Source organism: Coffea eugenioides, chromosome 1 (assembly GCF_003713205.1).
Source record: "Coffea eugenioides isolate CCC68of chromosome 1, Ceug_1.0, whole genome shotgun sequence".
Lineage (NCBI taxonomy): Eukaryota > Viridiplantae > Streptophyta > Magnoliopsida > Gentianales > Rubiaceae > Coffea > Coffea eugenioides.
This window is the reverse complement of record NC_040035.1, coordinates 4,965,518-5,037,606: the sequence shown is the minus strand read 5'-3', so window position 1 is coordinate 5,037,606 and position 72,089 is coordinate 4,965,518. Positions and strand designations below refer to the sequence as shown.

General features: G+C 35.7%; 2 protein-coding genes and 1 pseudogene across 2 annotated transcripts; all 3 read left to right on the top strand.

The window, feature by feature from the left end:
- Positions 1 to 11,390: 11,390 nt before the first annotated feature.
- On the top strand, positions 11,391 to 11,837 carry LOC113758072 (feruloyl CoA ortho-hydroxylase 2-like). The gene has a single exon (XM_027301130.1). It carries the CDS (start codon positions 11,529 to 11,531, stop codon positions 11,835 to 11,837), a length of 309 nt encoding a protein of 102 aa, XP_027156931.1. The 5' UTR covers positions 11,391 to 11,528.
- A 440-nt stretch (positions 11,838 to 12,277) lies between these two features.
- LOC113766164 lies at positions 12,278 to 14,557 on the top strand (annotated as a pseudogene).
- A 33,150-nt stretch (positions 14,558 to 47,707) lies between these two features.
- Positions 47,708 to 52,406, top strand: LOC113766148 (serine carboxypeptidase-like 2). Its single transcript, XM_027310368.1, has 14 exons — positions 47,708 to 47,900; positions 48,000 to 48,145; positions 48,346 to 48,422; positions 48,592 to 48,714; positions 49,666 to 49,768; positions 50,290 to 50,327; positions 50,498 to 50,599; positions 50,726 to 50,812; positions 50,997 to 51,158; positions 51,356 to 51,430; positions 51,729 to 51,847; positions 51,949 to 52,062; positions 52,141 to 52,186; positions 52,289 to 52,406. The coding sequence occupies exons 1-14, from the start codon at positions 47,746 to 47,748 to the stop codon at positions 52,370 to 52,372; spliced, it is 1,431 nt and encodes a 476-aa protein (XP_027166169.1). The 5' UTR covers positions 47,708 to 47,745; the 3' UTR covers positions 52,373 to 52,406.
- Positions 52,407 to 72,089: the final 19,683 nt, after the last annotated feature.

Below are 72,089 nucleotides of genomic sequence, written 5' to 3'. Positions count from 1 at the left end.
TTTGTCATTATCATTTTTTTTATCCTCAAACCTGTCCTGCCAGCCTTCCCAACTCTAACTGTCAAGACCAAGATTTGAATCATGAACCTAGTAGTGGTTTATAAATTGGTGAAGAATAATTTAAATACATGTACTTATGCATATTTTTTTTAGTTGAAAATTTTTTTCATGCCTCATACAGGTTCCTAACTAGCTATTTGGGAATTTAGACCAGTCGCCACTTTGCTTCAACTTGTACATGTGAAGGACGAAAATAGATGATTTTCATTTACCAAAGAAGTAAAAAAAAAAAGCAACTATTGCCACTTTCCTCTTTTGATTCCACATCTTTTTCTAGATTGTCCGCTACATGCATTTGACAAAATCACGTTCTAGTAATAATCAATAAAAAGAATAGGTCTTGGAGAGAATAAAGTCTTTTTATATCTAAATGGCCCATTTTCTATTACAAGTTGTGCAGCAGAAACTGACATTTTTCATGTCATCTTCTTCCCACTGCGATGGAACAATAACGTAAAACAGTACATGTTGAATGGAAAGGAAGAAAGGGTAGCCCTATTCAATGGACTACCCAACCCCATTACTTTTTTATACTATATTTTTAAAAATAATTCCAGTATAAGGTGCAATCCCACATATATTGTGACAATCATTAATGCATAACTAACACCAACATCGTTGTGGAATTTGTAGTATATTCGGGTAGACAAAAATCCTTTTCTTCATGCGGTTGGAATCGAACTCACTCTCCATCATTTCTAACACAAAGATCAAAGCATGATTGGCTAGCCGCATTATGCAGATTAAAAAAAAAAAAAAGAAGACTTGACTGATATTTTGTCACCGATTGATCCAAGTACCAGAAATTTCAACAAGATATTTTGAATTGAAAATGGAGAGAAAGAAATATTGGACTGGACTTGATCAGCCAAAACGGTGATTTCATGAATTAATTTCTTTATGTATGGACAAAGATAAGAAACATCAAAAGAGAAGGCCCCTTGGAAGCAGTGAAAAAAGTTGACAAACGAAATGCATCATTGTGGCCGGCGCATGCAATTTGTCATTCAGTTTTCTCCTCCCACTAAACCAATCACCGGAAAAAAGAAAAGAAAAGTCTCCATCCATTTTATGTTGCTACTTTGGCCTTTCAATAATTCAATTAATCTTCCTGACTTTAGATGCCCCAAATTATCTGCTACTATGGTCAAATGGGCATATGGCACATTTAACTTTTTGATCATGGATCAATGCCAAAGTCTTACTTTGCGACACAAATACGAACAAAATAGTAAAGTAATCTATTTTTGCAAGTAAACAATATGTTAAGCAAGAAGGAAAAATTATTCAAACCGTCATTCACATTTGGCCACATGAATTTTTTCATCCTTTATTTTTTAAATTTTAACTTTAAATTCCTTAAAAATTCAAGTTAGCAAAACTTAATCCCAACCTAGGTTTTTGACTACATTTTACTCTGAATCAATTACGTGACTTGTGAGAATTATTTGAAATGGAGTTGATGTGGTTTGGAACATCCTGGTGGTTAATGGTTGGATAGTTGCCTTTGCTATGTAGTATGTTGAACTCAACTGAAGCTGGACATTTAAAAGTAAAATATCATCATTGTATATCGTAACTTGGACTTTATTATCCTGAAATCCATAATATAGCTTATCATGGTGTTTGAAAATATTCAAAAAATTTTTGGAAAATTATTAAAAAAGAAAAAGCAGAAGAGTTCCTGCATTATCATCGGTAAAGATATAGCATTGATAGGCAATATTGGGCGTACTACCGTCCTCCGGAATTGAACGGAATGATAGGCAATATTGGGCCACTGCAGTAGCCGCCTTGAAACCAGCATTTGCCGCCGCTTCCAGTAGGTGCTGCAGCCTCCCTAGATTCCCTGTTTCCCCACTACCCATGCATTGGCTGGTTTGGGGACATGATTCATCATCATATATACTAGTCTGTCAAATTCACACTACCAGTGGTCTAGTGGTAGAGTAATATCTAGAGTGTTAAACAAACTGAACTGTTCGGTAGCTCAGTTCGTTTCAACACGTTCGTGTTCGTGAAAAACTCGTTCGAAATTTTAAACGAATCGAGTTCGAATGAATTTTTTTGTTCGATTAATAATCGAGCGAACACGAGCATGTTCATAAATTTTAACAAACATTCGCGAACATGGACATAATTATCATTTGACAAAATTTAGAGTTAATTTTATGGCTAGACTTTTGTATTTGGAGGGTTTTATTTGTTATTTTTATGTTAATGTTAGTTATATAGTTAATGAATAATAGAATTTAGTCACATAGTGCTTTAATTGTTTTTTAGAATGATTAATGATTTGTATGGCATATTTAAGGCTTAAAATAATTTGGATTCGAATATTTCAAACATGATCGCGAATGGCTCGTTTATGTTAAACGAGCCGAACACGAACTCGAACATGAACTTTGCTTAACGAGCTGAACACCAACACAGGTTTAGAATTCGAAATTTAATGAACGAACACGAACGTTGTTCGAATCGCTTAATGAACAGAGTTCAAACATGAGATACTCGGTTCGATTCGCCTAATTTACAGTTCTTGTAATATCCTACCACAAGACAGACCCGGGTTCGATTCCGGGCTGGCGCATTTACATTTGCATTCGGGCCTTTTCTAATTAAAAAATAAAAGAAAAAACTCATTTTCGTTAATTGTTTATTGTTGGTTCTAGGCCAAAATAATCATATAAGTAACAATTATTTCTCTACTAAAATTTAACAAAAAAATTAACAAAATTTTGATATCTCAATATTGCATTAAAAATGCAAATAATTTGTACCATAAAAAGTTAATTTGGCGTGGGTTGAGACGCAGTCTAGATTGCTGTTTTTAAAATGATTTGTGTCCCTACGGAGTATCCTCCGGTGTAGTAGGTTTTAACACATCGCCTTCAAGATACAACAAGCCAACCTTTTCCTCACTATAGTCTACTCTAATCTATACTATTGGAGTTAGACAGAAACCTCACTAATAGTAATGAGAGGAAGAAAAAGTAGAAAATAATCTAAAAATAGCAAAGTATATGTGTCACTTGGTTTATATAGACCTCTATTTATAGACTGAAAAATTAAGAGTATTAAAATTCCAACATTAAGAGGAATTAACATCTCGTATTTCAGCTACAAATTGAAAAGTCTAGATTCATTGTATAACGGTAAAAAATTCTCTAAATGCATTCATAAACCCAATCATTGCATAGGTTACACAATTCAAAACATAAGTTACACTTTTAAATGGTTTTATTTGTAGCTGAAAATTCATTGAACAATTTGTAATTTATTGTGTTTGAATTCAAAATTGAGATGTGATATTTTTTTATTAAAATATCCAACAATCCCCTACTTATTTTAATAAAAAATATAATACTCAAAACTTAACACTTAATAGGGCAAAGACTAAAAATTCAGGCATAATGAATGCGTCAATGCTTTTAAACCTTCACTTAGTGTTCAACAATTCCTATGCTAGAGTCAAAGTGGACAAAGCCTCTAAACGATGACTACTTGAGGGCACATAAAATCATATCACACACATAAATCTTTCAGTGTTCTAAAGCAGGTTTCATAAGTCAGCACATTTTTATCTCGATTTTCATGAGTACTCTAGAGAACTAGCTCAAATTCTCATGCGAAGCGGTGCCACTTCCAAATTCATATAGGTGAGTCTACAAGAATGCTCCTATGACTTAGACATCCCACCTATAAGCGAATTAAAAATCCCAACCTCACTTATCGTCATAGGATCACCAATGGACTTACATCATAGGGATAGACAATATAATTAAAGTAGTGCATAGTAATTAATTAAACCACTCTATGATTCATTTGTCTCTAACCTAACTTTTGGGATCTCTAGTCCCTAAGTGGTTGTATCCTCATAGGTGATTTTTAACATACACAGGATTTTTGTCTTATTGACAGGTGCCGAACCTGTGCAATAATAATAAATAAAACCTAATTACCACCAAAAGTAGTCAATAATCAATTTTAGGTACTGGAGTAGGGATTCTAGGCGTACAATGGGTTACTTGATTCACCATGTTCCCGAAGAGTTTGCTTAATCTGATATACCCGAATTAATTATCTGACTAAATTCGCTAATAGTAGACAGTGGCAAGCAGGGTCGTCTCCTCAGGGACTGGGGAGAAATCTATTTCCTTTCGAGTTAAGATAAATGGGGGGGGGGGGGTTTGGGATTAAATGCTAATGAAGTAAATAAATCAAATATAGTAAATAATTAATTAAAAGAAATAATTAGGAGAACTCTAGCCAAGGGTATACTTCATAAATGGTTCATGCACTGATCATCGATTCAAGTATAATTCCAACATTTATTAATAGATTGGTTATAATTGTCATGCACGCGATAAACAACCAACCTTTCCTTAATTTCTCGATAGTTAAGTTACAACCGTTAATTATTTCTCTAACCCGAAAACAACCCTAGGTACGACCGTAGGATTTAATTTGTAGATTGCATTAATAATTAGAAAGCCCAATCCTAACTAACAAACACGCTACGAGGGTTTGTTTAAATTAGATCGTATGTTTTCCTGACATAAAACCAATTACGCTAGTTGCTATTGAGATGAAGATAATCGAACAATTACGGATTCAATTACCCCTAATTAGCAAAATAACCTATATGAATAATTAATTATTGAACACTAATCAATCATACACAAGAGCTATAACAATAATCAAAAGCAGAAAACATACAAATACAAATAAATGAAGGAAATAGATAAAATAATTTAGATCTCACAGTAATTGTCGAACCAAATTCTCAGTTGTCCTTTGACTAGAAAACAAGATTAGTTACTCTCCATTGAGAGTAACTCACACAATTCCATTAATGGAAATTACGTTAATGTTTGACAATAGAAAAAAAACTACTCGGAGGAAAAGAGAGCCAAGCGGCTGTCGTCCTCTTCTTTTCTTATTCCCTAGCCGAGTAGTAATCACGCAGGATCCGGCTTTTTCTCCCTCAAATCCGTGCAAAGGAAATCAAAGACAAGAAAAATTGTTGCTTCCTCTTTCGTCTCTAGCCTCTCAAAAGAGAGCTAATGTCTCCCGAATCATAATCCCTATTTTTTCTCCTAATTGGTTGGTATTTTGATACCAATCAACTTCCTAAAAAGATTTCTATCACAATTTAATTTCCTAAAAACTCTCCAAATCATTTGAGGATGATCCCGCGAAATCAGGAAGGTCCTGCTAGCTATCAAATTAGGAAATTGATTCAGATTTGGAGATTGCCCAATATCAATCCCGACTTTTCGGCTTTGAGCAGTGAACTTAGGCACGCCCTCGTGCAACCATCAGATATTTTTCACTTGAAAATCTTCATTTAAGCACTTTTCATTCCTGCTCCTGAAATAAGCACAAAATACCAAATATAAGTAGAATCCGACAATTAAAATAATATTTGGCTAAAATCAAGGGAAAAATAATTATAAATTTAGCAACAAATTATGACCTATCAATTTTCCCCACAACTAAACCATGCTTGTCCTCAAGCATGAGAACACAAATCAAGTAATCAAATTCAAACAATGGTATTACTCAAATCTTCTATTGCCACGATATAATTAAAACATATGTCAAGTATTAGTGGTAATTTTCAAGAAATATCTCTCCAGTTAGCTTTCAAGATTAAGGACTCTTTCAATTTATGACTAACTAATATAAGAATATAAAATATTCAACCAACATCCATAAGCAAATGGTTCGACTATTAAGCAAAATCTCAACATTAAAATTCATGGATCAGCGGGCTAACAATTCATTCAAACATTTCCACATTTTTCACTATTAGCACTTTTTTTTTAAAATATCCCCGCATTTGATTGATTTTTTTTTTAGGGGGAATGCTTAGTCTTTAGCGATTTAAGCGTTTTGACGCGAACTCCGACATTGGCTAAATGAAAGAGCCCGATTACTCAACTTTTATCGCTAAAGGACCACATACTCATAATTATCGTTACTTTTTGACGCGAAAGTCGACATTGTGGTGAAGAGTTCCGATTACTAGGCAACGATACTAGCAGAGTATTGTTGAATACTATTCATAAATAAGCACCAAATTAAAATTAAAAATCACACAAACCCGCTTCATTTCTTAAACACGGAGAACTAAGATTAATAGCTGAACCAATTTGCACAAAAAATGTTAAACAAATATTTACAATACTTAGAGAAGTTAACCAAAGAGTGTAAAAATCACAAAATCTCAAATATTCACCAAAGAGATACCCTTAAACTAAACCATGTCATACTTAACACTTTAGAGTGTAAAATCTCAGCAATAGAAAAATTTGAAACATCTAACCATCATTTATCAGAAACAAGCACAAATATGCACAAGATAGGTAAAAATTGGATAAAATTTGACAAAGTCAAACAAAAAAATTCCAATAAAAATGTCTACACTTGCACTTTTTCAATAAAATACCAATATACTACTCCTCCCACACCTAAATCTTACATTGTCCTCAATGTAAGAGATAAATAATAGAATACGAAACAAAAGAATAACGAAACTTCCCTGAGCACCCAATGGAGGGTCTCAAGCAGCTATGGCATAGGTGGGAATGGTCGGTTCTTCCTTTTATCCTTTGTTTGAGCAAAGATGAGAACAAGCAGTGAGGGATTGAGAAGAGGGAGAGCACCGGTGGTGAACGATGGCTAGCGGCGGCGACTGAACGAAGATGGTAGCTATAGCGAGCTGGGGAAGTGCTCTGTGAGGTGGCCATGGAGCAACGGCGGACAGCCAAGCGGGCAAAGGCAACAGCGGGAAAGGGGGGGAAAAAGGAAAGAAAGAAAGAAGAAGAACCATGGGTTTTTTTTTTGGAATAAAGAAACCCCTGTGTTAGGCGTGGGCACGCCTAACAGCCTTCGAATCTTCTGACCAACCGTCCGAAATTAAGATCCTTAAGCATGACCACCTGGCATGGGCACGCCTAACTATTAGAGAGTCTTTTGACCAATCTTCAAAATTTGAGTTCCTTAAATATGACCATCCAGCGTGGGTACTCTTAACTAATGGAGAGTTTTCTGCCCGCCGACGTGAATTATCTTCCTTAGGCGTGACCACCTAGCGTGGGTACGTCTAACTAGCAGCTTCCTGCCACAACAATAACAAATCACTAAACTCAACTAACACTGAACGAAAACTCCAAAAACATAAGAAAACTAAAATAAAGAGCATTGGGTTGCCTCCCAAGTAGCGCCTTTCTTTAATGTCTTTGGCTAGACATCGCCATGTTTATTCACGGAGGATAAAACCGTGTAGCTCGTTTCAGTGCTTCATCTTTTATGCATCCTTGATAACCCTCGTAAATAGAATAATTCTTAAACACACGAAATATGGTCTTCCATAGATTAGTAGATGGCGCCAAACAATTCAACAAGAATCTTAATTCTTCACTCACTTCTTCATCGCGAGCATTTACTGATTCGAGATATTTTGCCATTGCAACTCTTAACTTATTTCTGTCATGAAATTCAAAATCGTCTGGTATAATAAAATCAATCTCACCAACAGGAATTAAAGAAGAAGAGTCAAAAGAATATTGATTAAGGAATGGAGGAGATGTCACCATATTTGGAGATTGTTCACTGGATTCATCTACTTGAACAATTTGATATTGGAGTTCCATTTCTTGTACTTTAATTTCCTTTTCAACTGCATTTTTAGATTCTTCTTCTTGAGACTCTTGCAGTTCCATGTCACTTGTCAAGATAATTATATTCTCATCTTCTTTAAAATTGATGTTGGTCTGTGAGGGCAATTTTTCATAAAATGGAGAAATCAATTTACTCATTGTAGATGCCAATTCACGCCTTCCATCTTCCATCTCTTTAATCAACCTTTGTGTCTCCTGTTGGAATTGATGTGTCTCCTGTTGAATTTGATATGTGTTAGTAGCTAATAATTCAACTATTTTTTCAAGAGACATACCTGACATGGATAAGGGTTCTTGAGACTCTAGCTGCTGAAAATCTATTGGCCTTTGTTCATAATTGAAAATGGAATCATCCTACCATCCTTGCTCATACCCGTTTAAATAAGGGTCATACCACGTTTGATATTGTGGTAGAAAATCTTTAAAAGTATCGATTGGAACACTTAGACCATCTTGAAATGTATGGCATATGTCGATAGAATGATATGAGACAAAATAAGTTTCACAATTTGCAACAGCTTATTGATCATTAGAAAAAGCACGAGTTTCATAACCCCTTCTAGAAATAAAATCCAGTCTATCACCAAAATACGGAATGTTAGCAGCCATAAACTATATATTAAAAAAAAGAGAAAAATAAAAAAAATAAAAACAAGATGAACTCAAAATTAAACAAATTAATCAGGCACCAGTCCCCGGCAACGGCGCAAAAAATTGACAGGTGGCGAACCTATGCAATAATAATAAATAAAACCTAACTACCAACAAAAGTAGTCAATAATCAATTTTAGATATTGGAGCAGGGACTTTAGGTGTGCAATGGGTTACTTGATTCACCCTGTATCCGAAGACTTTGCTTAATCCGATGTACCCGAATTAATTATTTGACTAAATTCGCTAACTAGTAGACAGTAGCAAGCAGGGTCATCTCCTCAGGGATTGGGGAGAAATCTATTTCCTTTCAAGTCAAGATAAATGGGGGGTTTGGGATTAAATGCTAATGAAGTAAATAAATCAAATATAGTAAATAATTAATTAAAAGAAATATTTAGGAGAACTCTAGTCAAGGGTATACTTTAGAAATGGTTCAGGCACTGATCATCGATTCAAGTATAATTTCAACATTTATTAATAGACTGGTTATAGTTGTCATGCACGCGATAAACAACCAACCTTTCCTTAATTTCTCGATAGTTAAGGTACGACTGTTAACTATTTCTCTAACCCGGAAACAACCCTAGGTATGACCGTAGGATTTAATTTCTAGATTGCATTAATAATTAGAATGGCCCAATCCTAACTAGCAAATACGCTACGAGGATTTGTTTAAATTAGATCGTATGTTTTCCTGACATAAAATCAATTATGCCAGTTGCTACTGAGATAAAGATAATCGAACAATTACGGATTCAATTACCCCTAATTACCAAAATAGCTTATATGAATAATTAATTATTGCGCACTAATCAATCATACACAAGAGTTATAACAATAATCAAAAGCAAAAAACATACAAATACAAATAAATGAAGGAAATAGTTAAAATAATTTAGATCTCACAGTAATTGTCAAACCAAATCTTCAGTTATCTTTTGACTAGAAAACAAGATTAGTTACTCTCCATTGAGTAACTCACGCAATTCCATTGAAGGAAATTACGTTAATGTTTGACAATAGAAAAAAATGACTCAAAGGAGAAGAGAGCCAAGCGGCTGCTATCATCTTCTTTTCTTATTCCCTAGGCGAGTAGTAATCACGCGGGATTCGGCTTTTTCTCCCTCAAATCCGTACAAAGGAAATCAAAGACAAGAAAAATTGCTGCTTCTTCTTTCGTCTCTAGCCTCTCAAAGAGAGCTAGTGTCTCCCGAATCATAATCCCTAATTGGTTGGTATCTTGATACCAATCAACTTCCTAAAAAGATTTCTATCACAATTTAATTTCCTAAAAACTCTCCAAATCATTTGAGGATGATCCCGCGAAATCAGGAAGGTCCTGCTAGCTATCAAATTAGGAAATTGATTCAGATTTGGAGATTGCCCAATATCAATCCCGACTTTTCGGTTTTGAGCAGTGAACTTAGGCGCGCCCCCGTGCAACCATCAAATATTTTTCACTAGAAAATCTTTATTTAAGCACTTTTCATTCCTGCTCCTGAAATAAGCACAAAATACCAAATATAAGTAGAATCCGATAATTAAAATAATATTTGGCTAAAATCAAGGGGAGAATAATTATAAATTTAGCAACAAATTATGACCTATCACTTATCCCCCTTGATATGTATCATATCCTTGACTAAAATTTGAGATTTATCTTTTACACAATAAAATAGCAAAGATATGATGTTCTCGAACATTTTTTTTCAAATAACCTCTCTTAGTGGTTCAATTATATTGAACCAATCTTTAGTGAGAAAATATCTCATCCATTTATAATTGGCAAATAGAATAGACATATATTTGCTCACATCAAGTGAAGCCACATTATTTTCCATTATTTCTATTATTTTCTCAATGGCTAGTGATCTAGTAACCGGTTAGGAGCCACAGTCACAATCCTCAATAAACTTTCATTTGCAAGAATACTTTATAAGTAATTCAACTCTATCCAAATTTTGCCTCAAATTTTAATCTACACAAGTCAAAATAGAGATTAAGAAAATTCAAAAAAAAAAGTCAATGCAATATCATGCTTTATTCAAAGTTCAACTTGCAAGTAATGCAAGCCTTATAATGAAAAATCTCAAGTATTTTAAAATTCATAGCTACCAGCTTAGTTAACATCCACTGTTCGCATTTCCATCCAAACATTGTCACACTATAGTCATGCTGGGCAAAGAAATTAAGAAGTATTCCAGTTTGCATTGAATACAAAGGCAACTACATAGAAAACATCATAAAATAATTTAATTACTAATAATGCCCACCAATATCAAATAAACAGAACTTATTTTATGATGAATATAATGGTCAAAGTCAACTTGCATTAGAATATGCGACATGACTCCTTGAGAATGTATTAAGCAAATTCACGATAGGTTCTTCTTTTCTTTCTCATCTATTGATTAGGCACTTTAATAGTTGCAAAACATCTGTATACTTCATCTGAAACTATGAATAAATGCAGTCAATTGAACTTAATGCATCTTTACCTACAAATAACCACTAACCCCCACTATTTATCATATTTATATCTATTTTCGCCTACTACCAAATTTGGGTATTCAAATAAATTATACTAGCATATGTCTTATGTTATATCATACTAATAGCAGTGTTTCAGAATCGGACCGGACTGGCCGGTTCGACCGGTTGGACTGCGAACCAGCCTTAACTTCGGTCCGATTGAGTACTAAACCCAGAAAATAACATTAAACCATTAAGAATTGGTCAAACCTTTTGAACTGGTAAAAATCGGACGAACTATGAACCGACGGTTTTTGAATTTACTATAAAATTAAGTTAAACACAACCTAATCTACACTAAAAGATAAAAAACCCTAGCGCTTACTAAGAGCGCCGCTTTCCTCCAACCCTTATTCCTTTTTATTCCTTTGGCTTCAAGACCTTTATGGATTTTGTTCCTTCTTTCATGCTTCATCTACAACTTCATAGATCTACAAATTCTCTCCATCTGCAATTTCGGCAAGTGAACAAGTTGGTGAAGCCTCCATTTTCTTTTGCCAAATCAAGGATCTTAGGTGCGTTCAACATTTAAATCCATGTTTGTATTATTTTCTCAGGGAAGAGGCTCTTGACTACCTGAAATCATCAATTGAAATGGTAAGAAAGCTGTTGACAGTGTTAATTGGAAATCTTGGAGTAACACTTGATGACTCAAGACTCGAATCCCTAATTGGCATGAAGATGGTCAACATGAATTTCTACCCCATTTGCCCAAATCCTGAACTGACAGTTGGTGTGGGGCGCCACTCTGATATGGGCACATTAACTGTGCTTTTGCAAGATGGTATTGGAGGTTTATACGTAAAGCTGGAAGAAGGTAAACTTAATGGCAGAAAAGAAGAGTGGATAGAGATTCCTCCAATTCTTGGTGCTCTAGTTATTAATGTTGGGGACTCCTTATAGGTTAGTAAATGCTTAATAACCATATTCATAGCTATTTTGAGCTAAGTTAAATTCCATAATTCGTCAGTCTGTTTACGGTAATTATAGATAGCAACTTCTTGCCTAGTTTAACTAAATACTAATCCATTGCTATGTATGTATGAATTCTGAATTGGTTGTAATTTGCTTACCTGAAACTTGATCCAGTGTACAAACTTTCCCAATTGAATGTCTTTTCAAAGATTGATTATCTGAGTTTTGAGATTTTTTTTTGGTTTGTTAGTAAGCTTCGTAACAACGATTGCTTTCTAGAATTGAAACAAATATATTTGATCATTTGCTAGAATTATCAAGATTATACTAGTATTTGATCATGATTTTAGAACTATAACAATTTTTATTCTACATCCTAGATCCTGAGCAATGGAAGGTACAAAAGTGCTGAGCATAGGGTCTATACGATGAGCAAAAAATCTCGAGTTTCTGTACCATTTTTTGCTATTCCAAGGCCAACTGCAAAGATAGGTCCGCTGTGTCATCTGGCAGAGCTTGATAGAGGAGCAATCTACCGAGAAGTAGAATTTCAGGAGTACATGAGCAACTTTTTTGGACATGCTCATGATGGAAAGAAATCATTTGATTTTGTCAAAATAAGTGCAAATTAAAATGAAGCATGGAGCTTCTTTACAAGATGTCAGTTTAAAATTTAGCAAAACAGAGGGGAAAAAAAAGGAAATTTGGTCTATCTTGAAAGACGCCAAAAGAGCTCATCTGGGCTATAACGTTGTGATGTGGTATTGACAATTCTTCATGCTGTCTTAGATAGTGTGGAGTATGCCATAAGACAAATATTGAACCAACATATGTACCCCAATAAATTTTTGTGTAATTAGACAACCAACTATTGATTTAATTAATAAATAAGGAAGATGATTAAGAGTCTCAGGTAATTTATTTTTAGATTTGTGTATTAGACGTCGGGTTTGGTCCCCCTCTTACATTTTATTTTATGTTCTCAACTAATAAAATATACATATTTGTTTTAAAAAAGGAAGATTATTAAGAACATATTGAATACAATATATATATATATAGAGGCCATGAACAGCAAGGTGCTGATTATTGGGGGAACAGGACACTAGGGAAAGAGGCTGGCAAAGGCAAGTTTAGAGCAAGGTCATGAAACCTACATTCATCATCGTCCAGAGATAGGTGTTGATATTGAGAAAATCCAAATGCTGCTGTCCTTTAAGGCATAAGGTGCCCATCTTGTCCTTGGTTCTTTTAACGATTATGAATGCCTGGTTGATGTTGTGAAGTTGATGCGTGGATGTTGTTATATGTGTTAGGATCCAAACACGGAATAAACAGCTATTGAAATATCAAGTATACAACAATTTAATAAGAAACAAACCACGAGCATGAAAGATAAACGACACACAATATTTAACGTGGTTTGCCTCCACCATTGAACTTACGTCTACGGAGAGAAATTCGTTCTTTATTATGAGAGGAAAATCCCATATAAGAATACAATTTGAATCCAAACCTAACTATTGTATACCATTTCTCATCTCTCAAGAACCCTCTCTCACCACCTATGTATAAGGCTACATATAGCCTCTTGTATGCCCTAGTGTGTCTCTTGTAGTATGCTAATCCACTTATTTATAGCGAACATTATTTGTCCAAAAAACCAAATAATAACAGGAATCCAATTCTAATTCCTAAACTTGTATAGAATAGAAAATAACTTCTAATCCTAAACAAAATAGGAAATTCCTTGGCTACTATTTCAAGTAACTAAAACCAATTAGGAAACTAGTAACTAAAACCAATTACGAAACTAGTTACTTCCACACAAACAAGAAATCTATCTAAAAGAAATTAACTCAATTTCTTAACAATATGTGCAATTTCTGGGGTTCATATTCGATTCCACCATATGTTACTTCAGCTCAAGCTTGTCAAGGCCATCAAAGAGGCTGGAGATGTCAAGATACGTAATCTATTGCCTGGCATAAGTCTAATTCTAGTTTATTTATTTCTTAATATATGCGAAATTAAATGCAGAGATTCTTGTCCTCTGAGTTTGGAACTGATATTGCAAGAATGGGCGATACTATGGAACCAAGAAGTGTCACGTATGATGATAAAATGGTAGTAATAAAAGCTGTTGAAGAAGCTGGGATTCCTTTCACGTATGTGCCCACCAATTGCTTTGCAGGATATTTTGTTGGAGGTCTTCATCAACCTGGCATAATTCTTCCATCAAGGAATTCTGTATTCCTCCTTGGAGATGGCAACCAAAATGGTATTTCACTTAACCAAAATTTAAACTGGATCTTAGACGACAATCACAAAAGGGGAAAGAATGAGAGTTTGAGAATCAAAATAGGGATTTCGCAATCACCTGATTAATGTCTGCCAAAAAACCTTAGGTATTGAATTCCCATAAGTTTGCTTTTTAAGAATTATTAGAAATTTTGTTTAGTTCATTATTTTCTCATATCACTTTGGTTCTTAATGTGGGAATTATCATTAATTTATCACCCACGAATGAACAAAAATTTGTAATAAATGGCCATTTCATATGTCCCGTCAATCTAATCTCTTTTTTTTTTTTTAACTAAGATACCAATTCTTCTGTTTAGTCTAACTCCCTTTATTTATTTGTTCATTTGGTTGCAGCAATTTATGTTGATGAAGATGAATTAGTTCATCCGCTCTTTTATATTTAGTTCAACAAGAATGAAGATGGAGGATGAAGAAGGAGAGGATGGAAACTCAAGTGGCAAGAACTTTTTCTATTCAATTCTTGATTCTTGTATTTGATTTCTATGTTTAATTAATATACAAGTTTAGATCTTGTTTTCATTTGCTTGATGATTTGCTAAGTTTCATGCCTTGGATTTTGGATGAATTATCTATGATTATTATATAATATTTTCTTGGTTATTTGATATTTATTATCTTGAATAAGTTATTTAGCACTTCAGTTATTGGTCGGCACTTTAAATAGTGGAGCAAAACCCACTCAAAATGGAATCTATTATACTAGATGAGACAAGGTTAGAGTTTTTCAAAAACAAAGGGTGATAAAGGGTAAATTATACGAACTTTTGGTGGCGTTTTTGTATCATAAAATGGCCAAAGGATGATTATTAGATGCTCATATTTTAATGTGCAAAAACTGCTCTATCAATTTCAATACCGTCATCATGAAAGGGATCGGATTTTACCTTACCTTGTGCACTACTCCTTTGGATGATACAAAAAATATAAACGTGCAAGTCTCATTGGATTGCATATCTGAAACACAGGATAGTTTATCCCCAATATGGGATCCCTTATGCAGCATTCCCTCTATAGTTAATACATGACAGTTTATTAAAACAAATAAATATACAATGCGATAATTGGAATATGACCTAAACTACCCCATTTAAATGTCGGGATAAGCCTAAAATGGTGTGCAATATATATACGTATTATTAATGTAATAACTAAAATTTAAACGTACTTTTTACAAAAGGCGGTCTGTCCTAAACGAGTACCATTCCAGAACTCTTATCTCTAAAATTTGTGAATACAAGAGGAGAGAAAACAATGAGAGATTAGTTCAATTGATAAATAACACATAACATGTTAGAACAATAAAATGATACAGGAATATAAGATAAAGAAGAGAAAAATTCGTAGAATCTCTCCCTTCGTGTCCAGTGTTGTAAGGTTGACTCTCTCTCCTCGTGTCCAGTGTTCAACTTCATCAATTGAAGGATTTGTTTTTATGATTGAAAATTATTTTGAAAGAATTTAATGGAATGCCTCATTTTTATGATCATGAATGACACTAGATGAATTGTCTTACATCACACAATTCACATTGTCAACGTATGTTTAGTTTCAAAAGAGAAATAGAATATATTTAATTGAGGTAAAACATCTATTATAGAAAATGATGCCTTTACGAATATACAAGTGGAGTATTTTTACCCATAATAGAAAGTTATTTTCAAAATATATTTTGTTGCAATTTGGAATTCACTTATTTTAAATTAATAACTATTAAATACAATTTTAATGTTGATTATTCAATAGTAGTTTTAAAATAATAAATTTATATTTCTAGATTTTCAAATGATGTATGAAATTGAACAAAACTCCATTTGTCTTAAGTAACAAAATTGGCATCATGAAAACTCATTAAGTTTGCATAGGAGATTGAAATATGTCTCCATAAGTGTATTTAGATAAAATAAAAGACCTAACGATTTTAAATTTTATCATGGCATATGTTTAGACTACATTACAGAAAGTAGACTGGTCAGATTGTTATGGATGGCAAAAGGAGCTTACTCTATTAGTAGTCATAATACAAAATTTTGTGAATTATATTCTGCCAAGTTGAAGTGGTTAAAGATATTTATTTATCTAATTTTGATAACCAATCAAACTTAATGTCTTTGTTCCTGTATTAAAAAATAATTGTACAAGAAATAAAGATATAAACATATAAAAGGTAGAAAATGAAGTTATAATGGGATAATTTGAATGTCTTGTGTGTATAATTCTTGATACATAGCATTGATAAAGAATACACAATGTTTAATTGACAAAATTTGAGTTATGTGTTTGTACCAAGAAATGAACACTTTTGGACATAATAAAAAGCAATTTGAATTTTTCCTTACTCTTGTACAGTGACATCTTGAAAATATCATTGTATATGTTTTTAGTGTGTCCATCCATTATTGTCAAGAATTTCATTTATATTATGGATTGGATAGGTATTCCAGCTTCCATGGGGAGATATTATCAACATTTAAGGAAGCTGAAATAAAAACATATAGATGATTTAGCTTATGTGGGAATATGTAATCAATTCCTAAAGAAACTAAATGTACAAAAAAATGATTATTTTCATAGATTATACTGTCATATGTTGCAAAGTGTTTTACATTGAAATACTTGATTTTGAGAAAATAGAATAAGTGATTTGATTCAAATAATGAAGTTGGAAGGTAAGGTGAATTGACAAGTTGACAGGTGTCGAGCCTGTGCAATAATAAATACCTACTCAAGAAAAATACAAATTTTTTGTGTATAGTAATGAGTAGGGTCGAATCCACAGAGACTGAAAAAAATTCAATTCTTTTCAAGTTCGGAACACGGGGAATTTTTATTGGAATAAAAATAGGGACAATTAAACAATTCAACCAAAACGAACAATTAACTAGTATGAAAGTAGATAGGAATTAAATCAATAATAGACAAATTCTAGCCAAGGATACAACTACGCAGACACAGTCCATTCATCCGATCATTAATGCAAAGGGTGTTCACTTAATTTTATTAACAGGTTAGTTATAGTCGGCTATAAGCTCTGACGACCAGTTTTTCCTTAATTTATTGATAACCAAGGTATGACCATAGATTACCCTTAATCAGGAAACACTCCTAGGTACGACCGTAGGAATTAATTTTCTACTTGCCTTAAAAATTAGAAAACCCTATCCCAAATCAATAACACGCTATGAGAGTTATTTAAATCAGATCGCACGTTCTCCTAGCATGTAAAAACGCTAGTTGCCACTAATATTAACCGATTAAACAATTATGGATTTAATTGGTTAATTTGGCAAGAGATTAATAAGTCACATTGAACATTGGACCCTTGACATCCAATTAACAAAATAATCCCATGGAAATTCAAATAGAAAACATGCAAATATTAATAAATTAAGGAACGCATGAAAACTAAGTCGATCTCACAGATATTTGGGACTGCGTCGTCGTGTTGATCCTCGACTAGATGGAAAGCTTAGCCACACCTCATAAGAAAATTTTCACACAATTTAATTGAATTCAAAGGCATAAATCTCTTGCTAGTAATTTAGAATGAGAGTTTGAGTCTCTGTAGTCTCCCTGGAAGAGAAACTAGTCTCATGGAAGAGACGAAAAAAACATAAAGCAAGCCAAATGAAGAAAACTACACACCACACAAACAAACAAATGAACAAGTTCCTATTTTGCACAAAAGACTACCTGTATTCCACTCCGTGCTTTGCTGGGAGCAAAACTAGTATAATAGGAAAATCTTATCTAATTGGAGCACTAGTCTTATAGGAGAAACTTGTCTTGTGGACGAAAGTGAAAAAGTCCTATAATCATTAAAGCCAACCCACGGCTCATGAATAACATTCCCAAAAGATGAACCAAATGTCTAAAGCAATCCACTACCTATCCTACGTGGTCCCCGCTGGATAATGAAAGAAAACAGCATCCCAATAAATTCCAGCACGATCATCAATTTCACTGCAATCATGCAAATGGAGGAGTTCATTACAATCATCAATTCCAGCACAAATACACCCAAGGAGCCTGACTTATATTTTCTTTTAGAAACTTCCCACGTGTGAAGTATTTGTTGCAAGAAGATCTCCCTTTTCTGCTTCACTTCCTGAAATTGAGTCCAGATGCCAAATATAAGTATATGTTAACAAGCAAAACAATATTTGGCAGGGACAAACGAAAAAAGTAACAATAAAATTACTAACAATTAACACCCTATTAACTCCCCCCACACTTAAATCATGCTTGTCCTCAAGCATGAGAACACTAAACTCAACAATGGCTAGCTCTCATGTCATCTATTGCCAAGCTGTGCTTACACCAAAATCGAAATTTAGTGACTAAGTGTCAAGACATAGTTCTCTCGATTAGCTCCTGAAATCACATACTCATCCAATTCATGGCTAATTCATCTAGAAAATCAAAATATTTAACTAGCAACAGTCAGCAATTGGGTCAACTAGTAACCAAAATCTCAACATTGAGGAACAAGGATCGGCAGGTCAATATGATCATAAACCAACATATGTTTTTAATTGATTTTTTTGAACAGAATTGCTCAGTCCCAAGCTATTCAAGTCTTTTGACGTGAACTCTGACATTTTTAGATGAAAGAACCCAGTTACTCAACTTTTCACAGCTCAAGGACTACTTACTCATAGATGTCGCCACTTTTTGATGCGAGAGTCGACACTTGTGGTAAAACATGCAAATATTAATAAATTAAGGAACGCATGAAAACTAAGTCGATCTCACAGATATTTGGGACTGCGTCGTCGTGTTGATCCTCGACTAGATGGAAAGCTTAGCCACACCTCATAAGAAAATTTTCACACAATTTAATTGAATTCAAAGGCATAAATCTCTTGCTAGTAATTTAGAATGAGAGTTTGAGTCTCTGTAGTCTCCCTGGAAGAGAAACTAGTCTCATGGAAGAGACGAAAAAAACATAAAGCAAGCCAAATGAAGAAAACTACACACCACACAAACAAACAAATGAACAAGTTCCTATTTTGCACAAAAGACTACCTGTATTCCACTCTGTGCTCTGCTGGGAGCAAAACTAGTCTAATAGGAAAATCTTATCTAATTGGAGCACTAGTCTTATAGGAGAAACTAGTCTCGTGGACGAAAGTGAAAAAGTCCTACAATCATCAAAGCCAACCCACGGCTCATGAATAACATTCCCAAAAGAAGAACCAAATGTCTAAAGCAATCCATTACCTATCCTACGTGGTCCCCACTGGATAATGAAACAACATCCCAATAAATTCCAGCATAATCATCAATTCCACTGCAATCATGCAAATGGAGGAATTCACTACAATCATCAATTCAAGGACAAATACACCCGAGGAGCCTGGCTTGTATTTTCTTTTAGAAACTTCCCACGTGTGAAGTATTTGTTGCAAGAAGATCTCCCTTTTTCTGCTTCACTTCTTGAAATTAAGTCCAGATGCCAAATATAAGTATATGTTAACAATCAAAACAATATTTGACAGGGACAAAGAAAATAATTAACAATAAAATTACTAATAATTAACACCCTATCACAAGTATATATTTGACGTGTTTTAAGTGCGTTTTATTAGTTAGTTTTGGTGTGTTTTAACTAATTTTATAGCTAATTAAGTTTCTAGTGAAAATATGCATTTTATGGTTTAAGTATGAACAATTGCATTTCTACAGATTTTAATGGTGAAAACTTCATGTTTTTGTAAGTTTAATGATTCAATTATCAAATGGAGTGAATTGAGAAGATAATTAGATGATTGATGGTGATTTGAAGTGATAAAAACAGAATATAAAGTGCAAAAGAGGAAATGCAATCAAGAATAAAAGGGAGTGAGTTTCACAGCTTTGATACCTTATGATATTTTGGCTATATCTTGAGCTACACACATCAGATCGAGGTGATCTTTATACCATTTTGAAACTAAGAGATAGATCTACATTTGGTATAGGACATCAAAATCCAGTTCAGTTGTTATCCTAGTCAAAAAGTCAAAATACAGAAGTGCAATTTTAGGGTCGAAAGCTGAAATAAGGGATTGACCAGTTGTGGTATTTTGGTCATTTTGTAGTCCAAAGAGCTCCAAATTAGATGATTTTGATGCATTGGAAAGCTAACTCAAAGAGCTACAACTTTCATGTTTTACATAAGAGTTAGTTCAGCCTCTAACATTGAGAAAATATCAGTAGAAATTGGACAAAAAATAGAACAAGAATGAAATCTGGCCAGAATTAGCAAACCTGCAAAAAGAGAAAATCAGGGGCTTAAAATGCGGGCATAGGTCGCGTTTTCTACTCATGTTTTAGGAGATTTCGGCTGCAACACTTGTGCTCTTTTCACACAAGTTTTTGGACCACTTTTTCTGCAAAGATTCCAGCTGGAAATGATCAGATGATGCATGGAAACTTTGAGAAGCAAACTTAGAGAGTTTCAAGAGTAAAAAATGACAACTAGAAACAACTCATTTGACTCTTGAATCCTCTATATATATAAGCCTTTGGAGGACATTTTCACAACTTTGGAAAGTTAGAGAAACTCACAAAAAGTGTAGCTTTCACTAGAATTTCCTTAATTCATTAGTTAGGGTAGTATCAAGTAGTTAGTGTAATTTATCTATCTTGTATTTATAACTATATTTAGAAGAAGATTGGAGGAGCAAAGATGGAGAGTATGAAGCTCATGTGACAAGGGTGACATCTCTCCTATCACTTTCTTTTTTGTATTTGATTTCATGTTTAACTATAATACAAATTTAGATCTTATTTTCATGTTTTGCTAAATTTATGCCTAGACTATGGATGAACTTTCTACATCTTGTTAGTGATGTTTACTTGGTTATTTGATGATATTATTTTGAGCAAGTTATTTATCACTTTTGCTTTTCTAATCACGATTAACCAGCCATTAGTTGTGATTATCTAAAGGTATTAAATTTGCAATGAGAATTAGAATTTAACACGAGTTCAAGAAAGTGATAAACTTAGGGAGTTCACTCACGAGAGTAGAGGAGCACCTTTGTGGTTTTAGTGATTTGTTCATGTAATTTCATAGAAGAAATGAACTTGTAGTTAATTTCATAACCACAAGAGTATGTATAGTTTAGCTACAAGTATAGTTGATTCACTACGAGAGTAGATTTCACATACATTAGAAAATTACGCCATAACTAACCAAGATAATAGCATTCACTTAACCGGTATTCTCATTTGCAAAAGTAGTAAGGAATTCCATATCTCTACGAGCTTTCTAGTGTTATTTTCATTAATTTTATATTTATGGTAGTCTAGATAATAAAGGAGTTTGAAAAACACCGGTAATTATCACTCTTCTCTTTAGGATCGACCCTTAATATCCTATACTCGCTCACGATTCGTATACTTGCGATAAATCACGCGTGGAGTATTTAGGAATTATAAATGTAAAACTTGATTGTAGATGAGTTTATTGTATATGTATACCCCGCGCACGTCATGAATCATGCAAGTTGCCATTATGTTAAAGAGATTAATTGCATTTTAAGAGAAATTTAAAATTTCAACAATTGTCTCAACATGACTCCAGTTGAGAGATCATATAAAGAACATTCTATTATAAATCCACTAGTCAAATTATTAAGGAAATAGTGGGAGTCAAGAAATTCTCAATTCAAGTGAACATGCTAATATCTATGTTTATAAATTCAAGAGTTTATGTGTGTTTTTAGGTTTAATGGTTATAAAGCCAAAATTTCAACAATTGTCTCAACATGACTCCAATTGAGAGATCATATAAAGAACATTCTATTATAAACCCACTAGTCAAATTATTAAGAAAATAGTGGGAGTTAGGAAATTTTCAATTCAAGTGAACTTGCTAATATCTATGTTTATAAATTCAAGAGTTTATGTGTGTTTTTAGGTTTAATTGTTATAAAGCTATTTTCACAACTACATTTAAGTTTGGTGCTACAATAGAAGATATTGTTTAACACTGCCGATAATGCATGGTCTATCAGGATCATTAAGATATATTGGTAGTGTTAAATGATATATTTGTTGGTGACTTATTCAACTTTAAGAGTACAAATATAGTAAATCTCTTATAATGTTAATAAGAGTGTTTGTTGATATTGGTTGTGGCACTTGTAGTTCATTATATTTGGAGCTATGTTAAAGTAGATGTCATTTATATATCTCTATAACAAATGTCTACCTTATGTTCGTGTAAAAGAGAGTATAGCCTATTGATTACAAGTGATAGAGAATCTTTATCTAAACCAAATTGATATCCCATTAATGATTTATTTTTTACTAATATATTCTTCATATTGTTTTAAGAAGAATGATATTAGTAAATTATTACACATTAAAATTAGTGGGAATAACGTGCAGTTGGTTTGTATATAGATAATAACTTCTTTCATATTTTGGATAATAAGAAATTCTTATCTTAAAAATATTAAGTGAAAGATATATGTAATACCTTTAATGTATTTGGTATTAATAGAGATAGAAAATGAATGTTTTGAACTGTCTCATCTAGCCTTCACTAAAGAGTTTGTTAAGAATCTAAGATTGTAAGATTGTATTTTGAAATAATTGCAAGTTATATGGATGCTCTAATACTGTAATTAGGTATTTGTTGTTTGGCTTATATTTTGTCATTTTTGTACTATTGACCATTCAATTTTGACACTTTTATTAAAGTATATAAGGAAAAGTAGGAGTTGAATCGAGTAAATTGACATAAAGTTAGAATATTAATAACAAAATAGCTGCAACTATTTGAGTTCGTTAGATTGAATCATGATCATTAATCTTACAACTTAAGGATGCCGGCTAAGTTGTTGTTACGATCATATGACTCATAAAGAACTCTTTAGTTTATTGTATAGTTGCTATTATGCTTCTAACTATTTGTGGACAATTAAACCCATTATATTTTGTTGAGACTTTTCACTATTGTATTTTTATAGAACAATATGTGCTTTAATGGATTTAAGCATATTAAAGTGAATTATGTATTACATTGTTATATAAAATATGTCAAATTTAAGGTGTCCATTTGAGCATACCCACTAATGAAATATTGGTGCCAAAAGATTTTGCGAACATATAAGTTCAATGGGGTTTTGCTATTATTGATGTTTGGACATATAGTGAGGTTCCTAAACAAGCCAACGTCCATCATACTTTCTCTTCCTTCTCTCTAAAAACCTTCTTTCTAAAAAGCTTGGTTTCTCCGTGAATTCATTTAGCTTGAATGGCTGCCCTTCAGCCATCGGTTGAGGGGCAAAGGTCTCCTACAGAAAAAAAATCTTTTTACCAACTTTTCTCACAGCCTTCTACATCACCTATCCAAATTCGGCAAGCGTCTGTTTACAAGGGTGAAGTTGCGGTTATATTTTCCAGAGAAGATGTGGATAAACTTGCGGCACCGTTTAGATGGGCTTTGGTTGGAAAATTTTCTCATGGAAGATCGTCATTGGAGGATACTCGCAAGTTCTTCTCTTCACTAAATCTGAAAGATCAAGTTTCCATTGGATTGATGGATTATAGACATGTTTTGATTAAGTGCTCAGCTGAATCAGATTCAACAGGATTTGGATGAGAGGGATTTGGCAATTGGGCAAATATCCGATGCGTGTATTCCGATGGACCAGGGAGTTTCATGTGCATAAAGAATCATCTTTGGTTCCAGTTTGGGTAGGTCTTCCTAATTTACCTATTCATTATTTTGATAAACATTCTTTGTTCTCCATACTTACTCCAGTAGGAAGGCCTTTGTTCTTGGGTTCGGCAACGGCTGCTGGGACAAGACCTAGCATGGCCAGGGTATGTGTGGAGATTGATGTATCGAAACAAGTTGTACCAAGGATCTGGGTAGCTGTTGAAGGAGAATCAGGTTTTTGGCAAAAGATAGTACCAGAGAATCTGCCACCGTACTGTTCTTGTTGCTGGAGATTGGGTCATTTGTCTATGGACTGCAAAAAGAATTCGACTGAGGTGGAATATACTCAATCCAAGCGGCTGCAACATGGTTTACATTTACAAAGTCAACATGACTCCATGCTTGTAACCAAACAAATGCGTAAGACCCTTTCTAATGGGAAAGTTACTGATGAAGTGCCATTTCCTGGTATGATTGAGGATGAAGGGATATCAACAGATGCAAGGGTGAAGAATGTGCGGTCTGTCCAGTTCGAAGACGAAAGGAAAATAATAGATACTGATGGGAACAATGATCTTATGGTAGATCGTTCACATATTTCACCTGAGCACAATACAATTACTAATGAGAAAGATTTTCAGAATTTGACATTAACAGGTGTGGATGACAATGAAGAAAACACAGCAGCGGTTGCTCTATCTGTTCAGCTCGTCTTTGATGTGGCAACAGTTATGGCAGAGAATGGAGTTACTGATGTGGGACAACAAAAAGTAGCTTTGGATTCTGCTGGACAACCCATTTTGGATAATGGCATGAAGAACATTGCACAACATCATGATAATGAAGGGTCCCAGCAACAAATGGCAGTGGAGAATACTTTGGGAGAATTACAGCAACAAATTGTCGAAAGAAAGCAAATGTTCGACACTTATCCAATGCAAATTGATAGTGTCGACAATATTCATGACCATGACATTGAGGGGCCTCAATCCATTGTGGAACAAACTTTATGCGTTGAACATCATCACGGAGCCGAAAACACTAAGCTGCAAAATCTCTTTACTGATTTCGGTGGCCGACAAACACGAGACAATGTACACTCTTCAACTCATGTCAAACTTTCTCAAGGGGAAGAAATTCAAGATGGGATTTCTGATTTATTGCAGCAACGGACTACTGCTGGGTCATCGCAACAACAAAAGCCAACACTTGCTAAAGTTGGTGACAGCCCATTTCTGTCTTCACTTCAGCCAAGGGGTGAAACAAAGCACACATCTCCTTCACAGCATCAAACCGCTCTCACTCTTGACAATAATTTTGTCCAGGTTGATGTGGGCATCGTAGAACTAGAAGAGGCTTTGTCTGACTCGAGAGAGGAAATATCAAATGCCGAGCTCCAACTTGCAGAGGCGGAGGTCTCCAATGCAGAACATAGACCTGGGAGATTATCATCGAGAGGGATGTTATCTGGGCAACATGGTGAATCCGAATCCTTGGTTATTGATATTTTTAATCTTGATCCCATCATTCAACAAGCTCAACACAAGGTTATTGGCGGGAAGGGGATTAATTTGGTTAATAAGGTAAAACCGAAGAGTTCTCGAATCCTTCCCACGAGTAATCGGTCTTTACGCTCTAAGTCAAAGGTATCTTCAAACTCTTTTTCCGCTTTGTCTCATGATTAATTTTTTATTTTGAAATATTCGGGGTATCTCGCGTACTCCAAATTTTCAAAGGTTGAAACGGATGATTGATGAGTTTCCTATTCCTTTACTGGCTATTTGTGAGCCTAAGACTTCACCGTGTGACATACATTTGATTGGAGCTCGTCTCAAAATGGAATGTTGGCTTGTCAATAGCCACGGTTCTATTTGGGTTTTTTTCCAGAAATCGTTTACTTGTGATCGTGTTGGAGAATCGGCTCAACATTTATCTCTTAAAGTTACATCTCAACTTCTACCAAGTCCAGTTTATGTCTCTTTTGTTCATGCAAAGTCCACCGAGCAAGAGCGTACATTGCTTTGGACCAATTTGTTAGCTGAAAATCCTTCAGATTGCCCGTGGATGGTGATGGGGGATTTCAATGCTATTGTTAGTACAAATGAGAAGAGGGGCGGATTGCCTTTTCGAGTGGATGAAGGGATGGAGTTGAGAACATTTATGTCTCTAGCGGGTGTTTCTGATGCTGGCTTTTCGGGGTCGCCTTTTACATGGTGTAACAATAGGGGTGGTTTGGTTCGTATTTGGAAGCGTCTGGACAGAGTGCTTGTGAATCAGTCGATTTCTTCGTTGGGAATTTCTTTTATGGTGCAACATCTGGCAAGGGAACCTTCGGACCATTCCCCGCTTTTAATTTCAACTTCAACTAGACTGGACAACAAGCCTAAACCATTTCGATTTTTGAACATTTGGATGACGATGCCAGAATTCTTGGATGTTATTAGGTCAAGTTGGGCAGTCCCATGCTCTGGGAAACCACTACAACAACGGTTGGCTACAAAGTTACATTTTGTTAAGCGAGCCGTCCAACTTTGGTCTCGTGAGGTGTTTAGTAATATTTTAGATGCGGTGAAGCAAGCTGAAGAAGCAGTAGAGGTATCAGAGAATGCATTTATCAATGAGCCATCTCAACCACACTGGCTTTCTCTGCAAGAAGCTAGGGCGATCCTGAAAAATTCTCTTGTTAGGGAGGAAGCGTTTTGGAAACAAAAATCAAGAGTTAAATGGTTGAAAGACGGAGACACAAATTCGAAGTATTTCCATTCGGTGATGGCGGAGAGGAGAGCTAAATCAATCATACATCGTATTAAGAACGACCAGGGGGAGTGGATATCAGACGAAGGCCACATTTCGGTAGAAGCGGAGAAATTCTTCAAGTCATTATTATCAGCGGAGCCTACCATGGGATCATTGAATGTTTTGGAAATGGTTCCTAAGTTAATTTCTGCGGAACAAAATGCTGAATTGGAACGTTTTCCCTCGAATGATGAGATAAGATCTGTGGTATTTTCGATGGATGGGGAGAGTGCGGCTGGACCGGACGGTTTTACTGGTCGCTTCTTTACTTTTGCATGGGAGGTGGTTGGCACAGATATATGTGAAGCTATAACAAGTTTCTTTGTGGGCATGAACTACCGAAGAGTTTTTCCTCTACATTGCTCGTGTTGCTCCCCAACATTTCAATCAATTTCGGCCTATTAGTCTTTGCACCTTTGTCAATAAAATAATTTCAAAGATCTTGGCTGCTCGCTTGGCAAAGGTGCTTCCAAACATTATTTCTCCTCAACAAAGTGGATTTGTAAAGGGCAGGCAGATTTTTGATAACTTTCTGTTGGCTCAGGAGCTGATTTCTGATATTCGAAGGCCAAATAGAGGGGGAAATATAGTTTTGAAACTAGATATGGCAAAGGCCTATGACAGGGTCTCTTGGCCTTTCTTGCCTCAGGTGTTGAGGAGGTTTGGGTTTGGAGAGAGGTGGATCGATATGATTTGGCGGTTGATTTCTAATGTTTGATTTTCAGTATTAATCAATGGTGCTCCCCAAGGTTTTTTCAAATCCAGCTGGGGGTTGTGTCAAGGAGATCCTATTTCTCCGGGCCTTTTTGTAATTAGTGCCAAGGTTCTTTCTCGCCTTCTTAATTCCTTGCTTCTTTGCAAGGGTTTTAAGCCGTTCAAAGTCCCTCCAGGTTGCCCGAGCATTACACACTTGGCCTATGCTGATGATGTGATTATCTTTTCTAGTGGACTGAAGCGATCCATTTGATTGGTCATGAACGTTCTACATTCTTATGTATCGGTATCAGGCCAGAAGGTTAATCACCAAAAGAGTTGTTTCTTGTTGCATTCTACTATCCCTAGGGTTCGCAAAGGTATGGTTGCAGAGATCACTGGATTTCAACCACGCGAGTTTCCTGTCAAGTACTTGGGTTGTCCATTATATGTTGGGTGGAGAAAGAAATGTTATTTCTCGGAAATTTGCGATTCGATTGTAGGTAGGGTGTTATCATGGAAAGGGAAGCTATTGTCGTATGGTGGTAAGTTGGTTTTGCTTAAGAGTGTGTTGTCTTCCATGCCTATTCATTTGTTTGCAGCTTCGACTCCCCCCAAGTCTCTGTTTGGTTTTTTGGAAAAGATATTCGCTGGCTTTCTTTGGGGCTCCTCCGACAATGGGCCACGATTCCATTGGATTAAATGGGATCAATTTTGTAAATCTCAGGAAAGGGGCGGTGTAGGTTTGCGTTCTTTAAGGCATGTATTTGAGGCTTTTTCTATGAAATTATGGTGGCAGTTTAGGTCGCGACAGTCGTTATGGGCTGAGTTCATGCACTGCAAAATTTGTCCTAAAACTCGCCCTTGCTTTGCTGAAGTTAAGTTGGGAAGTTCATGGACCTGGAAGAGGATGATGGCTATTCAAGGAAAGGCGGAGCAACACATTCTTTGGCAGTTATCCGATGGCTCGGTCAATTTTTGGCATGATAATTGGTTGGGGTAAGGTCCGTTATGTCACCAGGTGGAAACCTTCCAGGAGTGTGCAGTCTATGACTACGTTGAGCAAGGTCGGTGGAATGTGCACAAATTAAACGACGTGTTACCCTCCTGGTTGGTGGGACGTATATTGAAGGTTCATCCCCCATGTCACACATTCCCAGATAGCATGGTTTGGGCCCCTAGCACCTCTGGCGATTTTTCAATATCAACAGCTTATAAATGTGCACAGGGCGGTGGTAACATTTCTTGGCTGTACTCATCGGTTTGGATTCAGGGTTTGTCGGTTAACATTTCTTTTTTCATGATGAGATTGCTGAAAGCCAGGTTGCCTGTCATGGATAGGCTACATCATCTTGGGATACTAGGTCCATCTCGTTGTTTTTATTGACCATATCTTTTGTAATGGGAAGGTGGCGAGCAAAATCTGGCATTTCTTTGAGGTGGTGGTGGGAGGGTTCAATCCTTCTTTCACAGTAAGACACAAGGTCATTAGTTGGTGGCTGAAACCTACTCGCAACCCGTACCTACAGTTTCTCATCCGATTGTTACCTTCTTTGATATGTTGGAACTTATGGAAAATGCGAAACAAAACCATGTTTGAGGGTCAACTTTTGCCGGTAGCACTCGTATGTAAGAGAATCCTGGGTGACATGCGTGATCTTTTTCACCTAAATTTTAAGAAGCTTTATTTTGCAATATCAAGATTGGCCAGGTTTTTTTTCTACGGTAGCTGGATTGGTGAGACGTTACCAAGTGCGAATAGTTCATTGGAGGTGTCCAGTGCAATCAATGGTGAAACTTAATTCTGATGGGTGTTCAAGGGGTAATCCGGGCATGAGCGGAGGAGGAGGGGTGCTTCGATCTTGTGATGGTGAATTTCTTCTTGGGTTCTCCTGTTTCTTTGGAGAGTTTACAAGCCTACATGCGGAATTCAAAGCGCTCCTCTTTGGTGTTCGGTTGGCATTGGATAAGGGTTACCGCAATTTACATGTAGAATCTGATTCTCTAGAGCTGGTTCATATTATTCAAGGTAAGGCACGATGTCCTTGGAGGATGCGCAGGGAATTACAAGAGATGTTGGAAGCTAGAAGGTTTATTAAGGAAGTTTCACATTGTTTTCGTGAAGCAAATAGGCCTGCAGATAGATTGTCCAATGTTGGAGTGGAATCGAGGGTATCTATAACGTATACGTCGGTCAATGAATTGCCTCGTCTAGTAAAAGGTGATATCAATCTTGATAGGTTGGGTCTTCCAAACTTTCGTAGATGTCAGGTTAAATAGCTGCTTTCATGCAGCATTTGTATGTTTGTGTTATCCATTTTCCTTTCAATAAAAATCAAAATTAAAAAAAAGATGTTTGGACATATAAGTGTAAAATATTAAATCCTGTTGTTTGTGCACATTATTATGAGAATTATGCACAGGATTAATATTTGAACTATTAAATGAGCATCAAAGTTGTTATCCATTTCTTCCTCATTAGTTTTATCTACATTAACTTGTTAGATTTGTGATACATGGAATGAAATATATTCAAATTGATATATGACCGCCATGATTCATTCTAATAATGGTGTAGGATAAACATAATTAAATGTTGTGGCCACTCTACTTTATTTATCTAATCTGTACGATTATTATTTATGTGGTCATTTGTCTAAGTGGGAGAATGTTAGAATATTTATGTGGTCTACATGACCACATATAATATTATTAAGATAACTCCCGTTAATTAGAAGGATAAATAACTGTATGAATAAATAAGAATAACTAATTACAGAATTTAATGAGAATAGATGATTGGAGGAAGTAGGGAGTCCTATATTCATTGTATGTGGCGTATTATATGATATTTATTGTCGTACTTTATCTGATAATTATAGTAATTATTAAACTTTATCTAATAATTACAGTAATTATTAGAATCTATCATTATCCCATGATAGGAGGGATTATGACTCTATAAATGCTCTAGGGCTTCTGATCCCTCTCACCACTCTGACATACGTTATTTTTTACCCATCACTAAAATAACATAATACTCCCTCTGTCCTGAAATAATTGTGGCACTTCGAGTCTTGAGCTTATTTTCAACACCGCCAAGATTTTAAATAATTTTGGTCTAAGTTCTAACAATACTCTTTCTATGCATTACTCCATTGAGTGGCAGAAAGATAATGGAGTGGTGACAAGACGTGTGGGACCAGTGCCTCAAGAATATCTCCAGCCATTTTTTGGGAAAGTATCTTGCACGACCATTGTTTGCACTTGCTGTGGGACTCAAGCGTATCAGTGCAATTCTTGTAGTTTTTTTGAGGCCCACCAAAAGCTTAAAAGAATCTAGTATATTTAAGGGCATGAGATGGAAATTAGGGAAAGTTTTCATTGCCAATTGTGGTAAGTGCCATTAATTTTGGGATAGACAAAAAAGGAAAGCATGACACTTTCAATGGGATGGATGGAGTCGAAGAGTAGGTGAGGGAAGGCTAGATAGGGAAGGTACCATGTAATTAGAAACTGCATGGTTCTTCCACAAGGATGTCGGACCTAGAAGCCATATCAATAATGGGCACTTGACATCAGTTAATTGTGGAGTCGCGACGGCCATCAGGTATGCCTCAAATTACTGAGTTATGATTTACAAGTCTAAATTACGATCCTGCTTTTATGTCTAACAAAATGGACATGAGATACTCCAAGAAAATCGTGTTGGTTCTTGAAACGAAACCAACAGACTTTTGTTGCAGAAATTTCAGCACTGACGAGCTCACTATTTGGGCTGCAATTTGAAAGGGTTGGGGATGTTGTTTCCTAATGTTTTCAAAACAAGAGTTGCTCTACTACTACCAAGGATAGTGCAGAAGCAAAGAAATCATTCAAAAGGTTAGAATCAAGGTCAGAATTTGATCGGAAATTAGGCTGGTCCGCCGGCCTGGTAGGAGAGTTTTTGCAGAAATTTTTTATTGTTCTTCCTCTTTTCATTTTCTCCCTTTTTTTGCTGTTTTTTCTTTTTCCGCTGCTCTCCCCTCTTGTCCTTGCCCTAATAGCTCCATTTTGTTCTATTTATATGATACAAAGAGCTCTTAAACCCTCACCTCAAAGGTGAGGAGGAAAGCTGGGTTTCTTGGGCTCTTTTTAAGCCATTTGATCTTCCCTCTTCCAGAATTTTCTTGATGATTCTAGTTGGGGTGGGGTGGCTCTTGTACTAACCATGTACTAGAGGAAAAAAAAAAAGAAAAACAACAAAAAATGCTCTATATGCTAGCTGCAAATTTCCGATACTATGGCCTCGTCCATGGCCATCTACGAAGGGCAGGAAGATGATGCGCGCGTGGGTTCTCTATTTTTTTTTTTGTTTTTAAAAATTGATTTGACTTTTTTCCTTTCCTTTTCTTTCTTTTTCTTTCTAATTTTTCTAAAAATGATTTGAAATAATTTTCCTAAACAAAATAAAACAAAAATAAACTAAAAATAAGCAAAAATAGGAATAAAATGATAAAATTTTTTGGGTCTACAGTTTCAAATCATGGTTCAAATCACTTTTATTTAGACTTTATTTGTCTAGTATTTTTGTACAATAAAACTTGGACAAATATTTTAGCATAATTTGAAGTTCGTTTATCTTTAATCCTTGAACTAAGTAAGACAAACCCTACTTATATTATGGAGCATTTTTTGCAGAGTATTTTAGGGTGTAGGAAAGTGAATTTTTGTAACAAATCACTCTCTAGATGATCTTTTCTAAAATGAGATTGTTTTGTGTCAAGAGCTGTAACTTGATTGCATGTCTTTTTCTTGATTTGTGTTAGCCGATAGGTTCCTCTATACTAACACAAGTAATCAGTAGTTTTCAAGATGTTTTAGATACTATTGAAAAGATATTAACTGTCAAAATATGAAAAGGTGCCAAAATAGAAAAGTTAAACGTTTTGACCATTACTAAGGATCCATCCACCAATCCTAATGGATTTGCCCGCTGATCCAATTTGACAGAACTTCACAATTCTCTAGATAGAATTCAGTCCACAAATTTCAACTAATATCGGGCCGAATTATGGATACATGGACCGATCCAACAAGATTCCATTCGCAGATCCTCTATAAATTTTGAAAATTTCTAACAAATATAGTGACGTGCGCGGGGTATACATATCGATTTAGCTCATTCACAATCAAGTTTTATATTTATAAACTCCTAAATACCCCACACGCGATTTATCTGAAGTATACGAATCGTGAGCGAGTATAGGGTATTAAGGGTCGATCCCATAGGGAAGATTGCAATTACCGGTGATTTTTGAACTCCTTTATTATCTAGATTACCATAAATATAAAAGTAATAAAATAACACTAGAAAACTCCTAGAGGTATGGAATTCCTTACTACTCTTACAAATAAAGTTACCGGTTAAGTGAATGTTATTATCTTGGCTAATTATGGCATAATTTCCTTATGTATGTGAAATCTACTCTCGAGTAAATCAACTATATTTTTAGTTAAATCATACCTACTCTCGTGGTTATGAAATTAACTACAAGTTCATTTCTTCTATGAAATTACATGAAACAAGTCACTTAAAGCCACATAGGTGCTCCTCTACTCTCATGAGTGAACTACGTAGGTTTATCACTTCTTTCAACTAGTGTTAAATCTCAATTCTCATTGCAAGCTTAACATCTTTAGATAATCACAACTAATGGCCGGTTAATCATGATTAGATAAGCAAAAGTGATAAGTAACTTGGTCAAAATAATATCATCAAATAACCAAGTAAACATCACAAACAAGATATAGCAAGTTCAACCATAACTCTAGGCATAAACTTTAATTAAACATGAAGAAAATAAAAGAAAGATCCAAACTTGTATTGTAACTAAACATAAGATGCAATACAAGAAATAAAGTGATAGGAGAAATGTTACCCATGTCACTTGAACTCCATACTCTCCATCTTCATCCTCAACTTCATTTACGTTTAGCTACAAATACAAGAAGGAAACATTACCCTAACTAATGAACTAAGAAAAACTAGTGAAAGCTATATTTTTGGTGAGTTTCTCTAGCCTTCCAAATTTATAAAAAAGGTCTTCCAAAACAGCTATTTGTAGAGAAATTTCTTGCCAAAAACAAGGTGTTAAATCATGTCTTGAGGCCATAAACAAGGTAGAATGAGTTGTAAAGCTTCTTTTGCAACTGTATTGGGCTATTTCCACCGATATTCTTGCAAGAAAAATGGACCAAAAAGCTTGTGTGAATAAAACACAAGTTTTTGAGCAAGTTGCAGCAGCAATTGAGGAATACGCGACTTGAGAAAATGCGGCATGAAGTCGCATTTTCACTGAGCCACATTTTCGTTTTTGTGCATTTGACATTATTTCAACTGCTTTTTGCTCGATGATAGAGGCCAAACTACCTCTTTTGTAAAACATAGAAGTTGTAGCTCTTTGTGTTAGCTTTCCAATGCCTCAAGAAACATCTAATGTGGAGCTCTATGGACCGAGATATGACCAAAATACCAAAGACTGATTAGAGCTCTATTTTCAACTTTGGACAGCAGTGTTGAACTTTGGTATTTTGACCTTTTGACTGGGAAAACGGCTAAATTGGACTCTGATGTCTTCATACCAAATTTAGATACGTCTCTTAGCTTCAAAATGGTTTAAGAATCATTTCAATCCAATGTATATAGCTAAAGATATAGCCAAAATACCAATAGTTGCCAAAGCTGACTTTTCTTGATTTTTTTGTTCTCAAATTGCATTTCTCCTTTTACACTTCATATTTTATTTTCATGTCTTTAAACCATCATCAATCATCCAATTATCTTCTCAATGCACTCCATTTGATGATTGAATCTTTAAACCTTCAAAAATATGAAGTTTTTACCATAAAAATCCATAAAATATAATTTTTACACTTTAACCATAAAATGTATATTTTCACTAGAATCCTAGTTTGTTAGCTATAAAATTAAATAAAACACACCAAAACTAATTAATAAAGCACACTAAAAATACGTAAAATATCTACTTGTTAAATACCCCCACACTTGAACCATTGCTGTCCTCAAGCAATTAGAAATACTAACCAACAATGATCCAATATTTTGAAAATAAACATATGTGCACCATTCAACTTCATTTTCTCCAAATAAGGTAAATAACCATTATGCAATATTTAATTAATCTTCAAGTACTCATAATATCAAGTAAAGTATAGTCAATTATACCGTCATTATAACAAATTCAAGTCAATTTCTCATCCTTAACCAATGTCACAAGCAAACAACTCATATGGTCAATAATAATGCGTCCTAAACTCATGATCATCTTTTTATTCTAGTTAAAAAGATATTTATTCATATAACATATCTAAATATTACTTAAGACGTGAGAATGCCTTTTAACGCGAGGATCGACATTTTTAGATGAAAATCACCGGTTACTTGACACTTCACATACTCAAGTTGCTTTGCATACTCTTAATTCAAGTACCGTTTTACGCAAAAGTCGACATTTGTAGATGAAGACTCCCGGTTACTAAGTACAAGAATCATTGGAGTAGAACAAATCTTTTTTTTTTTTTTTCTATTTTTCTTTCCACTTTTTTTTCTTTTTTTTTTTGTAACAGCAAAGATAATAATAATTTTCTCAAAAGAATAATCATGAGAAGAGTATTGCATTTATTGACCATATTTATCACTTAACTTATAAAATCAAATAAAGAAAAGAAATTTCATCAAATATGCAAAAAATATAGACATAATTTTCTCCACTTTAAAAGATATACTTTCCTACAAATACAAAAATTATAATCACATAATAGTTATTTCCAAATTAAATGAGAAAAGAAGTTTCTAAATAACATATATTTATCTCAAATGTAGAAGGAATTTGAATTACTAATGGTAAGGAACTTGTTATCGTTTTGGATAAAATTGAAAAAATTTGAAACTTTTTGGGGCAAATTCACAAATTTGGACAAGATTTTGAAAAAATTTTGAATTTAAACACAAGTCCAATTTTTGCAATCAACAAGTCAATCACATACAATGTATATAATCTCAATTTTCCCCCCACACTTAACATACACATTGTCCTCAATGTGTAAAAAGGGAAACCAAGATAAAGAAATTAATACTCCCCTATGTTGCGATTGAAACGCGCGAATATGAAGCTTAACCATCCTTTGTCCATGTATCTTCAATGCTTCATGAGTTCCATTGGTGTCCATTAGTGATATAAACCTAAGAATGGAAAATGAGAAACAAAGGTGATAACAAAGGCATTCATAAACATATAACGGCGATCCGTAGCGCCTATGCCTTTGTCTTGGTGATGTACCTATATAAAATACACAATAAGCTACTCAAGGTACAAGAAAATATATGAGGAAAAGAAGAAAAAGAGAATCAAGGAACCTGTATTTTTCTTTAAAAAAAAAGTGCTCAGAAAACGCGACTCATCAAAATGCGCCATCAAGCTGCGTTTTGTGAAATCGCGTTTCTTCACAAATTTTACAGCATTGAAAACGAGACTACGTGAGAAAACGTGACTTCTAGTCGCGTATTCAAGGCACGTTTTTGGTTTCTGATGCAGGCGTGAAAACGCGACTTCATGTCACATTTGATTGGTGCGTTTTCTTCAATATGGGTGCAGAATTGAAAACATGATTTGATGAAAACGTGGCTCCAAGACGCGTTTTTCAAGCTAGGTGCGTTTTCTTCTGCGAATTTTTTGTAGAAATCCAACTTTTGAAAAATTACAAATAGTACCCCAATTTCACAAAATGCATAATAGATCATTTGTTTGCTAAAATACTCAATGCATGCACATGTAAAATGATCAAAACATGCATTTTAACCCCTTCTAATGAATCAAAAACAACAATTACTCAAATCGAGGGGTTGGGTTTCTTGATCAACTTCGCCTTTTTTACCTCATTTGGTCACTTTTGCTTTCATTTCCAATACTTATAAATGAAAAATAACGAAATATCTCAAACTCATACTTTAAACATAAAATCACACCAAAATAACGTAAAGTACTAAAATATTGGGTTGCCTCCCAACAAGCGCTTTTGTTTATAGTCGTTGACTCGACTATTGAACCTCATTTTTCAAGGAGGCTTGGTTAAAGAATAATCCACCATTTTAGGTCATGGTGGATCATTAAAAGGTAGCTTAATAGCACAAGCCACATGTTCAATTGATATGAGAGGTGGAAGAAGCTTACCTATCTCAAGTGAGTCATAGATATTATCTTGAATATGCACCACTTGAGAATTCACCAAAGGAGTTGCCATAATGGTTTTTTTGGGTAACAATACTTTTAGAACCTATACCTTTAATACACTCATCAAGAGGGGTGAAAAATAAGTCATTAAAGCTCACCTCTTGAGGTTTAACGTTAGTTCCAAAAGTACTATCATGTGAAATGGATATTTGCTCATTGAAACTCGAATTAGATTCATCATTTTGATCAAAATACAATCCGTTTTCACTTGCAACATGCTCACCATTCATGTTAGGGTCAATTTGCATATCATTAGAAGAAATAACTTCACACAAAATATGCAATTGTTATTGTATTCTACCAAAGTGAGAAGTTAATTCATCTAACCTTTCTTCAACCCTATCAAAACGGTCAGAGGTTGCATTTGCTAGTTTTTCTATAGCTAACTCCCAAGATGGCTTAGATTCAAAGTGGACACATTCAGGTGGATAATCATAAAAACATGGAGAATCACTATAAGTACATTGATTATCCAAATCATAAGCATAAGAATTGTCCCTATTAGGACCATATTGATCAAGATAAGGATTGTAATGCCTAAATTCATTATAATAATCCACATTTTGTGCTTGCCTACATGTATAAGTAGCATGATAACCTCCACACAAGTTACAAATCATATGATAAGAATTAAAAGCATCAATATTCCTTTTTTGCTCAAGCATATTCATAATGGTGTCCATTTGAATTTTTAACTTTATAACATCAAGTTTAGCTTTTAAGCACCTTAAACCATCTTCAAATGACATATCTTTGATAATTTCTTGGTTACCTCGATTCAAGGAACTTTGCATGTAGTAACCATCCATTGCCGATCTTCCACTTCTCATGCATTGCTCCCCCATATATTTTACTCTCCTTGGTCCCCTAAACATGTCTTCAAAGTAACTCAAAAACACGTTTAATCAAGAAGAATAGGTTACTCTAAACAAACAAAAAAAACACAAACAAAGACTCACAAAGACGCTAAAAACAATACTTAAGACACTAGACACAACAATAACAAAAAAACAAGTAAAATTGTTTAAATTAATAAAGTTGCTCTTAGCATCGATATTGACAAATCTTCCCCGGCAACGGCGCCAAAAACTTGACATGCGCGGGGTATACATATCGATTTCACTCATTCACAATCAAGTTTTATATTTATAAACTCCTAAATACCCCACACGCGATTTATCGCAAGTATACGAATCGTGAGCGAATATAGAGTATAAAGGGTCGATCCCACAGGGAAGATTGCAATTACCGGTAATTTTTGAACTCCTTTATTATCTAGATTACCATAAATATAAAAGTAATAAAATAACACTAGAAAGCTCCTAGAGGTATGGAATTCCTTATTACTCTTACAAATAAAGTTACCGGTTAAGTGAATGTTATTATCTTGGCTAGTTATGGCGTAATTTCCTTATGTATGTGAAACCTACTCTCGTAGTAAATTAACTATACTTGTAGTTAAATCATACCTACTCTCATGGTTATGAAATTAACTACAAGTTCATTTCTTCTATGAAATTACATGAAACAAATCACTTAAAGCCACATAGGTGCTCCTCTACTCTCGTGAGTGAACTACCTAGGTTTATCACTTCCTTGAACTAGTGTTAAATTCCAATTCTCATTGCAAACTTAACTCCTTTAGATAATCACAATTAATGGCCAGTTAATCATGATTAGATAAGCAAAAGTGATAAGTAACTTGCTCAAAATAATATCATCAAATAACCAAGTAAATATCACAAACAAGATATAACAAGTTCAACCATAACTCTAGGCGTAAACTTTAATTAAATATGAAGAAAATAAAAGAAAGATCCATACTTGTATTGTAACTAAACATAAGATGCAATACAAAAAATAAAGTGATAGGAGAAATGTCACCCATGTCACTTGAACTCCATACTCTCCATCTTCATCCTCAACTTCATTTACGTTTAGCTACAAATACAAGAAGGAAACATTACCCTAACTAATGAACTAAGAAAAACTAGTGAAAGCTATATTTTTGGTGAGTTTCTCTAGCCTTCCAAATTTATAAAAAAGGTCTTCCAAAACAGCTATTTGTAGAGAAATTTCTTGCCAAAAACAAGGTGTTAAATCATATCTTGAGCCCATAAACAAGCTAGAATGAGTTGTAAAGCTTCTTTTTGCAGCTGTCTTGGGCTATTTCCACCGATATTCTTGTAGGAAAAATGTACCAAAAAACTTGTGTGAATAAAATACAAGTTTCTAAGCAAGTTGCAGCCGCAATTGAGGAATACGCGACTTGAGAAAACGCGGCTTCATGCCGCGTTTTCACCGAGCCACGTTTTCGCTTCTGTGCATTTGACATTGCTTCAACTGCTTTTTGCTCGATGATAGAGGCCAACTAGCTCTTGTTTAAAACATAGAAGTTGTAGCCCTTTGCGGTAGCTTTCCAATGCCTCAAGAATCATCTAATGTGGAGCTCTGTGGACCGAGATATGACCAAAATACCAAAAACTGGTCAGAGCTCTGTTTTTAACTTTGGACAGCAGTGTTGAACTTTGGTATTTCGACCTTTTGACTGGGAAAACAGCTAAATTGGACTCTGATATCTCCTACCAAATTTAGATACGTCTCTTAGTTTCAAAATGGTTTAAGAATCATCCCAATCCAATCTATATAGCTCAAGATATAGCCAAAATACCAACAGTTGCCAAAGCTGACTTTTCTTGATTCTTTTGTTCTCAAATTGCATTTCTCCTTTTACACTTCATATTTTATTTTCATCTCTTTAAACCGTCATCCATCATCCAATTATCTTCTCAATGCACTCCATTTGATGATTAAATTATTAAACCTTCAAAAATATGAAGTTTTTACCATAAAAATTCATAAAATGCAATTTTTACACTTTAACCATAAAATGTATATTTTTACTAGAATCCTAGTTTATTAGCTATAAAATTAAATAAAACACACCAAAACTAATTAATAAAGCACACTAAAAATACGTAAAATATCTACTTGTCATATAGTACGGTAAGATTTTGTTTTGGCGAAAGGTAGGAAAATATTAGGATGCTTGGGCCCTTACTTGGGAAAATATAAGAAAGATTACTATTTAAAAACATGTAGTGATTCAAAATAATTTCATATCCTAAAACAATACAATAATTTAAAGCAGCCAGTTCCACAGGACCTAGTCCATATGGTAAGGGCTGCATGCATGAGAGACTCAATTCTTGATCCTTAGTGTTCTTTTATTACAAGGAGTATTGATATCACTTTTTTTTCTGGGCACAAAATGTAAAGCCAATCTAGACTACTTTGTGGTTTGTGGATTGTGGAGGCCGCTCAAGTGGTACCAGGAAGCATCCCAAGACCCCTTATCCAAGGGACCAGAGATCGAATCCTGGGGAGGCCCCCCTCCAAGCTCTACTAGAGTTTCAAGGGCTCACCCTTAACCCCAAGACGGTGTCGAGATGAACAAATCCACAATTGGCCTCCACATGGATCATTCAGATAAACACAATAATTCGTGAAAGAGTAGTAAAACGAGCAGTATCCTATAGTTTATAGTAAATTAATGCACAATCAATACAAGAGACAACTATTTGGATCACACACTTACCTTTCACTCTAATTTGTCGAATGTGTTCATGAGGACACAATCTGCTCCATCAAGATTGGAGAATTGACTGGTTATGAAGGCTTCAAGGACGCTTGGGTATCTGTCGAAACCATGAACAAATGAAGGCAAATCTGTAGGTTCAAGAATTGGTAATCCTGGAGTAGCAATACTATTGCAAATTTGCAATCCTTTGTGAGAGGATGCACTACAACAAAAATGGCTTTTTCTGACATATCTATAAGGACACTTGATGGTTTGTGTTATTATAGCATTTCTATCATGACACTTGTTATCAAATCAATAATTTATACTCTTTTTTATTTTATTTTATCTGATATAAGAATAATAATGTGCCTTTAAACTACCTATCATGACACTTGAAAAAATGTGAGATGCACCAAAAAAATTAGAACACAAAATGACGTCGTTTGATTTTGGCGGAAGATTGCTTTGCCAAAACACAGTGAAATTTCAAAACCTCATTTTGCTTGCTGAAATTTTGCTTCTCTTATCTCTCTCACAAACTCTCTCTCTCTCTCTCTCTCTCTCTCTCTCTCGGCAAACTATCTATCAAAACTCTTGGCCAAAATTTTGCTTTTCCCGAAGAGTTTTGTCTATTGAATCTCTCCGCAATCAGACTACCCATGCTTTCCCATTGAAGGTATGTAATTACATGATAAATTTTTGCCCTAAATTGATTTTTCTTGGTTGTCTGCCTGAATCTGAAATACCAATTTTTGCCCTCCTTCTCTCTCGGCCAATTTCCTCTCCTCTGCTCCCTGTCTCTGCCGTCCCGTCATTGGGTTGTCGATATTTTTGCTGCTGACTAAAAACAATTGGGGATTTTTGCTGCATGTCCTTCAAGGTTTTCGACAAATGTACTTGTGTTTGAGCTTGAGAAAAGCTCTTTTCTTCCTTTGCCGGCGGTTCTGTTCTTCAACGGTCGGATCCGGTAGCCCAGGTGCCGAAGTGGAGGAAGGAAGGTCGACACGGGGACATTTCCTGCGTTTGTAGACGAAACTGTCATCGTTGATGAGTTCCCACTCATTGTCAGGTTCCCAGCTCACTGGGGTGGTGGCCATTGGGCTTCTCCCCCTTGTTTTTTTAGGGATCAAATGCAACATGGGTCCGCCTTGTGGCTATAATACTTCCGGTGATAATAATCAAGTATGATTTTGCCTACTCCTCAGTCGTGGTCACTCTACAGTTAAGTGTCCTTTCGTTTATCATCGGCCAATCTGTGGTTGCCAAAAAAAATCTCAAAGATAAGTAAGTAATTATGGCTACGCAAGGTCAAGTGATTACTTGCAAAGGTACTCTTCCTTTGATTTCATTTGATCGTTCATGTTGTTTTGCAGTTGATTTTTTTTTTGGGCTGATACTGATGTGTGATCTGGCTGGAAATTTGGCAATGAAAAGCGGCGGTGGCCTAGGAACCCAATAAACCTTTGGTAATTGAGGACATGCAGGTGGCTCTGCCTCAAGCCGGCGAAGTTCGAGTCAAGATCCTCTACACTGCCCTCTGCCATATAGATGCATACACCTGGAGTGGCAAGGTGAGTATGGATTAAATTCGAGGAAATGGGGGCTTTTCAATGAGGCTGCAGGGTATGTTCTCCTTTTGTTCATGAGGCTGCAGGGTATGTTCTCCTATTGTTCATGAGGCTGCAGGTTATGTTCTCCTTTTGTTGTACTTTTCAATGTACTTGGGGGCTTCAGCACTGATTTTCTATCCAAACACAACATTGTGATTAATTGTTGCCCACATGGTTATCGTAGGCGGCGATCGGACAAAAGCTTCCAGACTACTGGGCTAATGACACGAGTGTCCAAGAGGCCCTTCATGTGCTAAAGGCATGTCAAAATTTGATTTTCCATTTGAAGCCATCTTCCCTAAACTGGGCACGAACAGGTACAGTTATGATTTGGTGCAATTGTATCTGATTATTGTAGTTTTTACAATAATTGATGTACAGTTACTTGAAGCAAAATATATATGTTTAACAAAGTAATGTAAGTGTACATCAAAACTTGTAACAAATACAATATCAAGAAATAATTGCACCTAACACAACTGTACCTACCATAATTCTCTAAATATTCTTGTTGTCTTCATGTGATTCTGCATATATTTTGTTTGATTACATGACAGGGGACTATTAAAGTGTGGGTTGGATGCAACTATAGAATACTATACACAAAAAATGCAGGGAGCGTTGTACCATATCACGCAAACCTCAGCACTAAAGGTTACAGATCCCTGATATACAGGTTTGGTAACAAAATATTCGTATTGTAGAGCTTATATCATCACACTTGTGGATTAATAGTGGTTATATATGTTGAAAGCACAATATTTGTATTAATTTCAGCGGTGACCATGATATGCTCTTACCAAATTTGGGAACTGAAGAATGGATTAGATCTCTAAATTACCCAATTATTGATGATTGGAGACAATGGATTCATCAAGGCCAAGTTGCAGGGTTGGTTGAAAATTGAAGATTTCTCCTAGTTACCTTTAACATGAAGTTAAACAAGTTTGTTCTCTTTTCTACATGCAGTTATACAAGGACTTATGCAAATAAGATGACATTTGCAACTGTAAAGGCAAGAAATCCCTCTTTCTCTTGCTTTAGTGTAGGTTTTCAGGTTGTATTAAGTTAAGAACACTTTTAGATTTAACTGTATATCTTGCTTCATTTTTATCAGGGAGCAGGCCATATTGCTCCATATAATAAGCCAGCAGAATGTAGATCCATGTTTGGAAGGTGGATATCCTATCAGCCTCTCTAGTTAATTGGGAGTTGGGTATGAAAGTATTAGATCATTTAAGAATTCAAATATGTTGTGAAATGTTGTCCTTTACAAACATGTTCTCCTTTACAATGTTGTGAAATGCTGAAGCGGAAACGATAATACAGTGCTTCCCCTTTTTGTTACCATGGAAATTGCAGAATAGTTGAAAGTGTTGGCGAAGGTGTGACTGAAGTGAAGCCCGAGGACCATGTAATACCTTGTTACCAGGTAGAATGCAGGGAATGCAAGTTCTGCAGGTCGGGAAAGACCAACCTCAGTGGCAAACAAGATAAGCACTAGGCTTTTGTTTTCTAATTTGTATGAAGGGAAAATGAAGAAGATCAGATGCATTGTTTTGCTGTTGCAGATGATTATTTGCTTTTGTCTAAGTTCATACTATCTTGATGCATGTTTGGTTAATGCCATTTCAGAAAAGGTTAACTGAGGGCATTCCAATGCAATTATTCTGTACTCTGAGTTATAGTCTTTTTACTTTTTGTCTTTTGGAAATTGATATGGTGTCCTTATTGGAAGTGTTACCGCACTTTTCTTCTTTCCTTCTGTTCAATTAAATCCCCTGCTTTATTAAAGTGACTGACAAAGTGGTTAGTTGGGATTTCACTTAACCAATTCCAGAAATAACAACATTTAATAAGCGATTCAGAACATCTAAGATGATGTATAATCTTAAAAGAAGTTGCAAAAATTAAAAAAAAAGTAAGATGAGTTTATTCATATCCTTTGATTATCACAAGATGCGTTTATATCTGCAGGTAAATCATTTGAAGCTCAAGAACAATACAAGGAAGCTCTTGTTGCATTCTCAGTTTCACTCTCCATAGAGCCAGATTATGTACCAAGCATTGTCTCCAGTGCTGGAGTGCTGATAAAATTGGGTAGACAGAATCTTCCTATTGCAAGAAGCTTGTTGATGACTGCTCTCCGACTAGAGCCGACAAACCACCATGCGTGGTTCCTTCTTGGAGTGCTATCCAAGTCTCAAGGCTTGAAACAAGTAGCCGCAGATTACTTCCAAGCCGTACATGAACTAAAGCTTTCTGCTCCTGTTCAAGACTTTGCTTCACAACGCATTGAGCACCAAGGTTCCAGAGATAAAGGAACTTCTATTTGGGACTTTAAATGTTGATTTTGGCTGTTATATACTGACAGCATAGACAATTAGTTACATTAGCTGGTGTTGGTTTTGGCTTTTGATTAGCTATGTTAGTACTTGTTGATTTTAGTTCAACAAATGATATTTAAGCATTGAATTTTGCTTTTAAATTACTACATGCATTCTGTTTTTTGGGATAATTTTATAAGTCCTTTGGGTGTCTAATTGACGGAATGTATAGCAGGGAGCACAACTAGGTTGCTTCTTTATTAAAAAAAAAAAGAAAAAAAACTCCTGGCAGTTAAAAGTGTCAGCATAACTCAACAACTTCGACAATATTCTAACACTTTCGATTGTCAAGAAAAGAGATTTTGGTTGGTAGATGGGATGCTATAATAGCATAGTTTTCCCGACACATTGAATAGTACGAGCCTATCCCCATATTAGAAGGGACAACACTCGTCCGAGGTGTGAGGAAAGGTAAAGTGTCAGTTTATATTATCTATACTGACACCTTTAAACGTCGTTAAAGATCATTTTTGTTGTAGTGATGGTTCAATTTTCCCTCATACGCACATTTATGTATGTTGGTAACTACACATAATTGAGTGAAGAAAACAGCCCCAAATAACTCTTACATCTTGACAATATGAAGAACCTGAGGCATGAATGCATCATAAACAATCCCATTGACTGGAAAATCCGAGCCGTGATATTTTTCAACCAAAATTTTCGGGTTTCTTTCGAAAATTTATATTTGAATCCGAGAAAGTGTAACTCACAATCAACTAGATACTCAAGTATTGCATTGAAATAAAACGATTAAAAAAGCTTGGTATGTGATCTTAATTAAAATAAAAACATTTGAATCATGAAATCGTGAGACAGTATGAAAAGTAAATCAAGGTTTAGATGCATAATGTCGGGATGAATATAAGTTAATTATGTGGTATTCTTTAGTAGGGTCCATTGAGTATTTATAAGTTTAATTTATGACCTTTGAAAGACCTTTCTAAATTATTAAGAACATTTAGATGTAACCCTAGACAACTAACACCAAGATCTGAAATCTTCTGCCTTTGGTGATTTTGTCACATTTGTCATATCATCTTAATGGAAGCAAGTGTTGAATTTGCAGATTTTTTTTTAAATATTTATTTACACTAAAATATCTACACACACATACACATAGTCACATCCAAGTGAATAAATCTGACAACATCTCAGTCCAACCCTAAACGCATTGAAATTTGGCAGGCAGTGGCCATTATGAGTTGGTCAGTCAACCATATTTTGATCTTGATTTCGTCTGATCTAGAAACTCTGAAAACAGTTCTTCCAAGTCACTAAGACTCAATTCATAAATGGAACTTTTTGCTCGTGGACAAAGTATTATCTTAATCTTTATTTGTCTTTATTCTCTACATCTGGAGTTGCAACATCCCACCAAATCACTCATCCGTGAACATTTGTTGGACCAATTATCTTCAAGAAAGTCTTGTGCTATGGGACTTTGACCAGTTGTATATCAAAAAAAGAAAATTTTCTCACTTGTAGTCATCTAACAAGTAATCAAAGCCTAATTTGTCTGTAGTGAGTACATCTATTTTGATTATAGCTCAACTTTTATCAAATGGTAAGACTTTTAGGTTATAATTGAAAAAGAAGAGACAAAGGAATTTTCTTCCTAACAGACTTTAGAGAAACTTGAATCCTTGAAATTATTTCTTCTTTTTACCTCATTTCTTGTTGTGTTATATTAGCAACTTCTTCTTCAAGTTAATTCAATTTATCCTTAAAATAGGTGTAGGGTTTGATACTAGGGACAATTGAAGTATTCTTCAGTCGTCTTCTGCCTTTTCTCTTTTTCCTCCATTGTCTAAATAATAATATTAAAGTATAGTCAAACCTTGCTCGTGAGTGCTCACAACCAAGGTTAGCTGTTGTATGTTTGAGCGTAATTACCTACAAATCCATCCCCCACTGTAAACACATTCTTGTGTGGGGGGAGAAATTACCTTCAAGAGCAATAGGACTTCCTATGCCTTGACTTTTTATTCAGTTATTGATTTAGCTTCCTTCGGTTTCCTACATCATTATACCTTCTCCAACATATTCCTGTTAGGAAATCTCATATTGACGTAAGCGCTACAAATTTAGACTTTAGAGTTTAAGAAATTAGTTAGACTAAAATGCACCAACAATACATACAGAGTTACACGCAATTATACAAATGTGGCAAGATCTCAGTCCAGTCCAAAAGACATGGAAAGTTTGGGGGGCAGTAGTTGGGAATTTTAGTAGGAGCGAAACTTTACGATGAAAACATACACGAACTTTTTAGGAAGACAAAGAAGAATATGATGTATTATTCTAATTTTCGTTTCAGATCATATTAATCTTGAAGGTTGGAGTAGTGCTAGAAAACGGTACAAAATATTTTTTACTGATGTTGATACTGATGTTGATACAAAATAAGAAATGATACCAATTATTAATTGTAACATAAGAAATGAATGAGAATAAAAAAAAGAGAAGAAAACAAAACTTTTGGCCGCTTGTTAATGCCCGGAAAGAGAGCGCAACTGCAGCTGTCTGCTAATCCTTATCCCACTTCTAATATTTAATTCCTACTGCACCTTTAACCACTTAAGTATGTTGATGAAAGTTTTTCACCCAAGGCGATCGATCGATATAAGGTAAAAAACACAAAACACTACAAACTCTGTTTTGCCTCTATCCCTAAATAATTAAATTAAAAGGACAATTATTATCGCCATATTAAAAATAATTATTATCAAACATTAATTATTATATTAGGTAATTTGGAGGCTTTCCATGATCTCTGTAGTCTGTGCCGAACGTCAGGTGGGCAATGGGGATATCGAAGGGAGGGTCGGCATATCGGAGACCTTTGGAGGCTTTCACATTACAACACGCAAATGCTGTAAATAATATTCATATTATATTACAAAGGTGGCCATGCATATCACATGGTTGCAGACAGCATTTTCCTTATTTTACGAAAAGTATTGCGCTGCCTGAGATGCAGCTTATATGCAGATGGATTTCAAGTGAAACCTCTAAATTCTCCATCGAGAATGGGCGTGCTTCTCACATGCCTAATTTCTACCCATCTTAACAGCAAGGGTTAATGAGAATTTAACAGTCTAACAAGCGATTTGGCACAAAAAAGATAGTTTAGTGGCAAAATGAGAATTTTGAAAAGTTTATTAGCCAATGGGAAAACTTCGCTGCATGATTTGACGGTGGATTATTTGGAATAATTTTTTTATATAAAAAAATAATATTACTTTTTTAATGTAATGTGTTGAGATAAAAAGATGATTAAAAAAAAATATGCTGTAATGATGTAAACAAATAAATTTTTGCAAATAATCCGTAGAATGGATTTCATGTGCGAGGGACTCTTCACGTGCATTTTGCCTCGCATGGTCAACACTGACAATCTTCCGGAAACGTCTCGAACGGGAACCGGGTGCCTATGGTAGGCACGGTCAAAGGGTTGCCTACCATAAAGGGATCCCTTTTGCTCTTCATATCATGCACGGCAAATCACCCAAACAACCAATTAGGTGCTCTGATTATTTGCCAAGACAATGGATAAGGTGCATGGGCTCTTCAGTTCCTTCTGCGGCAACCTTTTCTTGCTGCTTGTTCTTGTTTCAGTACGTCCAAACCTTGCTGTGGCTGGTTCCGTGGTTAAGTTTCTTCCAGGATTTGAAGGCCCTCTCCCGTTTGAGCTCGAAACAGGGTGAGTCGCTAAGGATAACATGATATGCAGCTCACTGATACTGAACTAATGTTGATCAAATTTACAAGAAACAGTTGATTCATTCTCTGACATTTCCAGGTACATTGGAGTTGGTGAATCAGAGGATGTGCAACTCTTCTACTACTTTGTCAAGTCACAGTCAAATCCTCAAACAGATCCCCTTTTGATTTGGTTAAGTGGAGGCCCTGGCTGCTCTTCATTTCGTGGGCTCGCTTGTGGGATAGGTTGGCTTTTATGCCTCAGCCTTTGCATTTACGTGTCAACTCCCTTCCCCCAAGTTCACCTCCTTTGCATTTTGATCTTGATTTTCTATAGTTTTGACGAAGTTTTATGCTAACCTTGTTCGTCTCAAATCTTCAAGTGATGAATAGATGATGAACTGGAGCGGGATTCAACCAAATCACTGATTTGTGAGTTTTTGCAGGACCACTGAAATTCCAGCCAGTACCGTATAATGGGACATTGCCCAAGTTGGTGACAAATCCCCATTCTTGGACGAAGGTACACAATAATTGAGTTTTTTTTACTTTAAATTATTTTTGTAAGGCAAACAGAGGTTTAAATTGACAGGGTATATCATAGCTCACAGAAGTGTTTCATTTGTGTAATTTCCAAGATTTAAGAACCTAATTGAGTGCAAGATTCAGAATAATTTGTTATCATTTGTTAGGTTGCAAGCATCATCTTCCTGGATTCGCCGGTGGGAACTGGCTTTTCTTATGCCAGGACTGCTAAAGCTTCTCAGTCTACAGATTTGCAAGCTTCTGAACACAACTATGAATTTCTTAGGAAGGTACACGTATACCGTTACTCAGCTAATTAATGAATCAGAAGGCTTTGTGTTCATATATGCTAGCAAATTTGTATGGATGTCACAGATACAATACATCCAAACCTGGTAGTTATATAGAAAAATTGATCCTTAAAATGAACTAGAAAACTGCTATATTTGTTGACAAACCCTTTTTAGCAAACTGATAATTGGTTTATATTCTCACTAATTCTTTTCCTTTTGTATCTAGGATTCTGCATAACTCTAACCCAACAAATCTGCCTCCATTATGGGGTGTGCGGAATAGAAAATTTTATATCGGTCCGAAATTACTACTAGGCATGTCTAGTAGTTTTTTAGACCAATGAAAAAGTTGCACATGAATATATAAGGGTCTCACTTGATTTAATTTAGTATGTTAAGTGGATTTTTTCTAGTAGATGCAAAAATCAAAGAAAGATAGAAGTGAACAGGGATGGGTTTTCTTCCTCTTTTCTTCTCCGAAAATTTCCTGCCCAGAGTTTATTTCTTTTTCCATTTTCGCCTGCTGTGTTTAAAAGGAAAATGGAAGTGCCACCATTTTGTTCCTACAGATTTGCGTCCTTAAGAATCAGTTCCAATGACTTGGTACAGCATGAATATGGTTGCAAAGGGAAAACTCTTTGATACTTAATAGTAGTAAAAGACCAAAGCAACAATAGGAAACAAAAGAAAATAAGAGTTTAGATCTAAGAATATTCAATGCACTTATGATGACTTATGATGATTTGGTAAATTGTGGACTGCTTCGCCTACAGGCCCACCCATAGACCTAGCCTACACAAAAAACAAAGCTAAACTGTCAACCATAGCTCATTTATTAATAAAAAAAAGGAAAGGACCTGGGACTTTCAACTTTAAATAGAAAAAAAAAATCATAAAAGAGATTATTACCTTTCATAAGATTGCTTTTAATTGTTGATTGTGTTGCAGTGGCTACATGATAACCCCGAGTACATATCCAATTCATTCTACATTGGAGGAGACTCCTATTCAGGCATTACTGTTCCAATTTTAGCTCAACTCGTCTCAAATGGTATGAAGTTGTTCTTTATTTAGGCAAGTTTCCTGCTAATGCTATAATCTGATAGTGGAGATTGCCAACGGCTTTGTAAGCAAATTGTATATATTACAGTTGCCTTCCATAATCTTGCAACTGAAGCCCCTTTGGCTAGGGTTCTTGCCCGCTTACTCCAAATAGGTTGAGCATTAAGAGGAACAAATACAAAGATTCCTTCAAGTTTTGCAGGCTTTTTATTCTTTTCTGTGAGTATATTAACTCCAAGATGCTTGGGGAATAAAGAAAGAAACTGTTGCTTTGGAATTCTAGGTTATATTAATTCTAAGAGAAATATATTCCTTTTTCCTTTTCCTCGTTATATTTGATGAACAAGTGCTCATGATGGCATTACTCTCTCAAGTTGGACCTTAATGGTTCAGAGCGTTCTGCCACAAGATAATCCATCAAAGTTGCCATAAACAAAAGTAAAACTACAAGTTTTATTTCTCCAGGACAATTCCTGTCCCTAAAACTTCCATAATCTGGTGTCCTTGTAGGAAATGTTGCTGGGATTGAGCCGCATATTCATCTCAAGGTCCTGTAACGTTCATAATCCTCTCTCTTTGTAGTCTACCTAGCTAGATCATTACATACTTGGACAAAATATCATTTTTAATCCTGGTCTGATAATCGCTTTTTAGATTGTTCATATTTATGCTTCACTGATAACATGTCACTCACGGCTCTCAAAATCAATGGCTTCAGGGATACATACTTGGAAACCCGGCACCGACCACTCAAGGCGATGGAAACCATGCAATCCCGTTTGCTCATAGGATGGCGCTAATCTCTAATGAACTCTATGAGGTTGAATATTCTTTAATTACACGCTGCTGAGCTGAATGATGATCTTTTAAAACATTGTGTCACACATATTTTTTTACTGTACAATTACCCTTGATTTGCTAACTAACCTATATTATAATTTTACAGTCCTTGAAAGTTACCTGTAAAGGAGAATATGTAAATATAGACCCCAGCAATGCGCCCTGCTTGAAGAATATCCAGGCATACAATAAGGTCAGCAATCCTTTTCTCCTCTGTGTTTCTGTAAACTATTATCCTACTTTATAAATTAAAGCGCCTATGCCTCCTACAAAGGTTCGAAAAAAAAAATTAAAAAGAGAACGATTAATCTTCTATATACTAACGATATATACACTTATACTGTTAAAATAATTTGATAAAATATGTGCTTATGCAGCTGATTGATAACATCAACCCTAGCCTTGTGCTGGAGCCCACTTGTCCTGCTGTTTCACCAAAATCAAATAACTTATTCAGTGGCAGGAGATCAACTGTTGAAACGTTCTATAAGAAGTTTGAGGAGCTTGACGTTTTGGAATTTAATCCAGTTCAATGTCGTGTAAGATACTGCTATTATCTTTCCGAAATCGCATGTAAAGCAATACATTTGGATAGAAGATTATTTAGAATAAATTTTTTAAAAATATATTATAACGCTTTTTGATATCATATATATAAAATAAAACAATGATTGAAAAATGTGTTTCTATCCAAACACAACATTGAGATTAATTGTTGCCCACATGGTTATCGTAGGCGGCGATCGGACAAAAGCTTCCAGACTACTGGGCTAATGACACGAGTGTCCAAGAGGCCCTCCATGTGCTAAAGGCATGTCAAAATTTGATTTTCCATTTGAAGCCATCTTCCCTAAACTGAGCACGAACAGGTACAGTTATGATTTGGTGCAATTGTATCTGATTATTGTAGTTTTTACAATAATTGATGTACAGTTACATAAAGCAAAATATATATGTTTAACAAAGTAATGTAAGTGTACATCAAAACTTGTAACAAATACAATATCAAGAAATAATTGCACCTAACACAACTGTACCTACCATAATTCTCTAAATATTCTTGTTGTCTTCATGTGATTCTGCATGTATTTTGTTTGATTACATGACAGGGGACTATTAAAGTGTGGGTTGGATGCAACTATAGCATACTATACACAAAAAATGCAGGGAGCGTTGTACCATATCACGCAAACCTCAGCACTAAAGGTTACAGATCCCTGATATACAGGTTTGGTAGCAAAATATTCGTATTGTAGAGCTTATATCATCACACTTGCGGATTAATAGTGGTTATATATGTTGAAAGCACAATATTTGTATTAATTTCAGTGGTGACCATGATATGCTCTTACCATATTTGGGAACTGAAGATTGGATAAGATCTCTAAGTTACCCAATTATTGATGATTGGAGACAATGGATTCATCAAGGCCAAGTTGCAGGGTTGGTTGAAAATTGAAGATTTCTCCTAGTTACCTTTAACATGAAGTTAAACAAATTTATTCTCTTTTCTACATGCAGTTATACAAGGACTTATGCAAATAAGATGACATTTGCAACTGTAAAGGCAAGAAATCCCTCTTTCTCTTGCTTTAGTGTAGGTTTTTAGGTTGTATTAAGTTAAGAACACTGTTAGATTTGACTGTATATCTTGCTTCATTTTTATCAGGGAGCAGGCCATATTGCTCCATATAATAAGCCAGCGGAATGTAGATCCATGTTTGGAAGGTGGATATCCTATCAGCCTCTCTAGTCAATTGGGAGATGGGTATGAAAGTATTAGATCATTTAAGAATTCAAAAATTTTGAGTGTTAAATGTTATTGCAAACGTCTGATTTCAGTTAATAAGCATTTACTTCAAGAGAATGCTTTCTTGATGCAAGATGAGTAAGATGTAGTCATTGAAGAATGTGTCTTTTCAAGAAATGGATCTATCAAATTTTTATTGGATAAAATTTGTTTTGACCATGGTCGATTGTGAATTTGCGAGTATACAGTAATATGTTCTAAAAGAACTCCAAAAACACAATAAAAATAATAAAAAATAAAAAATAAATCTACCACCTCTTTCTTTTCCACTAACCACCACCCACCGCTGTCTCTCTCTCCCTTCGCCGCTGTCAACCGTTCCTTCCTTCTTTCTCTTCCCTTTTCCTCTTTCTTCCTATTCCTTCCCCTTCACCGTTTTCCTTTTCCTCCCATTCTCTGCTTCACGCAGTTCCTTTTTGCTTCCTCCACACCTATGGCTCGCTCAACCAAAGAGAGAGAGGGAGGGGAGGTGTGTTGCGGGGGAATAGGAAGGGAGGAGAAAGGAGGAAGGAGAGGAGAGAGGAGAGGAAAAAAAGATGGTCACGGTGGAGGAGAGGGGCAGTGGTAGGTAGTGGTGGTGAAAACTTAATAAATTTTTAAAAATATCCCAATAAAATTTTAAAAATATTTCAAAATATATCTTTAAAAACACCTAATTTAAATGGACTATCAACACAAAAATGTGATTAACATACACCATTATAGTAAATTTTTTTGCAAAATATTTTCAAAAATACCTAATCCATACAAATCCATTCAATTTATAGCCTGCACATGGGCAAATTTCTTGCTAAAAACTAAAAACTTCAAAAAATGTAGCTGAGAAAAAGTTTGTTTCTCTGTCTATGTCCATCGTGTCTCTGACACACGCCGGACTATTTTATTAGTTGGATTTTTTTTTGTTAAAAAAAAGGAAACTCGCTGTGTTTGAGGAGCATAGTGGACTCCAATTACAAATTGGTCTTCGCCAATAAAAAGAGGCCGCTAACAAATTAATAAAACTCGCCGTGTTTGAGCCCGTTGGCAGGGACCAATTAATGAAAAGAGCTTGCTGACAAATTAATAAATAGAAGCACGCAATGGGCGCCCGTTTCCATTTTTTTGTCTGCCATACAAACACGGCAACTTAATATATTCTTTTTTTTATCTTTTTGACGACCAATTGGAACTAATGATTTAATAAATATAAGGGAATTTAGCCAATTTGGTCCCTAAACATTTTCACTTAAATCAATTTCGTCCTTCATTAAAAATTTTAACCAATTACTCCCTGAACTAGTTTTTTACTTTCAATGTAGGACTTTTTACTACATTTTACTCAATTCGCGTGGACCAAAGGGGTATAATTGTTACACTGGCTTAATCTCCTGCAATTATCCGCCGAAACAGATTAGACATCATTATCCCGCCCATGCGATTATCGTCGGATATAGAACTCAAATGGGGAAAATTGGGAGAACAACTAGGGCGAGCGGTGAACAGAGGTTGGAGGCCAGAATCGAAATGTCTACGCCACGAGCTCAGGCAATGGACGATGGCGATTCTGTAAAGGATTGCAACGATCAAGTGGAGTCATCAACAAGATCAGGTAAGTCGGCTAACTTCAAACCTAACCTTCATCAACCGTATGCATGAGGTGCTTGAGTTGAGTGCCACCACCCACTAGTATGTTGGAATGGTGATATAATGTATAATGAAAGGACTCGAGGGAGGGGGGTTTAATTTTACAGTACTGTACTTCAGTGGCGAGGCATGAACAGGTTAGGAGATGTTAAAATTTTTTGTTAAAGTGCTTATAGATTCCACATGGGTAAGATAAAGCATTTAGTTTGGGTATGGTACTTTCAAAATTTTACTTTGTTTTCTTGAGATTTGTGATGTTGAAATGTTGGTAATTTTGAAATTGAATATGTATGCTTTTGATTTAGGTGGTGAAATTTGGTCTCGATTAAAGTAAATTTGTTTGTTTGTGAACTGTGATGTGGTCCCTGTGCCTTTAAAGTATACTATGCATTGCTTTCATGTTGATGAAAAGTCTGACATAACTGGGGCCAAGGTTCTGCATCTGAGAAATAATAAAAGATTTCTGTTTTTTTTAATAAAAAAGCAGGTCAAGATGTGGACTATTTTACTTTGAAAGTACATTATGGTGGCTATGGTGGCGTCTATGTTAAAGAGCCAAAACAAGCATACGTAGGGGGTAGCGTGGAAACATTTGAAGGAGTTATTCCAGAGAGAGTTAGTAAGTCAATTCTGCGTGACTTTTGCACTTTTGTGGGCTGTCGGGAGGATTCAAAGATGATGTATGGAATCCCCTGTGAAAAAAATATCCTAAAGCTTCGGCAAATAGATAGTGAGGATGATGCAATACACGTGGCTTGCATTGGTAAAAAATATGGAGAAGTTGATGTGTATGGTGTCTATGAATTTCATATACGAGATGTTAATAGAAACACTGATTTAGGTGCAGCAACTATTGAGGAGATTCAAGTAAAAGATGATAATTTATATGTGGGGCTCACCTTTGATGATATTGATGTAGCTGACTTCGAAGAAATACCAGTCCAAGTTGAGCAAATGATGGAGCATGTGAAGTCAAAAAATGAAAAAATAGAGCCTACTGAACATGGAGGAAATGATGGTGATGATGATGGTGATAATGATGCTGTCCATTCGGATTCATCCGGACCAGAAAGCTTCCATGATAGCGATTATGATTTTAGCCATGATGAAGAAGATGTTATATTTTAGAGTTGCGTTATTACACCTGAGCAAGAGTTAGGTTGTCGAATTGGAAAGATACAACCTGATGGTGGAGCAAAAAGTAGGGGCAAGGAGTGTAAGAAAAAGAAAATGTCTACGCCTGCAGCTGAGTAGAAAAAAGAAAGAGCCAAAGATCATTCTTTGAAGGACTTGCACTTAGATGAAGGAGATCAGATTCCAGTCCACGAGGAATCTGATTCGCTTGCCTCAGATGAGTTGAAGAGTTGTCAGTCCTCCTCGGATAAAGATAGCAAAAAAAAGAAAAAGGCTAAGAACCCGAGTCTTGTGAGGTTTAAACCTGATGTGGATATGGAAGATTCTAAATTTCATGTTGGACAGGTTTTTGATAATAAACAATTGTTCAAGTTAGCTGTGGATAACTACGCAGTCAAGTGGGGCAAGGATATCAAATGGGTAAAACAAGATGCTACACGGATGAGAGTTAAATGCAAGACAGAAAATTGTCAATGGATGTTGTTTGCCTCTAAGGTTGAGGCCGGTGATGACTCTCTTGTGATGAAGACTATGGGACCTGAGCACACTTGTGGCCGGACATTCTACCACAAGAGAGCTACCTCAGGTTTTCTGGCTAAAAAATATGCTGAATTTTTAAGGTTGAATAAGAGAATCACTGTTGAGGAATTTAGGGAGAAGGTGCATTTGGAACTTAATGTTCACATCACTATAGCACAAGTCTACAAGACATTCATGAAAGCAAAGATCATAATCCATGGGAGCTATAAAGAACAGTATCAAAGGCTTTGGGATTATTGTGACGAGCTGCTAAAATGTAATTCGGGTTTCACTGTATACATGGATACAGAGTTAGATGAAGACATTGGGAGAGAGAGATTCCAAAGGCTGTATGTCTGCTTTGGGGCACTAAAAAGAGGATATAAGTCTGCATGTAGGCCCGTCATTGGAGTGGATGGCTGCCATTTACGAGGTCCACACCCCGGAGTGCTATTGACAGCTGTTGGGATTGATCCAAATGATTGCTTGTATCCCATTGCTTATGCAGTAGTAGAGGCTGAAAACAAGATGTCTTGGAAGTGGTTCGTCGAATTTTTGAAGCACGACTTGGAAATTTATGAAAGAAAGTGGACACTTATTAGTGATAGACAAAAGGTACTCTCTTGCTGAATTAATTAATTTTCATTCATACTGAAATTTAATAATTAATTCTTACTGAAATTTAATAATTAATTCTTACTAAAATTTAATACTTAATTTTATATGTAATCTTATAACAGGGTTTAGGGACTGCAATTCATGAAGTGCTTCCAGAAATTGTGCATAGACACCGTTTCAGGCACCTTTACAACAACTTCAAGAAGTTGCACCTGGGCTTGGCATTGAAGGAGAGATTTTGGACTTGTGCTCAGGCGTCCTACATGACATGGTTTGAAAATCAGATGGAGAGTTTGAAGGAATATGATGAAAAAGCATGGAAATGGCTAATTGAAAACACATCACCTTGTCATTGGTCAAGATCGCACTTTCAGACCACACCAAAGTGCGATATTCTGCTCAACAATTTGTGCGAGAGTTTTAATTCAGTCATTATGGAGGCTAGGGAAAAACCAATTTTGGGAATGCTTGAGACACTCAGAATTTATCTAATGGAAAGGCTGAGAACCAAGAGAGAATGGATGAAGAAGAGAAATGACAATATATGTCCCAAAATTCAGAAAAAACTTGAGAAGGCAAAAACAGAAGCTGCTTCAAACATTGCAAGATGGTCCAAGGAGGACCAGTTTGAAGTGACACATGCGTATGGTGGAAAGTATGTGGTTGATCTCAAAAAACAAACATGCACGTGCCGAAGATGGGACCTGACTGGCTGGCCTTGTTGCCATGCCATATGTTGTATTTCCTTGACTGGTGTAACTCCCGAATCGATGGTTCATCAGTATTACTCAAGAGAGAATTACTTGAAAGCATATGAACCAGCCATAGCTCCAATGAGTGGTCAGAATGCTTGGGTCCAATCCAAAAAAGAGCCGGTGCTACCTCCAACGAAGTTAAAGCTCCCTGGTAGGCCAAGAAAAGCACGGAGAAGAGAGGCTGATGAGCCAAGGGCCAATTCCGTATGTGTAACAAAACTGTCTAGAAGAGGACTTGTGAAAATAAAGTGTTCAAACTGCCATTTAGAAGGTCATACTGTTAGAAAATGCCCATTGATCATTCCTATGAATGAGCTGCCCGGTTCATCCTATGGTAGGCCACCATCGTCTAACTCCAATAAATGCAGCTTCTGCAAGGAGAAAGGCCATAACAAGAGGACTTTTCCACAACTAAGTAAGACAACTGAGAGGCCTGAAGTGAATGAAGACCATGGATCAACTACCACAGCTGGTACTGAAGATTGCTTGCTGAATTTTTTTTTTATGATTAATTCAAAACTAACATAAATTGATACTTTTTTCTTTAACAGATGTATATCAGGCCTTCAATGATGAGGAAAGTGGAAGAGACCAACAAAAAGCTGCTACTGTATCTTCATCAAATAATGGTTTGCTGTGTTTCTATGTTTTTCTAAATTTTTCTGACTACAGTTCTTTTAATGGCTGTATGTTCTTTTGCTCAATTAATTGTAAGCTTTTCTAGTCCCAGGTGGAATTACAGAAGCTGGTACTGAAGATGCTGAAGTGATAGAGTTCCAGCTTTCGGCTCCCCAAGCTATTTCTACTGATTTGCCGGAAAAGGTGATGAAGTGTTCAGTTTGCAAGAAAACTGGACATAATAGGCAAACTTGTGATTCCTTTCAGGCTCGATCTTGGAGAAAAAGACGGGCTGCTATGTCAGTTTATGGTCCATTTCCTCCTTCAAAATGGAAAGGGGCCAATAGAAACAAACGGTCTGTTTGTGTGTATAATTGTTAAGCAAAATTGGAAATTCGTTGTCTACTTTATTCCCTAATGCATGTATGTGATTGATGCAGGCACAAAGGGTGTTAGATGAAGATGATGATGAAGCTGACATAGCAATACTGGAGGGATGATTAACAGATGTGAACCCCCCCTGACTGCTTAATTTTTTGTTGCACATGTTTAGGCCATGAAGTCTCCCTAATATAGATTTTACAATTGTAATTATAGCGTACTGATCCTGTGGGGGAAAGAGCCTAGAAGCTTTTCCTGTGATTGTTTTGTTTTGTAAAAGTCTGCCGATGTTACCTTGCCATGTATCTCATTGCCTAGACATGAGCTTCTGCATTGATCTCTTTTGGACAATTGGCATTCACTGGTTATATGAAATTCCTAATATCTTTTGTTGGTTGCATATTCATCAGGTGTTACATGGGTTGGTTGTGTTTAGAGAGTATCAAATTTTAAGGCGAAATCTTGCCGAATTTTTTAAGACACCATTTGATGTAATTTTGATGCATTTTGCTCAAGTAATTAATTGAAGGGATAACCTAGAAATTCTTGTTTGGCTGACACGCTTGTGTCTTCCTCTGCTTTCGGTGTACAAGGAGAATTGAAGATCCTGAGAGGTCACTGCAAAAAATTTTTGAGAATGGGAGCAAAATAGTAGTTTTTATTAATTTTGCAAGTTTTATTAATCAGGTTATAAAGCTTATACATGGAGCAGTCAGCTCAGTTACATTAATAGCTCACTAAGCATATCTATATATACCGTACTATGAACAATGAAAACATAATCAGCAAATCCAGCTAAGCTCAATGCCCTACAAACAGAGCACATAGCTTGGACTCTGCTCCATACAAACCCAGAAACAGCATATTCAAAAAGTAGGTGTTCCTAGATTCCTTGTAGCATTACAAAGCACAAACTCGGCTAGCCAACTAAAGCGCCTCCACTGCCAGTGTGAGATGTTTTGCAGGAACCAGCTAGCCATTTAGTTTGATCAGCCTTATCTAGAGTGGGAACAAATAGATTTGGAGTGAGGTTCTGCAATTCCCTCACTAGCCTACATCAGATAAGGACACTTGAGAAAGCGAATAAAACTGCGGATCAACTACAGGTTCCAACAAAATTTGCTAATTCTGCGTTTCATCAACAGAAGACAGCTTCCAACAAAACAGATTACGATGGGCTAAATCTAATTTTTAATCTCATTCAGGAAGGCCTATCAACATGTCCATATACAAAATTTGCCCATCCATTGCATATATTACTTAGACAAATGCTTCATCAAATGCTTACACAGCCTTACAACCAAATCATAGTCAGGCAAAATTAAGGTCAACCATATCCACCTTACAACTTTGTGAACAAAAGGCTAACAGCAACTACATACATTTCCCTAATTCATCTAAACTAACATTTGGAGCCCCCAGTCTTTTTTAGCATGTCCTTTTTTCTCGCTGCTAACAAGCACGGCAATTAACAAGCAACCACAACAAACAGCAACAAAAACTAGCAACTTGCTCTTATCTCTTAACTTTCGAATTTCAGCCTTCATCATCTTCTTCTCTTCTTTCAACCTTGCAAGTTCAATCTTCATGAACTGGTTCTCTTCTTCAGCTTTCCTTAGTTCCTTCAAAAGTTTTGCCATTGTATTTTTTGTCATCTTCGGCATTGGTGGATCATACCACAAAAAGTACTTGCAAGCCTTCAGTGACTATAATCAATATCAATACCCCAATTAGATTACCTATTATTGCAAGTTAATCTAAAGCACAAATTACTACAAAATACCCATATCCGATTATACTGCCAAATTTAAAAAATTAATTCCCCTGAAATATATTAACAAAATAGAAAAAATACCCCATAATTCTTGCAGCCGTGGAATCTTCTTCCTGGATTTGACAATGTCCACGAAGTAGCTATTCGACATGGTTCATTACAATCACAAAACACGCTCTCAGATCCATTGTACTGACCTACCTTCTCTCTCTTCACCCCTGATAAATTTTCACTTTCCTCATTCTTATGATTTGATTGTTGGAAGCTGCACGAACTTGATGCTCCATTGAAATACTTTTTCCCTTCATGCATTTTACATGTGCTCCTTTGCAGATACAATTGGGCAACTAAAAATGAGCCCTACTGTCTTCAAACCAGATGCTCGCCCCTTTTTGTAATGATGTCTAATCCGTTTCGGTGGATAATTGCAGGAGATTAAGCCAGTGTGACAATTATACCCCTTTGGTCCACGCGAATTGGGTAAAATGTAGTAAAAAGTCCTACATTGAAAGTAAAAAACTAGTTCAGGGACTAAATTGGTTAAAATTTTTAATGAAGGACAAAATTGATTTAAGTGAAAATGTTTAAGGACGAAATTGATTTAAGGACGAAATTGATTTAAGTGAAAAGTATCCAAAAATGTAATAAATGTGAAATTTAAATTATGCAAGAATTTTATTATTTGTTTTTAGTATTTAATTTTAAATTATTTTTATTATGGAACTTTAATTATATTAATCTTATATCATTTTAATTATGCCAAGCCAAACATTGGGATCAAAACTTCAATTCCCCTTGAGTAATTAGATGAGATGTACCGGTGCATTATGGTATCAAATCCCCATATGGGATTCTTCGTGTCACTTTTCAGTGGCAACTCTATGACATTTCTATATTTATGCCAAACGTCTTGTTTATTTAACTTGTCATATGCAATTTATTTAAATTTCTTCTACCCTCACGTGATAAGTGAGATTGATACTGAATTTGACACTGGACTGGATAGTGGTACAGAGGATCCTAAAGCAGCAATACAGATCCTATGCGCACATTTATTCCTTGAAACTATAATATTTAATGGTATTGGTGCTAATCCTGGACCCTGCATTCATCACGTGGCATCTAATTTAATTCTCCACTTTCAAAGTTGCCTTGTTTTCCCCTTCATTCCCAAGATCAATACCTCAAATACTTATTCCCCTTCATGAGGTTGTAATAACAGTGGCGATCTCTAAGGAAGACATGATAGAAATATTGTAAAGAATTGATTTAAACTAAGTAGATGTTGAGACTTTGAGGGGTGAAAAAAAATGCTTTCCTTAAAGTGTTATTGGCTTCTATACTAGACAAATTACCTCTAGGATATAACAAAATCTGAGAACTATAAAAAAAAGTAGTTTAATTCTATCAAAGTTTTACAATTTTAAAGAATTGAAGCACCTATTCAAGACACCATTAAGGATGCAACTCTTAATGAAGAGTTGTATAGGTAGTTAACCATTTAACAGATGTATCTGTTAAATGTAATTGTCATTAACTACCTCTAATTAATTACCTAAAATAAATATTTCAGGCAGTCAATTAGCACCCCTCCCTAATCAGAAAGTCCCAAGTGCCCTTGTTCAGACGTTTTATATATCTTTCAATTTATATTCAAGTGAATGAAATATAAATTGAAATAACTTTTCCACCAAACTTTTCCTCCAAACTAATATTTGAAACAAATTTCTTAAGGAAAGAAGACAAAGACATATTTAAACAATGAACACTCTATCCTCTTTCAATGTGGAATAATGAATGACGGGTTCTTTTTGTATCAATGCAAGTTTAATTCCGATTTTACACCCGTTGGACTGCAAGTATACAGGTCGAAATTTTAGTACAAGATGTGTATCGGGTCGATCCCACGAGGAGCAATTTAAACAATTACTAAGCCCCTGTTCTCTCTATTATTTAGACTTACCATTAATTTTGAGCAGAGAAAATCTAATGCTGTAATCTACAAATCTGATATACAAATCTAGTTTAACAAATGCTGAATGCAAATAGAGAAATTTCACTTAATGAAGATTCTAGGGATGTAGATTCCACTTATGGCATAAACTACACAAATAAATGGATTTACTTCTTGCTATTATTCTTGCTTAACCAGAGATTTATTTCCAAGATTACCAAGTCTCATTTCCATGATGAAATGGCTTAGAGCAATATAGATTTCCCTATTTCCATGGTGAAATACTACTACAACTCTGTTTTAATTCATGAAATACTAAGTAATCCACTTAAGTGTATTTCTATTTTCATGAACATACAACTCAAGCTCTACTCATGTGTTTCCATTGTTATTACCAATTCTCATTGAACAATAACAACTGTAAACAAGTTATTGGTGATCAAACAATAACAAGAAATCACAGCTACACAAGTAGACAAGTTAACTCAAGATATAACAAGTGTAAATCACATTCAATTAGTATTATTTAGCCATAAGTTTCATCTACTCCCTAGATGAAGGAGTTTAGCTACTCATGAATGATTTAACAATCAAATTCACAAGTTTATTAATGCAAAACATCATAAAGTACAAGTATAAGAAAGATAAAAGAAAGCTTAGCCAATTGAAGGTGAAGCTCTCCAATTCCTGCTATGTTCTTGCACAATATGATTACAAGTGAAAACTCTCCAAAAAATGCTTCTCCAAGTACTCCTATCTAGAGAGAAAACTTGTTGCAAGAAGGAAAACTAGCTACGTATCGTTATCCTTGCTTCTCCCTTGTGTTTCTGCATAAAAGGTGGTAGAAATTCCATTCCTCTCACTTCATAATTTCCTCCACTTAGATTTTGTAAAAAGAAGTCAAAGATATGATGTTCCTTTTGTCCACACTCATTTGGTCTTCTCTTTTATTGCAGAAGCATGTGCCACCGATTTCTGTCCCTCAAAATAGCTGTAAAAGTTGTGAGAAAGGTAAAGAAAAACGGCTGTGCCACTTGCTGAGGAGAGAGACAGATCCGAGCCTCGGATCCGAGGAGTGATAATGGATCCGAGCTCGGATTATAGGATCCGAGGCCTTCCCATGATGGATCCGAGGTCGGATCGTCCTGACCTCGGATACACTCCGCCAGAAGTACAGACGAGGGGTCGGATCCCTCTTGTACACACGGATCCGACCTCGGATCCGTGTTGAGCATTTTTCCAGTTTTTCACTTCTTCCCTTTTTCTACATTTTTGCTCCCACTTTCTTGTGTACTTTGTCCTCTGGATGACCCTGACATTTCTTTCAACTTGTGCATGAATTTCATACATCAATTACCTTCACAATTTCACAAAATTACGCATTAATCACTCATTTATCAATTTCTTAACTCTTAAACAATATTTAAGCAATTATCACCAAAAGAGTTTAAATATGGCTTTAATCTTCTCAAAACATACCAAAAATTCATGCCAAATTCATACAAAATGTACGTTAAATATTCACTTATCAAATTCCCCCATACTTGAATCATTGCTTGTCCTCAAGCAATTTTACACAAAACTTACTTCAAATATTCAATAGAGAAAACAGTATGCGTACTCTTGTCAAATTTAATTCCTCAAAAACCTAGAAACCAATTATTATGCCATTTCTCAGATTACACTAAATACTCATAATATTCAATTAAATAAAAATAATTATGCCTAAATTTTGACAAATTCAAATCAATTCTCTCATTCTATCCTAATTCCACAAATAAGTAAATCACATAGTCAATTTTATGGCCTTCCTCATCCCAAAACTTAACAATTTAGAGGGATTTATTCACAATTCATTTTATTTAAATAGTGAAAACGTCTTTTTACGTGAAAATCAACACTTTTAGGTGAAAATTCCCGGTTACTCGACATTTCACTCATTTAAATTGCCAATCATACTCTTAATTCCAATACCTTTTTACGCGAATGTCGACATTTGTAAATGCCAACCCCCGGTTACTCAGTATGTGAATCATTGGAGTAGAAAATTACTAATATTATTTTTCTCTCTTTTTTTTTTTTTTCAAATCAATTTCTTTTTCCCTCTAAGTATAATTAAAGGAAGAATTTGGCCTTTCTTTGACTATATCAATCACTTACTTATAAAATTAAGTAAAAATGATAAATATCATTAATCTTGCAAAACTCTAAGCATAACTTTTCTTATTTAAGCAAATATACTTTCTAAAATGTAAAAATCTTACTTGCATAATAATTCATTTCAAGACAAATAAGAATTAAACTTTTCCAAAATACACATAGCTTGTTATCCAAATGGAAGATATTTTAGAAAAATTTTGACAGAGTTTCCCCATAAAAATGGATGAAACTCCCTGCCAACAACCTCATTTTCACAAAAATTATCCTCATGACAATATCTCCAAATATAATTCCAACATTTTTAAGCTCTAAACAACTAAAGTCATGCATTTCAAGACACAATCACCCATACGATAAAGTTATCCCTCCCCCACACTTAAAATCTACAATGTCCTCATTGTAGAGGAAGGTAAAAGAACTGAAACTTCCCTCAAATAGGTGGTGATGCAATTTGAAGCCCTTAATCATCACGATCATCCAAATTCTGCCCAAATTGAGACAACAAGGGTACCAAACACCATAAGTAGCACAAGATGATTCAAATAAAAGAAAACTGAAATCACAAAGTTTGTCTTAACAAAAGAAAAGAAAAATAAAGAAATAAAAGATCTAATCCGCTAAAAAGTATCATGGTTGCTCGGAACGAGGGTCTACTGCCTCCTCGGCTCCATGATAACCCTGTGAAGTACCAATATGGCCCTCCTCCTGATGAGGTGTCGGAGTAGGAGACCGTCGGATATGAAAATGATCCTCGATCGCACGAAGGCGGCGATCATGTCGGTCGAGGCGCTCAGTCATCATCCGCTCCGTCTGGTCAATGCGCTCGACGACTCGCGTCTCCATACAACAAATAGCATTGAGAAGCTCTTGCCACTTGGAGCGCGGTTGAGGAGGTGGTCGCGGAATCGGAGGAGGAAGAGTCTGCTGTGCCTCCGTCTCTTGGGTTGCCGCTTGTGGTTCAGTGTGAGGCGGAGGCTGAGTGGAAGTCGATGCTTCTCCTGTGTCCCGGACCAAAGCAGCTCCAAAATCAGTAGAAATACCCAAAGCGTTGAGTATAGAAGCATTTACCTCCTCGACAGACCTAGTTACCACCGCTCTCTCGGTTCCACGAGGAACCTTGAGCTTCTCAAACACGAGGGATAGCAGTCGAGGGAATCCGAAGCAAGTCTCGCCGGCCCTCATGCGAGCTGTGGTCCGCATATAGCTGATGATAATGCTGGGTAGAGGAATGCCAGTCAACTGCCTACCCAATCCATGTATCATCTTATCCAGAAAATAGAGATCGCTATTTCGGATCTCCCGTTTACCACTCTTTTTCGGCACCACATTAAATGCAAAAAGATAGAAGATCAGGTGGTATCGATGCTCAAAGGAGTCGGCATATACCGTGAGTTTTTTCGAAGTTCCTCGCTCACGGTACTGACCCTTTAGACGCTCCACGGCTTCTCCCACTTGCCAAGGGTCTCGAGCCTTGAATTCCTTAGTCAGTTTGACATCTTCGCCTTCGTCTATGAGTTGAACGAAACGTCGCAGTGCCTCTCGATTGAGAACCACTTTCCTGCCTCGAACCCACGAGACGATGAGGTTGCCACTGTGGCTCTGCTTGTTCTCCACATTGGCGTAGAACTCCCGGACCAAGTTGGGGTAGTAGTACTTGGGCAATTGAAGGATGTTCTCCCATCCAAGTCGCTTGAATGCTGTCGAAATATGGTAGTGCGCATCCACCTCTGGAGCCAAGTGTTTCTCAATGATGATCTCCTTGGCTAGGCCGGCTTCATACCACTCTTGGTTTTCGAGCGATGTGAATCGTGTGGTATCGTAATCTGGCGGTGGCTCATCACGGCTAGTGGATGCAGTCTTCCGGCGAGATCGAGGTGGTGACTCAGGCGAAGGAGATTCTTCCTCAGGCGACTCCTCATGCACAGAAGGTGTATGTTCTTCACTTGACGATGGTGTAGGAGTACGAATACGAGCCCTCCTTGTACGAGCCATAGCACCTATAAACAAGATGAGTATGTATTAGAAAAGATAGAAACTCGCTCATTCATATTAAAATAGGAATTTAAGAAAATTTCGGCAGAGTTTCCCTTTGAAAAAGGGCTAAACTCCCTGCCAAAATGTCCCCAAATTTAAACAAATAAGCTTCCTAACACTTCTCAAATCCAATTCCTACACTTAGAAAGGATATTAGCAGTAAAGAAATTATTTCATGCATATTAAGTGCAAACAATTTTAAATTATATCTATTTGCAAAAATAAACACTCAAACACTTGAGAATATCATCAATCCAATTCATAACACTCGTTAACACTCAAGTTAACTACACATGACTCCCAAGTTATCCTAATATTAATTATTTCAAGTAAAAGTGGTTCAATGTGCTTAACTTGATCGGGAACACACACTTTTACCCAATGGGCTATTGCTCTAATGATAGCATATCATTTTCAATTATAACATTGATTTATACTTCTCGGAACAGTTCATATATTCACTGAAAGCAAAATTCACAAATTTAAACCACTAAAATGCTCAAGCCCAAAAATTGAGAAGGAAATCTCAAAACTATCACCAAATTCATAATTTTTACACAAATAAGCATGAAAATAATTATTACAGCTGATTTGAGCACAATGTAGCACAATTATATCACGAATTTGCAACAATTAAGCAAAATGTATTGAAAAACTAAAAATATACAAAAATGAGAGATATAAAATGTCACAGAAATTCGAAATTTGTTACCTCAAATAGATGGAGTGATGATGGAGGATGATAATGATGCAAAAATGGAATAGAAACAAGCCCAAATTCGACCTCAAATTGCTAGATTTCAGTTTGGCCCTATTTCGCGTCTTGAAGATCAAAACCCCTCAATTTGATGTTTTTGATTCTAAATTGTTGAGGGTTAATGCTCTCAAGAGGTTAGGGAAGGTTTTATTGTGAAAAATTGGGAATTTTATGGATGAAATGGAAGATTGGAGGAAAGGGGATAGGGTTTCGAAGAGAGAGAAGAGAAATCTGGAAAAAATGAGGAACCGAGGCCTCGTTTCCTTTCTTATCGCGAAGAGATCCGAGGTCGGATCCTTTCTGGAAGGCCTCGGATCCTACATGGCTCGGATCAGCCTCAACAGAAACACAGACGAGCCCTCGGATCTATCTGGGTTGGAAAAGATCCGAGCTCGGATCTATGGATCCGCGGTCGGATCTGTTTGGGATTTTAGGATCCGAGCTCGGATCCGGACTTCTCTGCACTAATTGCAGAAACTGCAATTTTTCAAACTTTTTCTCCCTTTTCCGGCCAATTCCAAAACACACATTGGACAAACTTTTATCAATTCTAACCTCCCACGCACATGCAATATACCTTAAACACAATATCCATCCTCTCAAAACACAACAAACACATTTACATTGAAAATCGAGGGGTGAGGTTCTTTGATCATTTTTGCATTTTTACATCAAAATGGCATTTCTGAGCATTAAATACACATCAAATGAATCCATGAACCTTTATAACCATGATATCACCAAAACTCACTTGAAATGCACAATGTATGTATAGGCATAGAAATTTTAAACACTTAAAACACAATTTGGTAAGAAAACTCCCTGCCAACATGATCTTCAAGTACACCTCCAAGATGGATGATAAAACTCCCGTATCTCCTATAAACAAGTGAAATACATCTAATTAGTCAATTAACTTACACCAAAATGTAAGAAACACATAAAAACACACAAATACACTATTATTATTAGGTTGCCTCCCAACCAGCGCTTTTGTTTATAGTCGTTGGCTCGACTTTCCTATAACTTCTTTAATTCTCCATTGCATTTCCTAAGGAGTAATTTACTCCTTTAGGAACCTTTTCTCCGGCCAAATAGGGCTTCAATCTTTGCCCATTTACTTTAAATGGAGAACCATTTTCTCCTTTTATTTCCACTGCTCCATAAGGAAATACTTGAGTTACTTCAAATGGTCCCGACCACCTTGACTTCAATTTTCCTGGAAATAACCTCAGGCGTGAATTGAACAAGAGTACCTTTTGCCCTACCAGAAATTTTTTAGGAATAATATGCTTGTCATGCCAATATTTGATCTTTTCTTTATAAGTTTTGGCATTTTCATATGCATGTAGTCGGTGTTCCTCCAATTCACTTAGCTCAAGTAATCGCTTTTCTCCTGCAAAATTACAATCCATGTTAATAGATTTAATTGCCCAATAAGCTTTGTGCTCAATCTCCACAGGTAGGTGACAAGCTTTCCCATAGACTAAACGATACGGTGACATCCCTAGGGGTGTCTTAAATGCCGTTCGGTAAGCCCATAGTGTATCATCTAGCTTTGTAGCCCAATTCTTGCGTGATTTATTCACAGTTTTCTCCAAAATGAGCTTTATCTCTCTATTAGCTAGCTCTGCTTGTCCATTGGCTTGAGGATGATATGGAAGTGATGTCTTGTGCCTACAACCATATTTAAACAATAAGGAATCCAATTGTCTGTTACAAAAATGTTTCCCTTCATCACTTACTATGGCCTTGGGTATACCAAATCTACTGAAAATATTCTTTTTAAGGAATCTAAGTACAATTTTAGAGTCATTAGTAGGTGAAGCGATTGCTTCAACCCATTTAGAAACATAATCCACTGCTACTAAGATGTACTTATTATTAAAAGAACTAGGAAATGGTCCCATAAAATCAATACCCCATACATCAAATAACTCAACTTCCAAGAACGTAGTCAGGGGCATTTCATTCTTTCGAGATATATTTCCAGTTCTTTGGCATGCATCACAATTTTTAACATATTCCCTAGCATCTTGGTACATAGTTGGCCAATAAAATCCTGATTGCCATACCTTTGCCACAGTCTTTGAAGTACTGAAATGACCACCTGTTTCAAGGTTATGACAATGATATAAAACATTATGTACCTCATCTTCAGGAATACATCTACGTATCATACCATCGGCACAATGTCTGTATAGCAATGGTTCCTCCCAAAAGTAACTTTTTACGTCATGTAAGAATTTCTTCTTTTGATGATAATTAAATCCCTTTTGAATCTCTCCACTGACCAAGTAGTTAGCAAAATCTGCATACCATGGAGAATTTCTAAGTGCTAGGACAAACTCATCCGGAAAATTCTCTTGAATTGGAACCTGATCTTTGATTGGGATATATTCCAAACGTGATAAATGATCTGCAACTAGATTCTCCGATCCCTTTTTGTCTTTTATCTCCACATCAAATTCCTGCAATAAAAGAATCCACCGAATTAGTCTAGGTTTTGCATCCTTCTTATGCAGCAAATATTTAAGAGCTGAATGGTCCGTATATATAATGACTTTAGATCCTACTAAATAGGATCTAAATTTGTCCAAAGCAAATATCACTGCCAATAGCTCTTTTTCTGTCGTTGCATAATTGAGTTGAGCCTCATTTAGCAACTTGCTAGCATAGTAAATGACGTGCAATCGTCCTTCTTTCTTTTGTCCCAAAACTGCTCCAACTGCATAATCACTTGCATCACACATCAATTCAAATGGTATTGACCAATCGGGTGAAGTTATAATTGGGGTCGAAATCAATTCCTTCTTCAACCTTTCAAATGCAACCAAACAATTGTCATCAAATTGAAAAGGAGAATCTTTACATAATAAATCACATAATGGTTTTACTATTTTAGAAAAATCTTTAATAAAACGTCTATAAAAGCCAGCATGTCCTAAAAAACTCCTTATCCCCTTGACATTGCTTGGGGGTGGCAATTTTTCGATGACTTCTATTTTGGCTTGATCCACCTCAATTCCCTTGGAGGAAATCTTGTGTCCTAAGACAATTCCTTCTTTTACCATAAAATGACATTTCTCCCAATTCAGTACAAGATTTGTTTCCTCGCATCTCTGCAAAATTAATTCCAAATTATGAAGACACTGATCAAAAGATGAACCATACACAGAAAAATCATCCATAAATATCTCCATAATTTTCTCAATATAATCAGAAAAAATAGCCATCATGCATCGTTGAAAAGTTGCAGGAGCATTGCATAAACCAAATGGCATTCTTCTAAAGGCAAAAGTGCCATAAGGACATGTAAATGTGGTCTTTTCTTGATCCTCTGGAGCTATAGCTATTTGATTATATCCTGAAAAACCATCAAGAAAACAGTAAAATTCATATCCAGCTATTCGCTCCAATAATTGATCAAGAAATGGTAGGGGAAAATGATCTTTTCTTGTTACCGTATTTAACTTACGATAATCAATACACACTCTCCACCCTACCACAAGTCTAGATGGAATTAATTCATCATTTTTACCCACGATTGTAGTCATTCCACCCTTCTTTGGTACCACATGAATTGGACTAATCCAAACACTATCGGAGATAGGAAAAACTATACCTGCGTCAAGCCATTTAAGAATTTCATTTCTTACCACCTCTTTCATGTTTGGATTGAGTCTTCTTTGTGTTTCCACCACTGGTTTGCAATTGTCCTCCAATAAAATTCGATGCATGCATATAGAAGGACTTATACCTTTAATGTCTGAAATTGTCCATCCAATTGCCTTCTTACACCTTCTTAGAACTCTTAGCAACTTTGCACACTGTTCATCATCAAGGTCAGCACTAACAATTACAGGTAAAGTTTTATTTTCTCCAAGAAATTCATACCTTAGATGAGTCGGAAGTGGCTTGAGCTCTAACCTTGGAGGTTCAATTTCTGAAGGTTGTGAAAACCCTTTTCCTTGGCCAAGACTTTCATACAAATTACCCCTTTTATAAGGTGCTTGAAAATCCAAGTACTTGGCCAATTCTTCAATTTCTTCACAAACATCTTCTTGCTTACCTAAACTCATTAAACAATGCTCAAGAGGATCTAAGTCAAGGTTGACTTGACTCATCTCTTGGGTTAGTTTATCAATTGTGCCAATAGAATAAGCATGATCGGTAAAAGAAGGGTATTTTTCCATTTCATTCAAATTAAATTCTACTTCTTCTTCACCTACTTGAAACTTAAGCTTGCCATTTTTTACATCAATAATAGTACCTGCAGTAGCTAGAAATGGTCTACCTAGAATAATTGGCATAGATATATCTTCTTCCATATCTAATACCACAAAATCCACTGGAATGATAAATTTTTGAACTTTTATCAATACATTCTCCAACACTCCCACTGGATATCTAATAGACCGATCCGCTAGTTGCAAAGTAATATTTGTGCGTTTAAGCTCATGCAAACCCAATTGTCTAGCCACCGTTAAAGGTATTAATGATACACTAGCACCAAGATCACACAATGCTTTAGAAAAATCAACGTTACCTATGGTGCAAGGTATAGAAAAACTCCCTGGATCCTTCAACTTCGGTGGTAGCTTATTTTGAATAATTGCACTACATTCCTCCGTTAATGCTATTGTTTCGCAGTCTTCCAACTTTCTTTTTCTAGTCATGATTTCCTTGAGAAATTTCGCATAAGACGGAATCTGTAAAATAGCATCGGCAAAAGGAATATTAATGTGCAATTGTTTGAAAAGTTTAACAAATTTTTCAAAATCTTTATCAAACTTATTTTGCTTTAATCTTTGTGGAAATGGAACCGCAGGGGGTATTGGAATGGTAGTGGAAGATGATGGTTGCTTTTCTCTTGGATTCTCCCGACTATTTTCCTCCACAATCGCCTCTTGGTTCCTCTGCTTTTCTTCTTGTTTTTCATTCTCATCCTTCTCAACTTCCTTCACTGGAGGATCTTCTAATTGTCTACCACTACGAAGAGTAATGGCTTTCACATGCTCCTTAGGATTGACCTCTGTTTTGCTAGGTAATTCTCCTTGATTTCGATTATTCAAAGAACTAGCAATTTGACCAATTTGGACCTCTACATTCCTGTACATTGTAGTGAGTTGGTCCATCCTTCCTTCTACTCGCTCAAATCTGTCCGAGGTAACTTTTGCAAGCTTTTCCACTGCCATCTCCCAACCAGATTTAGTTTCAGCTTGTTGTTGCCTTGATTGAAATCCCGGTGGATTGGTTGGCCTTGGTTGATTTCCTTGATCCTTCCATCCAAAGTTTGGATGATTTCTCCACCCCGGATTGTAAGTATTCGA

Excerpts from the sequence above, each read along its gene's own strand:
- LOC113758072 (XM_027301130.1), top strand. The coding sequence starts at position 11,529 with ATGGTAAGAAAGCTGTTGACAGTGTTAATTGGAAATCTTGGAGTAACA.
- LOC113766148 (XM_027310368.1), top strand. The coding sequence starts at position 47,746 with ATGGATAAGGTGCATGGGCTCTTCAGTTCCTTCTGCGGCAACCTTTTC. Across the intron at positions 48,146-48,345 it reads TGGGCTCGCTTGTGGGATAG|GACCACTGAAATTCCAGCCA; the intron begins GTTGGCTTTTAT and ends GAGTTTTTGCAG. Across the intron at positions 52,063-52,140 it reads CATCAAGGCCAAGTTGCAGG|TTATACAAGGACTTATGCAA; the intron begins GTTGGTTGAAAA and ends TTCTACATGCAG.